This window comes from Curcuma longa, chromosome 3 (assembly GCF_044706935.1).
Source record: "Curcuma longa cultivar G26 ecotype Majalengka, Jawa Barat chromosome 3, ITB_CL_G26_1.1, whole genome shotgun sequence".
In the NCBI taxonomy this organism is placed as follows: domain Eukaryota; kingdom Viridiplantae; phylum Streptophyta; class Magnoliopsida; order Zingiberales; family Zingiberaceae; genus Curcuma; species Curcuma longa.
The window spans coordinates 17,579,846-17,651,934 of record NC_133863.1 but is presented as its reverse complement, the minus strand read 5'-3'; the positions used below and the strand labels follow the sequence as shown (position 1 = coordinate 17,651,934).

The 72,089-nt window shown below is 37.3% G+C and overlaps 2 protein-coding genes, 1 long non-coding RNA gene and 1 pseudogene across 3 annotated transcripts; 1 reads left to right on the top strand and 3 right to left on the bottom strand.

Annotated features, from left to right (window-relative positions):
- Nucleotides 1-3,234: 3,234 nt before the first annotated feature.
- On the bottom strand, nt 3,235-4,921 carry LOC141825127 (transcription factor bHLH30-like; annotated as a pseudogene).
- Nucleotides 4,922-32,006: 27,085 nt separating this feature from the next.
- LOC141822650 (uncharacterized) lies at nt 32,007-34,864 on the bottom strand. Its single transcript, XR_012601343.1, has 6 exons — nt 34,390-34,864; nt 33,978-34,040; nt 33,763-33,866; nt 33,218-33,274; nt 32,289-32,843; nt 32,007-32,197 (listed from the first exon to the last, which is right to left on the bottom strand). It is a non-coding gene; the product is annotated as an uncharacterized LOC141822650 (long non-coding RNA).
- A 9,333-nt stretch (nt 34,865-44,197) lies between these two features.
- LOC141825346 (uncharacterized) lies at nt 44,198-47,145 on the bottom strand. Its single transcript, XM_074712731.1, has 2 exons — nt 46,166-47,145; nt 44,198-44,453 (listed from the first exon to the last, which is right to left on the bottom strand). The coding sequence occupies exons 1-2, from the start codon at nt 46,924-46,926 to the stop codon at nt 44,438-44,440; spliced, it is 777 nt and encodes a 258-aa protein (XP_074568832.1). The 5' UTR covers nt 46,927-47,145; the 3' UTR covers nt 44,198-44,437.
- Nucleotides 47,146-60,831: 13,686 nt separating this feature from the next.
- LOC141825686 (uncharacterized) lies at nt 60,832-69,789 on the top strand. Its single transcript, XM_074713073.1, has 3 exons — nt 60,832-63,005; nt 63,091-63,282; nt 69,104-69,789. Exons 1-3 carry the CDS (start codon nt 60,832-60,834, stop codon nt 69,645-69,647), a joined length of 2,910 nt encoding a protein of 969 aa, XP_074569174.1. The 3' UTR covers nt 69,648-69,789.
- Nucleotides 69,790-72,089: the final 2,300 nt, after the last annotated feature.

Genomic DNA, 72,089 nt, shown 5'->3' with positions numbered 1-72,089 from the left:
AAATGCTCCGACCATACCTACAAAAAGAGAAGAAGTTAGTTTAGTGTTTATTAGGTACGGACCAAGGTCAGAGGAAGAAAGGAAGAAAATACCTTTAGTATTGAATGGTTGAGTCGGTGGCTGAGCTCCAGCGTGTCCACACCCCTAAAGGCATTCGAGCCTCTTATCACCCTAATGCGGGCCATCATATTGCGCTTTTCCTCCCCAACAGTCTCGGTGTTGGTGCTCGGACCCAACTCCGCAGGGGAACTGGTTGTGCTCGATCTCAAGGAGCTAGCTGGCTGGGGTTTAAAAGGCTGGTTGGCACGGTCCGAGCCTGTGGGTTCACTAACAGGCCCAGGATCGGGGATGTCGACCCTCGGGCTCTCTACTAGAACTTCGATTGGGGTGTCAGTCGGAGGTGCGACTTTCACTCGACTACCTTGCTCTGAGGCCTCAGTGGTCGATTTGTTGGGTGTTGGGGTAGACGTCATCCTCGCCTTCTTCTTTGTTTTCTCCTCTTGGACCGTGGAGGGAGGTCGGCTACCCTTCTTCAGTCTTGAAGGTGGGGGCCTCATTGGTGCCTCTTTAGTCCCTGACACCTGAGTAGGAGCTGCCTCAGATGTTTCTTCCCTTGCACTGGGTCCCTTCGCGGGAGTCGGGTCAGGGACCGTCAGTGATGCCTCACCCTGATTCTCAACCTTTATTGGAAGCTCCTCGGAGGCTATTAGTGTCACTAGCGCCTTGAAGGCTACTTTGTCCCATTTGAGGTACTTGTTAACTGAGACGTTCATCTGGATATCTTCTGCACGAGAAAACCAAGTTTATTTAGTCACCACAGAAGTAAGTTAAAAATACATACTTACCGAGTGGCTGAGGTAGGTCAGCATCAATTTGACTCAGACGCCCTAGGTAAAGAAGCTCCTCTTCACCCACGAGCTTGTTGACACCAAAGTGGATCCCCTTTAGCAGTTTGGCCATATCCAAATCCGCTAACTCTTTTCAATGGGCCCCTAGAGGAGGAGGACTCGGCAAGTTGGGCTGCCATTCAATTGGGAAATCTAAGAGAGTTGGGGACCTAATGAAGAAAAACTTGGACTTTCACCTTTTGTGCAAGGTCAGATATTTGTTCAGGAAGTTATAGCCCTGCCTTGTGGTGAAATAGAACACATCCTATTCCATCTTCTTTGAGTAGAAGAAGTAATAGAAGAGGACGGGGCAAAGGGGGGTTTGGTAGGTCTGGAATATGAAAGTAAGTGGATAGGTTTTGAAAGAACTTGGGGATGGGAAAGCGGAGGTCGCTGACTAGCTGACCGTAGAAGAAAGTGACAAAGCCGAGAGGTGGGGTGTTGGGTCATTGGTCGAGGCATGGTATCATAATCCTATAGTTCCCTGGCACTTTGTATAGATTCCTAAGCTCCTCCCTTGTCACACGGGAGGTCGTGGATTGGAGGGGCGTGTACCAGGGGATTGGAGATCCTACTGGGTCCATATCTAAGGGCTCTAACACTAAAGATAGGAAATAAAGGAAAGTAGAAGAACTTACGGGTTAAGGACGATCGGGGGGGGCAAGATCAGTGGAGGGCTCGCTGAAGAAAGGAAGAGGATGTAAGGAAGTAAGAAGAAGAAGAGGCAAACTGGAATGGAAGCAATGAAGGCGTCGCACCTTTGCTCCCTCTGCCCTAATATACATGTCGGGGCACTCGCTCGAACCGTTCGATCTGCCGGTGGAAAAAGGCAAGACGTGATGTGAGCCTTCTGATCTGGCTCGCCGTCCCATCAAATTTTGGTAATGCTGGCGATTCAGTTGTTGCATCGGACACCTCACCCTCATTAAGGTGACTTGTAAATGACATGTGCCTCGAAAATGACACGTGCCTCAGAAACAACGAGCACAGGTAAGGCGTGCGTGTGGGTAAGACACACAACTCATCACTCGAGGACGCATGCGATTGGATTTGACCTCCTATACAGAATTAGTTCACCGACTCATTGTATAACTTTCTCGACTCATGCTTGACTCGAGCTAATACTGAAGAACTGGTCTAGTCAGTTTGGCTAGCACCTCCTTCGACTAGACCCGTGGGGGAGACTTATGTTATGGGTTGATATGCTTTGGTCAAGAAAGTCAAGGCTTGACCCAAGTGGAGGCAACACGTCGGATGCCATGTTCCGTACCCGCCGAGCTCCTTGCCCTAGCTCTGTGTCCAAGGTCCCTGTCCTAGCTTGGTGTCCAAGCTCCGACTCGGTGCCCGACCAACTATGTGGCTGACTCGGTGCCTGACCGACTATGTGGCTGACTCGGTGCCCGATCGAATCCATGACCTACTCGGTGCCCAACTAACTCTGCTCCCGATTGAATTCGTGATCTCCCAGACAGAGGTCAACTCCTCGGTTAGCTCACCCAGTCTGCATTCTCGCCCAAGTAATCGTATTCCATTATTATTACTTCCTTTGCTCTCTCACTCATATTGCTGGATCGCCCCTTGAGGGATACGTGTGATGGTGAAGTACTCAATGATAGATTATCTACCCCATTAATACGACATGACCTTTTACCGTACTAAGCATGGGTGATGGGACCCTCAACTACCACGATGATAGGATATTTTTCTTACCGCTGATGTCATGTTCCCCTTACGGCCGATGTGCCATCTCCATATAATGACTCCACTTCTTGCGGGCACAGGTACATGCTGAGACAACAAACATTCTCCATTTTTCTGCCTTTCTTCTTCTCCTTCTTTATCTTTGATCGACGGACTGACTTGGGCGCGGAGTAGCTGAGTCATAGCACCCCTGACCTCCATTCTAATCCCTCTTTTTCTTTGAAGCTCTACAGGAATACTATTTTCTTCGCCAAGTCATGGGATTCGTACCGCTCCATCAACGCAGAAGTCAAGTGTTCAGTGACTCATCTGGAGATGATTTTAAACATGACCAAACTAAGCTTGGCTATGTTCAACCTTGCTTATTTACTTATCGAGTGTGTTCAATATTGTTTATTAAAAATTTTATCAAACTCGAACAGAACTCAAACTTTTATTAAGCTCTACTAATAATATTGTTGTTATTATAAATTAGGTTAAACTTTTATTTAATATACGAGACTTATATTATTTTCTCATTTTTAGCACATTATGAATACTTTAAAATTACTATATTTTTTATGTATTTAAATAAAAATATAAAAATAAATTTAGCCTCCATTTGCCTTAAGATCTAAAGTTCCCACATAAGTTTCCATTACTTCCCTTCTTTCTCTTCCACAGTGCTTAGGTCATTGCCAAGGTGTTCTTACTCTTGTTTTATGAAAGTGCAACATCCATACAACATTTGCAATCATATGATGTTCATGATATACATTCGAAACCAGCAAACAAGCATGGCCACAACAGACAACAGGCCAAAACTTTATTTCAACAAGCACATTCAAAGAAGATCCAGCCATCCAAAGCAGCATATGGACAAAAACCTGCTGCAGCCATGGCGGTCGAAATGCACCAAGGCTTCCTAACAAGCATTCTAAAGTGCAATCCTTGTAGTAATGTAAAAGAAAAACAACAAAGGGAGAGATCATAAGCTTTTCGATACGAAAGCTACAAGGAGGAACGAGGACGTACTCAGAATGGTGAGATTCTGCGTCTCTTGTTAGAAAACGAGGCCCTCGGCAGAAGGTCTACTTGTGAGTTCACTTTATCGAGTATGGACTTGAGGGCCTGGTGGACAGAGGCCACAAAAAGATGCCTGTCAACGGTGCCAGAGTTCCCTTCAGCTGCCATCACGAGAACATTCTTTACACGGCCATTTAGGGTTGAGATCTCGGCGCTGATAGTTTTCAGATGGAGACCTTGGAGCGCTTGCTTAAGGTCGACGAGGGTCTCCGGTCGGTCCTCGCAACAGAGAGACGCCTTGACTGTGACAATGCCAGTGCAGCTGGTTGCACTTCCTTCGACTTCGACTCTCACTTCGTCGGCGTCGGAAGGGATGGTGTTGCCTCTGCTGCTTTCTGCTGCAGTTTTCCTTCAGTTTCTTTACATGGTTGATCACCGCTGCAAGCAAGGCAGCTTTGTCCAACTGCAACGAATAAATATTTATTTGATGTAAGGGATTGGCAAAAAGTCAACTGTCGGCACCAATTTTTGGAAAAAAAAATAATATCTAAAAGTAATCAGGATTTGGTCCAATAGAGGAAGAGCGAGCAGGAACCTTGTCGGCGCCGGGGACCATGCGCCGGAGAACGGCGAGGTGGCTGTTTATCCTCTCCCTCCGTCGCCGCTCGGCCTCGCTGTGATTCTTCATAGCCATCGCCGTTTTGGGGTCGGGAACCCTTACGTCAGCATCCTTGTGTCCGGGCAGCCGCGAAGGCGCCCTGGAGAGATCGCTTCCTTCTCCGGCCAACACGATGGAAGAAGACGGCGGCAAATCCGGCCCAAACCCGAATCCCAGGTCATTAGGAAACCCCCTAATGAACCCCAAATCCCCAAGAGGAACAGAACTCATCAGCCGTGTATAGCAACAGAGTCAGAGTTCAAAGGCAAGACTTGAAGAACAGGACGAATTGAAGAAGAACAAGAAGAAGAAGAAGAAGAAGAAGGGAAAAAAAAGCCCGGGGAGAAGTCAACGAAAGGTCCAAACTTTGTGGTCCGGGCAAATCAGGTACCGGGAGGACGGTTTGGAGGATAGGACCAGAAGGGGAGCTTCACCCGATGCAGCTTTCTTACTTGGTGTTCTTCGCTGGATCCATGCGTCGTCGCTCTTCTTCTAATAATCCAATCGATTGCTTCCATCACGAGAAACAAAAACGCGAGGGCGTCGGAGGCAGGAACTAGTGGGAGGAGGGTTTCATCTTCGATCTTTTGCTGAACTCTATCATTTCTCAATTCTCACGCCGGTTTGCACCCAGAAAGAAGCGAAGAAGAAGAAGAAGAAGGAGAGGAAGAAGAAGGGACTTTTCGTGGTGCACAGACCAAGATGCAAGTGGAGATTTATATATCACTAGTAGTAATAAAATTAATGCATGTGGGGAGTGACACTGGACAATTTTGCTTTCGCAAGTCGGGTAAATTATTTAAAAATACTGCAAAAATAATGATTTTTACCCATAAAAAAAAGGCATTCAAGTTTAGATTAAACAAAGAAAAGAAAATTACAATTATACGACGTTGGATAAAATAGTAATTATTTTAAACACAAAAAATTAAAAGAGAATTATAGAGAAATAAATACCAAAAATTGGAAAGAATAAAGAGAAAGCCACAACAACACCGTTTCTAGAATTTTTGTCAAAATTTTTTTATTCAATCATCCAAAATAGTCGAACATGGCTAAACATGCATATAAAAATAGAATATAAACAAAATCCTAATTTAAAAAAAAATCAAAAATATCTAAAAATATTAAAAATAAAAAATTACTATAAATAGTAAAAAATAAATTCAGAGTCGTGGACGAAGCACTAAACGATGTCAGATGGATCCAAAATGGGTTTGTATGAATTTTATCAAGTATCGAATAAAGATCTCTGAAAGAGCGAGCTTCGATTAGCAATCAATCATGTTTCATTCTGATATTAAAATTTAATTCCTCATGCGTCATTTCTGCATCATCATTTTACATGGGGACTAGTATTGTCATCTTCATTTTGGATCCATCCTGAGCCTATATCGGTTAGAGTGTCATTTAGTTATTTAAGAAGTGTGTAGAATTTTTTAAGAAAGAGACGATTTAGATTCGGGTGGTTAGCCACCCGATTAACGGCGTGAGAGTACTCAAACGCGAGGTGCTTGGGCGACAATTGAAGGGTTTGGGTTGCTAGATGCTCAATCCAACCCCCTTGAGCTTCGTGGCCTTATGCTTACCTACGTGTCTAGAGGTACTATTCCTGAGTATCATGAATCCCCCTAAGTCGGATTAAGGAACAAAATCAAATGAAATCCAACTCAAGGAGTTTTGAATGTTGTCTTGTGTGTGGGACTCGAGATGCTTGAGCTTGTTGGATCATGTATGATGCTAGAGTGATGAATAGTGCGAATCACTTATTGATGTGTGAATCAGTAAGTGCACATTAGTCATCAAGTAATAAAATTATCCTCTTCTGGGATCGTATTGTTGAGTACCAGTCTATGGTATAAAGTAGACTATCGAGATGAATTGAAATCGAGGGAATCTGTTACAGAAGGAAATCAAACTAAGAAAAAGAATTGAATGAAAGTGATGGGGAAAATCAAATCTAAAGACTATTTTAGAGTTTCGATTTCATCATGATGATTGTTGATAAATTGATTGTGACTCTCTCTTTTACCTTAATGCAAATTATACTTGAAAGGGTTCATCCTAAGGTTATTGATGTGTCTATGGGAAGAAGAAAAGAAAAAAAAATCACTGATGTATCTATCTTGAAGCAACTCTTATATTAAATAGGACAAATCCTTTACGTTCTATGACATATCATGTAAGCTTCGAGAGAGTTCAACTACTTTCACAGAGGAACTCTTAAGTCAATTTTATAGGTCAAAGATAAGGGTTTACTATTAGGTTTATCCCCTATTCTCTATGGATACAATGTATGTTTATATGCAATAATTATAAGGTAGTACCCATCTCTCGGTCTATCCAGAGAAGCTAATCGCTAACCTTAAATCAATCAACATAAGTGAATAAATAAGTACACTAGAATTAATCAAGAATCAAACATATCATAAATAAAAAGAGAAATCATATTAATTAACCGTTAAACATATCGTTGGTCTACTTCCTAATCCTTGGATAAAGAAAACTACTCCATAATGTAAGAAGTACTGACAATTAACATCGTAGCTCCTCCTAAGTATTCAATGCGACCTCCTCATTGATCCCCTATCATTGGATCGGGAGATCCCCTTGATCCTTTCGATCACTCGATTTTGGTGATCACTCGATCATCTAAACTGCCACCCTTTACTTCTATTTATAGTTTTAGAACTTTGACATAGTTTCCTAAAAAGTAAGGGAATACATAATTTTCTAAAAAATCAGAATAGCTAACATAATCAACAAAATTTTCCTAAAAGAAACGAGGACTTCACCACATGCGCCATGGTCTTATCAAGAGACACGATCAAACCATGTGGCTTATTGAAAGATCGAACATGATCGTGTCATAAGACACAATCACACCATGTTTGATGCTAGATTCTCCTCATCAAGGGCACAACATGGAACACGGCCGTGTCAGGTGACACGACCATCCCGTGTTTGATGTTGGGCATCTAGTGTGTTGCTTCAATGCTCATTTGGCCTCTTGGATGATCCATGGCCATGCAATGTAGCACAAGTTGATCGTGGATCATGCAACAAAGTGAGATCCTTTGGCTTTTTATCTCCAATTTGTTCTCCAAAGCCAAAATCTCCATCTCTTGTTAATAAAAAGCAAAAATTATAATATTTGGACTAAAAAGATGAAAAAAATGTAAAAATTAGGAATTCATGCAAGATATGCTTGTGAAATGTAATAAATGTATGATAAATAAGACCAAAAAAATATGTATGATTCATACACATCAAATATCCCCAGACTTAAATCTTTGCTTGCTCTTAAGCAAAACTTGTAGTTACAACTAATGTGTTTGAATGAAACATCATCATCCCTAGCAAATTCATTTAATCCTATCTAGTAGTTTATTAATGAGCAAAGATATGCAAATCATTTCACTATGGCCTAACATGAAAGTTTTTTTTGCGTTGTGCAATGTGACTTGACTCTAAAGCATCAGTTACCAATCATTTTAGTGTGTCGCTTCGATGCTCATTTTGCCTCCTGGATTATCCATGGTCATGGAATGTAGCACGGTTGACTGTAGATCATGCAGCAAAGTGAGCTCCTCTGTCTTTTCATCTCCAATTTGTGCTCCAAAACCAAAATCTCTACCTCCTTTCAATAAAAAGCACAATCACGGTCATCTGGACTTAGTCAAAGCCTTCCTTTCTTCAAGATACTGATAAGAGCCACCCAATTCCAATGGAAGGAACATTGTTAGAAGGCCTTCCGAGAGCTGAAGGATTACTTGACTAAGCTACCAATAGATTACTTGACCAAGCTACCAATTCTAACTAAGCCTTGTCTAGGTGAGAAGCTGTGGGTGTATTTGACTATGTCTGAAATAGACGTGAATGTCATGCTAGTTCGATAAGAAAATAGAGAGCAATGCCCCATGTAAAGGGCTCGAGTTTCGTTATACTAGTCTCAAAAAACTAATAATAAGATTGACTCTAACAGCTTAGTAGTTACATTGTTATTTATTATCACACTCGATTGTTGTACTCACTGATACATCACTTAGTCATATTCTCACATATCTGGAGGCTATAGGAAGACTCATTTTTGTAATTGAACTTCGTGAGTATGACATAGAGTACCAACCTTGTCCTTCTATCAAAGCACAAGTCTTGGTAGATTTCTTAGTAGAGATAGTGCGGGTGGAAGAGTATGAGCCCTAGATGACCTATGCGGATGGCTCTTCCAACAGTGAAGGTAGTGGAATAGTCATGATTTCTCCACAAGGAGAAGAAATTAAATTAGTCGTACAACTCTACTTCCAGACATTGAACAATGAAGCAGAATATGAAGCCTTACTAACAGGACTTTGAGCTACTCAGGATGTAGGGGTCATACGGGTACACATACACATGGACTCTCTATTGGTTGTCCAACAAGTAATGGGTGATTTCGAGATCAAGGATGAGAAATGTTGAAGATATTGTGAAGCAATTGAGCGAGGCAAGGAGTATTTTATAGAAGTATTGCTGAAATAAGTGTCTAGAGAGGAGAATCGACAAGCCGACGAGTTGGCTTGGCTAGCCAGGTCATTAGGAGAATGGATTTCTTGGGATGTGGTATCTCCATTGGAGTTGGTGCCAAAACTAGCAATACGTCTAAAACCTAAAATACTCGATTAGAGAAAAGAGTTCATATTTCCTAGAGGGAACGCTTCCCAACAATCCCGTGCAATCAAGGTAGCTCCGACATAGATCTACTTTAAAGGATCATTTAGAGCACTAGAGGGGGTGCATAGCGGCTTCATTTTTTCACTTATTTTTGAAAATTAGTTTTAAAACCTTTGAGTACGCAGTGAAAAATAAGAAATCAAAACACAAGGTAACGACATCATTTATTTTACTTAATTCACAGCCTCTGACTACTACATCCAAGGTCTGCAATCCTTGACTATTTCCGATGGACAATCCACTAAAAGACTCTTTCTCACAACGAGAAAGAGTCTCATCTTTTACAAGAAAAGAAATGGTAACATGTTTATCATTCCTAGAAAATGAAGCACAAAAAGATGAAATAAATTTTGCTACTTGTTACTGACTATAAAGGAGAAGTTGACCGTGATGTCGATAGCATCTTGGTGTTGCAACAACATTTCAAGAGCATAGAGCTTTTGAACAGTGGTTGTAGAATTATTGTAATTGTTGTTTTGAAGGCTTTATTCGCAGCTGCTTTTATTGAGCAATCTGAGCACTTGGATCCCCCTTTCTGGGTGCCCCCGCGTGGACTATTCGATCACCTATAATCGTTGACTTAGCATCTCTGGGTGCCTAGATCCCTTCTCGGTGCTTGGAATGTTGATGTGGCAATTGTCGGATCAGCCTTGACTCTACTACGTCTTATCCTTCTCTAGATGCCTAGATCCCTTCCAAACGCTTAGAAGCTGAGGTGTCCCGGTCAATCGGGACTTGCCACCTCATCCACCTCGCTGGCCCGAAGAAGTGATATCCGACGTCCGGATCTGATAGGGGCGCTTGGACTATCCCAGTGCCTGGATCCAATAGGGGTGCTCAAAATCTGAATTTTCTCTAACCTTATTTTTTGCATCAAAGAGTTAGCACAATACAAATACACTACAGAAAATTAAGTTTAGATAGTTTTAACAACTGTCTGGTCTTGACTTTGATTTCCAATGAAATCCTAGATTAGATCGACGCCTACTATTCCCTTTCAAGGGAATGTGTCCTCATCTACTCTTTTTAGGAGAGTTACCTTTTGCCAAACATCTGATCCTCCAGACTATGTTTGAACTTTTAGCTCAGCATCCGATCCTCTGACCCTTAAGACTTCCTTTCGATGTCCCATCCTCATTGACCCATCAATTTGCTAGACGTTCGATCTACTGACCCACCTAGACTTCTCACCTAGTGTCCTTGATCTACCAAGACTTCTTGCCCAACCCCACTGACTAGGACTTTTTGCCTAGCCTCCAACTAGGATTTGCTTTGTTTAGCCTCCAATTAGGACTTTTCTGTATTACCTGCACACTTATATTAGCTCATTAGTTCACAACACACTCTTAACTTGAACTCTTTGCCATGATCAAAATACAGGTTCAATTATCTGGTGCTCTTTACATCAATAATCTCTCCCTTTTTAATTATGACAACCTAGTTCAAAGTTAAGTATCAAATTACTAAAAAAATTATTTCTAAAATATTTTAAAAAATACTCCCCCTTAATTTAGTCTTTTCCCCTAAAATTAAAGTGAGTCTTTAAAAATTACATAACTTTTCTCTCCCCTTGAATTTGATGTGGTTCTTTTACTTTTAAGTTTTGAAAACAAAAAAAAACTTAGTTTAAAAAAATTTAGTTTTGTACTTTGAAAAATAACTAATTAGATAAGTGGTAGTTAAAAAATATTTTACTTTAAAAACACTTTATGAAAAATATTTAAAAAATCCACTTATCCTTAACTTTGAAGTTACTCTCGCCCGTTGACATAATCAAAAATAAATTTAATAGAGGTTTTGAAAGTGTTAGGGAGAAAAAATGTTTTAAGGTTTTAAAGACAATTAAAAATGTTTGTGTGAAGGTTTAGAGAAGAAAATTTTATGATGCACTTGCAATAATGATTATGTAAACAATAACACTATAATGAATTATTTTTGACAATAAAGCAATTTATAAAGCCTAAAGTCCAAACATGATGACTAAGTTTATAAAATATATGAAAATAAAATATCTATGAAATTATCCTTATCAACATATCTAACTTGTGTTACTAGCTGACTATCCGAAGATAGTAATTTTTATTAAGTTAGTCAGGTTAAGTCTAGATTTTCCACTAGTTAATTACTATGAAGGAATACTTAACTTGATCTATATGTATTTATATTTTTAGCCTAGATTTATGGTGATGCACTGACATAAGCATTTGAAATCCATGCTTGACCCTAAGCATTTCACACAATTCTAGATGACTAAGTACATAAGCAAGTTAATCTTAAGATGCTTCTGAGATGTTGATGCCTGATTATCGGTTCATACTTTCTATTGGAGGGCCTATATCAAGTCCAGATTTCACTTAATTTTTGAAAATTCTAAGTTGTTACTAAGAGTTTTTAAAAAATAGGTTTTGAAAAATTAGTTGGAAAATATAAGTTTTGAAAACTTGATTTGAAAAAATATAAGTTTTAAACAAATAAATTGTTAATAAACATAAGCTTTTAAAAATGATTTCTGGTTCAAAAGGACTATTTTTTTTATACTAATTCTAGTCTACTTACTTTTTTTATTTGGTTAAGCCCAGAGGGTTCAATTAAGTTTGGTTAAGTTGTTCAATTTGGATGAATTTAATTAAGTTTGGTTTAGGATTTTCATGAATGTTTATTTTGGGTGAGTTTGTTAATTGAAATAGAGTTAAATTAATTTAGATTTATTAAAGTTTAGTTTAATTGAATTTTAAATTTAGTTAGAATAGATTAATTAAATTTATTAAGGTAAATTAATTTATTTTGAGGTTGATTGATTATCTTGAATTAATTGAATTACTTATATGAATTTTTATAGGGTTGAGTTTAGGTAATTGTGTCCTAAATCTATCTCACACATTTCTAGATTATCAATCACTTAATCCTATATATATGGGATGTGAGATGATTATTCAATTTTATTCTTAAGTATTTTAATTTGTAAGACTTGATTGACCTTGAGTTAGATTCAAGTTTAATCGTTGATTAATTAAGTATACATTTCAGGTTTTAGCTTCCAGCTCGTGGCGAGACAGAAGCCTTCTTGGATATCGGAGCAACAACCACTTTCTAAGACAGAGCTAATTCATAAAATTATATACTTAGTTAATCTTATGAAAAACTTTGATCTAACTAATCTAGGATTTAGCAAGCTAGCTTCAGTTAGTTTCACTTAGCTAAGCAGACTAAGTGGAATACTTGTTACCCCACTTGATTACCAAAATCAAGTTTTCCTAACGTATTATCATGTAACCCCACCTTGGTACTAGGTTAGGCAAGTGTCAATCAAGCCTTTGTCCTTATTTAGCCTAGGTTCAGTCTAAGTTCAAAAAATAAAAAATAAAAAATAAAAATATATAACATTCAGTTTATCTAACTAGCTAGGATGATTTTTGTATTAGCTCTCCCTGGATCATGACCCTTATAAGATCTAGTCAGATAGTGAATCTGATCCTTGGGGACCCAATGTTAGTTCAGTCTGACTTAATTACTCTTAATACTCCAAAGTCGTATGATTGATTTTTTTTAATTTTTAGTCGCTTGGATTTAACAGAGACTCTCTTGCGGTTGAATATTCAAAGATCACACACGACTCTAACCATGCATTCACTTTGGTAACATCCCCGTTGGGAACATCCCCACTTTGATTACACATAACTCTAATCATGCACTCACTTTGGGAACATCCCCATTAGAAACATCCTTACTCTTGTTACACAGGATTTCAACCATGCACTCACTTTAGGGACATCCTCACTTTGATTACACAAGTCTCTAATCATGCACTCACTTTGGGAACATCCCCACTCTGATTATATAGGACTTCAACCGTGCACTCACTTTGGGAACATCCTTGCTCGACTCATCTACTTAACTCCATGGCATCTTTGGTCAGGAAATTTTCTCAACCCCTTTTACTCTAGTTAGTTCCATACTTTTTTAATCAAACATCATTTGATTTCCCGCTAGCGGAGACTCCCTTATTGACCTAATTATCTTCGACCTCAACCTCTTACAATTCTTGACAGCCACATCCACCATACTCTCCTATCCAGAACCATCCCTAGATAGATGGTTAAAATCGAGTGTAACACCTAGCCAATAGACCAACCAAACTAGAGGTATGGCTTCACCGTTGTCCCCTCTAGCACTTGACCTCTCTCCACTCGGCTAGCCAACTCTTGGCTCTCCACTCGTGAGGCGGACTATGTGGTTTGTACAGTAGTTTGCGTGGTTAGCATATCAGGCCACAAGGATATTCCCTCCCGTCGACTATATAAGGCCCGACAAAGTAGGTCAATTGTATGATTTTTTATCTCATGCAGAGGCCACTCTTCTCTCTCTACGTGGTTTGCTCTTTCTCATGCCACCCGTTAGCCTCTTTCTTGAGCTCAGTGTTAATTGGACCGTCAGAGCTTCACGTTGGCCACGCCAGCTCCCGCCGACACGTGTTGACTCATAGGACATTAAGGTTTGATCGGTCGGATGATGATCATGGCCACGACTCTGAGAATAAAGGGAAGAAGAGGAGCTCGAGCATGAGGAGGAGGACATCATCAATTATAAAGTTTACCTTTTATAAGTCTATTTCTAAGTGATGATAGTGATGTGGTCCTGCAGTATGGATGCCTATTAGAGGAGCGTGTTTGTGGAAACTAGCCAATAAATAAATAAATAAAAATTATTTTAACTCTTTTAAAATATATGGACTTCTCAATTTTATACCAAATAAATAAATAAAAATTATTTTAACTCTTGTAAAATATATCTTTTCTTGTCATCGGAATGCATAGGCATTAGCATCAATATTAATAACAACAACAATCCGTTGACCTTTGGAAATGAATAAAAAAGTCAATGCTAAAATTATATCTGTATGAGTTGACTCAAGGATAATATTTAATATTATATCCAAAATCCATTTTATTTTCACATATTCCAGCAATATAATTATACATTAATTGAAAGCCTGGTTCAGCTGCGTGTAGATAAGGTGGAGCTTACATTATTTAAATAACCTCAAAAGACTAGATCCGATAGTAGATGGATCAATTAATTTAAGAGTTGTTGCCATGTTGTTTTAGAATGACTAATTTAATATTAAACTTTGGTCGATCATGACTCGTTATGATGAAGCAATGAATCTAATTGACAAACATGGATGACAACGATATTAAATATTGAAAATTTAAACGGATAAACAACTCTTGCTCGAGAAGTCCATATGCATCCGTCATCCCAAGTGTCCGATCAGTTCAAGTATTCAACCAACTAGTTTGATTGATTCGACCTAATATACCTACCTAATTACAAGGAAATAAAAATGTGCCAAAAAAGACTTTCATTGTAGACATGACACAATAAAACATATATTATTTTCACTCATATTTTGGATGAAATTTAGATCTACAATGCAATAGTAATAGAAGGATAATTCTATATATTCCTTCTCTAATTTGGATTTGGATTTAGATGCGTTGCTAAGGCACATTCTGGTTGGCTATCCATAAGTCATGCTTAGGCCCCTATGACAAGGGAGACATATCCACTATTTTAGTGGTCCTCAAGCACCTTGTCTTATTTCAAAAAAAGGTAGATCCGCTACCTCAACGATCCCTCTAAAATCGGTTCTACAGATATGAAAGGAGGTTCATGCAGATACCTTATCTTATTTCAAACTTTGACATATCATCCTCCTATAAAAATGGAGAACATAAAAAAATATATATAAATAAATAAGGACCAAATAATAAATGGCTTGAGATTCAACAATCTAAGTATAAATTTGATTTATTATAGTAGCAAGCACTAGTAAATAAGTGGAGGAAAACTTATTAAATATATGGCTTGATAATTTCAAACCTATTCTTTTTAACACTCAGTAAAAGTATCTATTGTTTCCAACATTCACTATAAGAAAAACATCAATTTGTGATTCAATTAATGACTGAAATAAAATTTAATCATTAGATAAAAATTGATAAAAAATTTTAATCATAAATTAATGACGGAAAAAGTTATTCAGTCGATAATATTTTTTCTTTTTAAATTATTTTTATAATTAGTAATTGATTTTTAAAATCGATTCTATTTTATGACTGATAATTGTTAGGTCGATAAAATAATGACTGATTAGTAATTTTGATCTTTATTTTTTTATATTTACTTTTCACTGTGTTTTGCTATGGCAGTCAACTGTAAATCTCGACCCCTTCCTCCTGCAGTAACTACCTGACCCCTTCGGTGACATCCTCAAGCGCATGAGATATCGACATGGTTGTTGACCTTAGCCACACCAGGCGAGCCGACCATGGCTGCAAGAGGTGCCCATTAGTCAGTGCATCATGCAGGTGGTTGTGCCAGCATAAGGAGGCCTCCCCTTATTGCACCGCACAAGGCGGTCGTGGGCTCAAGAGGTAGCCAACCTTGGTCGCATTGCACGGGTGATCGTGCATGTGTGAGGTAGGCGACCTTGGCCTCTTAGCGCTAGGTCATGCTTGTGTGAGGTGGTTGATCTTGGTAATCTTGCCTACGTGTGGTGGCAACCTTGGCCGTTTTGTCCAGGTAATCGTGCCACGTTCACCACTGGCACGACCCTTATATGCGGGGTGCAAATTAGATAGAAAAAGTACTAGTGGTGGATGCTAATTTCTTGGATCCTTCCTAATGAGTTGGAGTAGTAGGAAGCAACCATGTATTGCTTTGTCTACTACCGAGGCGGAGTATGTGGCTTTGGGAGGTTGTGTAGCTCAACTACTATGGATGATGCACACCCTAAAGAACTATGAGCATCATTATTCCAAGGCCCAGGTATTATGTGATAATATGAGTACCATCAATTTGATCAAAAATTGGGTACATCATTCTAGGACAAAACACATTGAAGTAAAACACCATTTCATTAGAGATCATGTGACAAGAGGCAACATTGAGCTAAATTATATTGAATCAAAGTCAAATCTTGTTGACATCTTTACCAAACCTCTACCCGAAGCAGAATTCACCACCATTAGGAAAGGACTTGGTATGTGCTTTGTAGAATTATGAACTTAGTCTTGCATGATCTCATAGCAAGAAGTCACTTAAGTACATCTCACAAGACCTTAGAGAGGCTTGCTTATGAATTTCTTTATTTGAATATTATGTGAGATGCTAGGTGATACTCATATTTTACTTATGCTTATAACATCTTGATGATGTATGAAAAGTATCAATATAACTATCATAGACTAACTATGGGGAAAGTAAATTTTCAATTCATGAATATTTTACCCATTGATCATAGTTGGACATTTTGAATGTTTTGAAAATATTTCTTTGGTGTACTCACAGTGATATATACTTACAACATCAAAGGTTTCAAAACATGACTTAATATTGATACATAAGTGCAAGTTTGTGCCAAACTTTTGAGTTTTGGTCAAACTTATGAAATACTTTGACTCCTTATAAAATTTTATTTTTCCTTGATAAAGAATGTTGAAACAAACTTGCTTGCAAAATTTCATCATTTTTTAAATTTTATGGAATTAATAGGATATTTCTGAAGTTCGTCCAGAATGCTGAATTGAGCTGATACTTGGCACCAGTCGACTATCACCGATCGACTCTCGCTCGATTCCCACATGATCAATCTTTCTATGATATTTTTCTACATGGGACAGTCGCTAGTGTAGTCGACTGGGACCCTCCCAGTCGATTGGTAGGCGGCTTTCATATATATACCGATCGCGCGTGGGTCGACTGGTAACCCTAGGGTTTCTACTGTCCTTGTCGCCCTCTTCTCTTGTCGAGCTCTCCGACCACCCCTAGTGTTTGTGAGCCCTAATCCTTGCTTTCTTACCTCCTTCTCCACTTTCTCTTTCCAAGGCTAGGGTTAGAGAGTGTTCTTTGGGCTAGTTTCATCTCCTTCTTCTTCTCAACACCCATGGAGCGTAGGTAACAACCTCACGCTCAGATTCTTTCATTTTCTTTCATTATCTTGCGATTATGTAGCTAAATTTGTCTTTTTTACATGTTTTTTTATTTTTGCATCACATTGTTCATGCATTTGTGTCATTGCATTTAGAGTTAGGCAAAAACATGTTGCTCATCGTTGGCATGGGGAGGGCCCTTCCTGTCAGTCCTCTCCTCCTCCTCGTCCTGATATGAGAGTGCCGTGATTTTGTTCTGCTGCTACGCAATATCGATTTGAGACTACCGAGTTCTATTTCATGGACTGTCGGTATATCAATCGTGCATATTTTCAAGACAAGACTCCACACTTCATTGACATTATCATGCATTATCAGTTAGAGTCCTTAGTTAGTTGCACGCATTCGGTCAACTCTAAGTTGTGTAAAGAGGTTTATATTAACCTCCATCCCATCGGTGGGGATGAGAGGCATTTTGAGTCTATCGTAGGGGGAGTCAATGTTGAGTTCAACCATGAGGTTTTTCGGTCATTTCTACGGTGTCGGGTTTCGGAGAACCTGTTCACTTGCTTTCCTCGTGTTGTTGAACCCATAACGAGTTCATTTTCTCATATTTCTATTGATCATATCCATCGTCATTATTTTGGCATTCCTAGACCTCCACTTCGCAACCTATTTGAGGCCACTCAGATGTCTGCTGTCCATTACATCTGGTATAGGATTGTCCTTGACTGTATCCTTCCGATCGTCACCAGAGGGCGGTCTGTGATAAGACTTCTACATCTCATTATGATGTATGCCCTAAAGCAACGTCTAGACATTGATGTTGTTCTTCATATATTTTCATCCATTGTGCATTTCTCGGGTCCAGCCCAAGGCAAGTTCTACATGTCATTTGGTCACATTCTCACATCCTTCTTTGCATCTAGATGAGTCGATGCCTCTAGAGGTCCCATGCGTACTCTCTCTAAGGACTATGATCAGCTTGGCCCACATCATCTGAAATTGGCCAAGATTGTGTGTCATGAGGGTGTCATGGTATGGACATGTGATGTTGCATGCGTCGCCACTTCTGTTGCTGTTGCTGCTCCTGCATCTGATGCACCCCCTGTCAGTGCCATGGACGAGAGGATCACCCATCTCGAGGGGATGGTACACCAGGGGTTTCAGGATTTTGGTCAGCAGCTGCAAGGATATTACCATGAGGTTCAGGCCTATCACCAAGAGGTTCAGGCTTACCACCTAGATGTCCAGGGTTATCATCAGGAGGTCCAGGGCCTTCGTCAAGATTGGGCGGTAGCTGACCAGTGGCAACAGCAGATGTATGATATGTTACGGAGCTTACACCTATCGTACCAGGCTCCTCCTCCTCCCCCTCCTATCGATGACGAGTAGTCACTATGTTTGAGTTAGGATGATGTCGAGATTGTATTTTGACTTGATATGCTATGTATCTTGAACATCGTAGCAGTATCTGTGATGGTTATGTTTAATGAAATATGATCCATTTTTATCTACTGATGTTACTTTGTGTATGTCATGCCATTTTTCTTTTACCCTTTCTCTCTTGATATGTGTTTATATGTTGTATCCATGTTTGTGTTCAACAAAGGAAGGGTATGGATCTAAGGGAAGTTCCTTTCATTTAACAAACCATTTTTAAACATACTTCAATCATCATGACTCCAGATTTGCCTTTCAAACATACTTCACGATCCTATAAGAAAGCCTTAGTGATGTCTACCTGTTGACGGCTTTGTCCATTGAGTGTGTTGATACAAAGTTCTTGTGCCATTAAGAGTTTCAAGGTTTTTCAAACTTTGTATCAAGTTCTTGTTTTTATGGGCCAAAATTTTTTGATATATTTTTTCCTCATTGTACCTAGTGTATGTAATGTTTGTATGAAGTTTTCTAATTTTTTTCGTACGTAGAATTATTTATGCTTTTTCTAAGCTCGGTTCAGAAAACTTTATATTTCAGAGAACAGTTGACTGGGCTTGATCTCAATCAATTGATCAGTCGACTGAGTCAGATTCAGTTGACTAGTAAGTCTGATAAGACTGAAACTCTATAGTTTCGGCCATATCTTGGCAATTTACGTATCCTATGACTTACTACTCCTTGAAAATACTTTGGAGAGCATTTTTCAATTATAATGGTCTATGGGATTAATCAAGCATGTATTTTGAGCTTTACAAAGGCATTGTTGGTACATGATATAAAGGGAGTAGGACTTTAGGGGGAGTGTGTCCCTCAAAGGACAACTTTCTTATTACCTATTCCAAGGGGATGAGGTTTTTTGCATGGATATTTATCCTGGTTCGTGTTCATTTCTGCCTCCTGTATGGGGATGTTGCCTTTTTGGTGTGTGTCAAAAAAGGGGGAGAAATGGATTTGGTTTAAGTTAGAACCTACATGTCTTATGTTTCTATTATCCATGCTTATACTCTTATGCTTCATGATTCATGATTATCCTTTTTGCTGAAATTATATCTTATCATGTTAAAGACCTAACTTAAACAAGTTTTTGCCAAACATCAAAAAGGAGAGATTGTTGGTGCAATCTTGCCCCAAATATCATTTGATTTTAATGTTTGGTTAAATGAGTTTAAATTAGGCAATATTGGTGATCTAACATGTGTGAATTGAGTAAACAGGAAAGTCCAAGTTTGAAGTCTTGGCAAATGGTAAAGTCCCGGAGATGCGACCTCTTGGCAAATGGTGAAGTCCCAGAGGTGCGGCCTCTTGACAAAAGGAAGACTTAGCATGACGAAGCTGATGGAAACATCTCAAGCAAGTGCAAGGATGAAGAACCGTGAGCTAGAAAGCATCCAAAAAGGGCATGAGGCTTGTGGAAGATGTTTGAAGGCGTGAGTCTAGACTAAGGGATGAAGAAGGAAACTGAAAGGTGAGTTTCAACTTCATCAGTCGACTGTGATGGTATCAGTCGACTGGTGTCCTGATCCAAAACACACAGAAAGATTAGTCGAGTGAAAAGCAGAGACCAGTCAACTGATCAGTCAATTGATCAGTCGACTGGGTAAGTCCCAATCGTCTGATATTTGAACGTTGGGGCTGACAGCTGGAGAAATAATGCAAATCTACAGTAGCCGTTAGAGCCCACCAGTCGACTAGTCTTGAGATAGTCGATTGGTATCGTGAAAATATAAAAAGACAGATTCAAGATTGAAGACACAAGTGTTTTCACTTTTCATCTTTGCAAGATCTTCAAGCTCTGTCAATCTCTCAAATTCTTCCTCCAAACTTCTCTATACATCTATAAGAGGAAGAGATCAAATGTTAAGGTTTCTCCACCTTCAAAGTTAGTTTGAGAAGGAGAAAGTTCATAGTGAAAAGTTCTGGTGTATGTGTGGATCTTTGGATTAGTCACCTCGAGGAGGTGAATACCAAGTAAATCAAAGGGTTAGCATTGCTTGTATTGTTTTGATCTTAATTATTATTTTTGTCTTGTGCTTCCGCTAACAATATTGTAGGCAAGATCAAAAGTAACTATTCACCCCCTCTAGCAAACACAATGGTCCTAACAGAATTTACACTACATGTTTTTCTAGACAGTGGAGCCACTAATTCTACAATAGATGAGCCAACCATCCGATCAATCTTGCCTTCAACCTTGATTAAAACTACAACACAACCTTTAATTAGTACACAATTTGACGGTCAAAGAATTTCCTATTCCCAGTTTGTGATCAACACCCATTTAAGATTTTATACAAATTGTGACAGCTATAGTTCTCCCTTAGCACTACCTAAATTATGGGTCTTTGAATCATCCAAACATACATCTCATTTTAGGACTTAATTTTCTTGTGGCCTCTGATAGGGTCTTACTCCTTACTAAGGACTATGCTCTCTTTTTCTCTTCCCCTGTTATTGCTCCCATTGTCTCTGACTACACCTCGCGTGTTCGAAAGCGTGGTGATGTCCCCTCTTTTTCGGTTGTTCCCCTTGATCTTGATCTTGACCCAGAATGTTCCTGTCTGATTAAAGGAGCTTGCTCACAACCTTATCCTTCGGGAAACTAGAATTACTTGGCTGTACAAGCCCAAGCTCAGAACAAACCAATCCTTATACCACCTTCTCTAAGGAGAACTTCAAGGAACATGGTTTAGATTTAAAGGAAGACATACCTACAGCTTTTATTAGTCCCGCATATTTATTACAATTACTCACAGCACAGTCAAACATAGATAATTTTATTTTTAGATTGGAAAAGTTAGAAATAATAGGAGAAAATCCTATTAAATACTGGGACAGAGATAAGGTATATTGTAAACTGAATATTATCAATCCAGATCTAACTATTAAGGCACAAGATTTAACATATACAAATTGGGAAACAGAAGAATATACTATGCATATTAAACAATTCTTAACCTTAAAAGTCATACAAAGATCTACATCTAGGCATAAAAGTCCAGCTTTCATCATAAATAAAGGAGCTGAACAAAAGAGAGGACAATCGAGAATGGTCTTTAATTACAAACGATTAAATGAAAATTGCTTTAATTACAAACGATTAAATGACAATTTCCATGAAGACGGATACAAGATTCCTAATAAAGATCAACTACTAAATAAAATACAATACTCCAAATGGTACTCTAAATTTGACATGAAGTCAAACTTTTGGCAAGTAAAAATACATCCTAATTCAATAGAATGAACTGCCTTCTCATGTTTTGAAGGACATTTTGAATGGTTAGTTATGTCGTTTGGTTTGAAAATAGCCCTACAAGTGTTTCAACACAAAATAGATGATATCTTTAGAGATGTAACCTCCTTTACATGTGTTTATATTGATGACATTCTAGTATTTTCAAAAACAAAAGAGGAACATTTTGCACATCTACATATGGTGTTTAACTTGTTTGAAAAACATGGACTTATAGTATCTAAAAAGAAAATGAAATTGGCTAATCAACATATAGAATTTCTAGGAGCCGAAATAGGTCAGGGAACTATAGCCTCACAACCACATGTCACAACAAAAATATTAGTTTCCCTAATAATTTAGAAGAGACAAAACTATTAAGATCCCTTTTTAGGATTACTTAATTATGTCAGACCCTATTTAAAAGACAAAGGAAAAATTAGTGACCCTTTATATAATAAAACTTTAACCACAGGACAAAAATATTTTAACGAACAAGACATCAACCTAGTGCAACAGATCAAAACAATGGTAAGATAGATACCAACATTGACTCTACTCCTGGATACAGATTATTTAGTAATAGAAACAGATGGAAGTGAACTAGGATGGGAAGGTATCCTACTAAAGAAAAAAATAAAGTATAACCCAAAAACAATCGAAGTTATATGTTGGTATACTTCTGGATAATACAAAGAAAAAATACATTTAACCTCCTTAGACTATGAAATCTTAGCTGTTATTTATTGTCTAGATGCTTTCAGACTTTTCATTTGTAATAAATCAGAAATAATAGTAAGAACATACTGTGAAGCCATTGTAAAATACAGCCGACAAACAAAAGGACTGAGAAAAGGCTTTAGTACTAAATGATGGATAAAATTTTCAAATGTAATTATTAACAGAGGATTAACAATTCAATGGGAACACATCAAGGGAAGTAATAATTCCTTAGCTGATACATTATCTCGACTCTTTCACTAATCTATTTTTCTTGCAGATGGATAGACAAAGAAAAGTCAGATCTTTTGCCATGCCTGACATGAGGTTTGGCTATCAAGCATTACAACAATTCCATAGGTATGAAGAACAGTTTCATTTTGACACCAGAGATAAATTTGATACACAATAGTTATGTTTTATAGACAACATATGGAACATTCCCAGCACTCCTGGAAGTGCAGGTTACAAAATTGCTATTATCAATGCGTCAACATTACTTCTTACAAAAAATAGAACAAAAGAAGTTTACATGTTATGCAGTCTTTACTGGCCCTCATGCTAGGATTTATCAAACCTGAGCTGAGGTTGCCACGGCAATACATAACTTAGAAAATCCTTTATATAAAGGATATTTTACAATTGAAGATGTCCTTATTGCAGTCAGAGCTACTGCTGACTTAACTTCTTTATCAATACATCCCTAAAGACATCAGGATCTTCTTCAGGTCCTACACAAACCAAAACAAAAATATATTCCCAAGCAGTAAGTGCTACAGAGCAACAGTTATTATTACAAGACAAAAAGCCAATGACAGTTTGGAATAAGCCTGGCAAATATACAGCATTAGTAGAACTACAACAGAGCAAGGTTCCTCCTAAAAAAGAAGAAACAATAATGACACTAGAAAATCTACGGCTACAACAAATAATGTTTGACAATTTCCATGGGCTCCCGATTGATATACATACATACATTAATGACAAAGTAAAAGATATGACGTACCAACAGTTTGTTGAACTATGTGAATTGTTAGAACTTATCCAAACTGAGCCATGTAGTAGAACTAGTATTTTTGTAACATAGGAAGCAGAATTCAGTTTTAAACTCAAATGCCAAAAGTGTTGGATCTCTTGGACACCGGCTAGAGAGGGGGGGTGTGAATAGCCGTCCACACTTTTCGCTTTTCTTCCTTCGTCTTCGTTTAACGCAGCGGAAATAATAACTTGATCAGAGGAAGACGAAGATCAGCACACTTGACACAAGTATTTACGAGGTTCGGAGATGATGCTCCTACTCCTCGGCGTGTCCGTAAGGTGGACGATCCCTCGATCTTTCGGCAGATCAGACCCCGATAAATATCGGCTATAATCTTCTCCTTCTCGGTGGAGGAACCTCTCCACAGATTGTCTCAAATGATACAAAGATAAGCTCAAGACAAGGAGAATACAATGAATCAAAGATCGGACAACAGAGACAACAAGAACCGCTTGCTGCTCAGCCTGTTCCTCCAAACACAGGACGTTGCTCTAGACAGAGCCAACAAGAACAGCTAGCAGCACAAGCCTGTTCCTCCAAACACAGGACGTTGCTCTTGTTTCCTCTTCTTTGATTCACGATCAGGCTCTCGTAAGATTGGCAATGGCGCTTCTGAGCTCTCAAGGATGATCAACAGTAAAGTCGTGAGTCTCTCTCCTCAGCGCTGCTTCTCGCTTCTCTTATAGCCTCTGCTTGGTTCTTGTGCCCAACGGATCCCTGCACTGTTCTGACACCAGCTGCCGTCCGTTGTCACAGAACTCTCCCTGCAGAAGAGACAGCTCAAAAGCCCGCCTTGGAACTCTCACCATCCATTTGAATTTCCCTCCATAACCTGTCCTGTATATCTGCACACTCAAAAGCAGCATTAAAAACATTCCAGCACAAGGACATAGTATAAGGATGGATAAAACATTAAAGTCCAGGTCACGAGCAAAGCTACCAAAGCTTTCTCGGACCAAACAGGAGACCGGGCCACCAAGGCCCTCCTCCTGGAATCAAGAGACCGAGCCACCAAGGCCCTCCTCTTGAGGAATCAGGAGACCGAGCCACCAAGGCCCTCCTCCTGAGATCGAGCTACCAAAGCTCACGGTCCCGAGCCGAGCTACCAAAGCTCTCCCGGACCATCCGGCCATTCGCACCAAGCTCCCGGCCACTCAGGTTCTGAGCCACCAAGGCTCCCTGAAATCGAGCTACCAAAGCTCACGGTCCCGAGCCGAGCTACCAAAGCTCTCCCGGACCATCCGGCCATTCGCACCAAGCTCCCGGCCACTCAGGTTCTGAGCCACCAAGGCTCCCTGAAATCGAGCTACCAAAGCTCACGGTCCCGAGCCGAGCTACCAAAGCTCTCCCGGACCATCCCGGCCATTCGCACCAAGCTCCCGGCCACTCAGGTTCTGAGCCACCAAGGCTCCCTGAAGATCGAGCTACCAAAGCTCACGGTCTCGAGCCGAGCTACCAAAGCTCTCCCGGACCTGTCCCGGCCATTCAGCACCAAGCTCCCGGCCAATCCGGTCCTGAGCCACCAAGGCTCCTCCTGGACCATCTCGGAGACAAGCTACAAAAGCTTCCTCCATTCGCCCACGAACACCAAGCTCTCGGCTCCTGAGTCACCAAGACTCCTCCTGGACCAATCCGGAGACGAGCTACCAAAGCTCTCTCCATTCGCCCACGAGCACCAAGCTCTCGGCTATCACAGTCCTCGAGCCACCAAGGCTTCTTATCTCTCGGCCAAGGGCAATACCTTCCCGGCTTCACCTCTCCCGATCAGATAATCACTTTCCCGGGCAAGATCTTACATCTCCCGGGCAAGATCTCACTTCTCCGGTTAAGACACTCCTCCGGACAGAAGTCAGGCTATCCAAGCATTCTCCCGGACAAACTTCTCTCGGCTTTGTTTCTCCCGGCTTTACTTTCTCCCGGCCAAACGTCTCTCGACGAAGTTAATCTCCTTGCCGGGCAAGATCTTACTTCTCCCGGGCAAAAACTTATTTCTCCCGGTCAAGTTCCCGGGCAATACGAACTCGCTTGTTGAACTTCCGACCAAGAAACTCTTCGACCAGCTGGTCGATCATTACTGATCGACCATTCTCGATCGGACAAGCTTTGGTCGACCAGCTGGTCGACTTCTCTGGTCGACCAGCTTCGATCAGGCCTTCACCTTCTCTAGATCGACCAGCCGGTCGAAGACATATTTTCCCGACCAGTGGTCGATCAGGCCAACTGATCGACCACATGGTCGATCAAGCAGCCTGGTCGACCAACGCTGGACCTGGTCGACCATGTGGTCGATCAAAGCAGCTGGTCGACCACTGGTCGATCCAGAGCAAGCTGGTCGACCACTGATCGACCAAGGCCAAGGTCGACCAGCTGGTCGACCAAGTTGGTCGACCACATGGTCGACCAAGTGGTCGATCAATGATTACCACTAAAGATTGTCTGCATGCCTTACGTGCATGCAACGTATGGGAATCAGAGCTCATGCAGCAATTTCATGAATATTTAATGAGATTAATGCATGCATTGCTTTTTCTTTACATGCATAACTTTGTTAACATGACCTTAATATCCTTTTTCTTTTAATTATTTCTTATAATGAATTATTAATCAATTCAAACATGCATGCATTAATTAATATCAAACATGCATTGATTATCATTAATCATTTATTAATCAAGGGTTTATTCTATTCCGGGTAAACTTTGACTCTAGCCCAACTTGACTCGCCTAACCCAACTAGTCCGGGTAAACTTAAATCTTTTGTATTTAATCCGACTTTACTTGTCAAACAACAAAACAGACTCAAGTCTGACCAGACTCAAGTCTGACCGGGTCAGACTGCATCAACAATCTCCCCCTTTTTGTTGTTTGACAACCCGATTTAAGTTTAGCCGGGTAGGTCTCTTTTCTAAACTTAACTATCTCTCCCCCTTTGTCAAACATCAAAAAGAGTTTGTGGGGATCAGAATTTGGATTATAAAAATACTCCCCCTTTTTATCTTAATAATAGAGGATGAGTAAAAGAATCGGAAGTAACAATACTCCCCCTTAATTCATGATCATTCTCTTATCCCCTTAAAGATTCACATTTTAGCCCGGGTAGAATGTTTAACCAAATCTCCCCCTCTCCCCCTTAAAGATTCAAGTTTAGCCCGGGTAGAATATTTTAAACAACTCTCCCCCTTATCTAAAACTTAAACACCTCTCCCCCTTAAATATGCAAGTTTTGCCCGGGTAGAGTGTTTTCTAAACTTAACCAACTAAACTTAGCCAACTCTCCCCCTTAGTCGGACTCAATCTCTCTCCCTTGATTGCTCCCCTTAGATCTCTCCCTCAAGATTCCCGGGTCAGATAAGAGTTATCAGATGGCACAATAGGTCATATGGTATCTAGGTGCCATGTCTGAGTTACTATAGGCTACCATCACCAAGTAAGTCGGGAAAGAGTTGCCGAGAGAAGAAACAGCTCGGCTGATTGGAGAGTGATGGCTGTGTGACTCGGCTGAGGAAGATTTCTTGTCAACATCAAGCAAGCCGAGATAAAAGATGAATAGGCCGAGACAGAATATAGGTCGGCTGAGGGAAAATACTGACTCGGTTCTTAATATGCAATTGTTTTCCCGGGTCATTTTCTTGGGAAATATACACTCAACCATCTATGTTGATGTGTGCTCCCCCTAGATCTCTCCCCTAAGATTCCCGGGTCAGACAGATCGTATTAATGGTCGGCTGAAAGGTTTGGCTGGGAGGAGTGTGAAGAATTCAACCATACTCCCCCTTAAGTTGAGGTTCCCTCCCGGTTAACTCTCCCACATAAATGTTTGATTCCCTATATCTATTTCTCCCCCTAATTAAGATCAGAATGTGGGTCAAGAAGTTGGTGTTGGATGACGACAGAAAACTCCTTATCCGACTGATTGATTTTGTTATCAGAATAGGTCAAATGATATACAGATCAAGTCGGGTAAGAATTACAAATGGCACGACAGGTCAATATGGTTTCTAGGTGCCATTGAAGTAAGCCGAGAAGGAGAAGGAGTTGCCGAGAAGAAAAACAACTCGGCTGAGAAAAGGAATTACTCGGCTGTAGTAAGGGGTTGGCTGAGCCGAAAGATATGTCGGTAGAAAGGTGGCTCAGGGTTTTTTTAGAAGATGAGTCGGTGATAGATCACCAACCATACTTGTAGACTAAACCCCGTTATGAAAATCCTTAATGATCAGGGAAATATTTTCTATGATCTTATTTAATACTCATTCCCGATCATATACTCGGAGCATCCACTTTCAACCATTCAAGTTGATGGGAGCTCCCCCTTGGCCGATGCCGACTAGACACGGAAGATAGATGCCTTAGGCACCCACACTTTGGGTCCTACTGCATCAACAATGTATGACTTCGGCACCCATGCCTTAGTCATGCCCTTTCTAACTATCCGAGTCTTAGCAGTATGTGATTTATCACTAGTCCGTGCTAATAGGGATTGAAAACTAGCTCCCTTGAGTTGAGATTGATATCCCAACCCAGCCTTGTTGTATACTCCCCTTTGGGAGTTCAGGATCATGTCCAAGGTCTTGGAGCTTGTTGAAAATTTCTCAAGCAACTGCTTGAGATCTCCTACTTGGTTCTTTAATGATTCATTTTCATTTTCAAGAACCTCTAATCGAGGGTTATCAGTCTCATTCATCCTAACAGATCTTAAATTTTCTACTTCATGCTTCAAAGATTTAACATTATTTTTTGACTTTTTAAGCATGGTAGAAAGATATGAAATTGCTTTATAACATTTCTGTAATTTAACTAATGTTACCTCTTCATCATCCGAAGATGATGAAGTCGAGCTTGATTCCTCGCTGGAGCTCTCGGAGTCTGAATGTACTTGCGCCACGTAAGCGAAGTCGTGTGTGCTTTCCTCCGATGAGCTTGATGAGGACTCATCCCTTGCAGCTTTCAGTGCCCTCTTCTTCTTCTTCTTCTCCTTCCTCTTCCTTCCTCCTTTGCTCCTTTCACCTGCACACAGAGCTATACCTTTCTCTTTTTGCTTTTTATTAGCAAGCTCGTGCAGTTCCATTTCACAGAAAAATTCATCTAATTTAACTGTAGATAAATCCTTGGAAACCTTATACGCATCCACCATGGATGACCATAAGGCGTTCCTCGGAAAAGATTTAAGCGCATACCTGACGAGATCACGGTTTTCGATGTGCTCATCAACGGAGTGGAGGCCGTTGATGATTTCTTTGAATCTTCCGTGAAGCTCGCTCACAGTCTCCCTTCCTTCATCGTGAGATTCTGCAGCTGGTTCAGGAACAAGTCCCTCTTTGCTACACGAGAGTCCCGGTTACCCTCGTGCAGCTCGATCAGCTTGTCCCACAGATCCTTCGCGCTTGTGAATGGACCAACCTTGGTGAGTTGGTCTCTGTTAAGTCCGCACTGAAGGGTGACCACTGCTTTTGCATCAGCTTGACTCTTTCGTATTTGTTCTGCTGTCCACCTCGAAGAGTCAAGCTCCTTGCCTTCTTTATCCTTCGGAGGAGTGAATCCCTCCTTTACTGAAAACCACATGGAGATGTCGGTCTTCAAATAATACTCCATGCGGCTTCTCCAATACTGAAAATCTGATCCGTCAAAGAACGGGGGTCTGGTGGTGCTGAATCCCTCCTTCATAGCCATTTGATGTTGCTCGTTGGATGTTAATCCGGATGACAGAGCAGCCTTGCTCTGATACCACTTGTTGGATCTCTTGGACACCGGCTAGAGAGGGGGGGTGTGAATAGCCGTCCACACTTTTCGCTTTTCTTCCTTCGTCTTCGTTTAACGCAGCGGAAATAATAACTTGATCAGAGGAAGACGAAGATCAGCACACTTGACACAAGTATTTACGAGGTTCGGAGATGATGCTCCTACTCCTCGGCGTGTCCGTAAGGTGGACGATCCCTCGATCTTTCGGCAGATCAGACCCCGATAAATATCGGCTATAATCTTCTCCTTCTCGGTGGAGGAACCTCTCCACAGATTGTCTCAAATGATACAAAGATAAGCTCAAGACAAGGAGAATACAATGAATCAAAGACCGGACAACAGAGACAACAAGAACCGCTTGCTGCTCAGCCTGTTCCTCCAAACACAGGACGTTGCTCTAGACAGAGCCAACAAGAACAGCTAGCAGCACAAGCCTGTTCCTCCAAACACAGGACGTTGCTCTTGTTTCCTCTTCTTCGATTCACGATCAGGCTCTCGTAAGATTGGCAATGGCGCTTCTGAGCTCTCAAGGATGATCAACAGTAAAGGCGTGAGTCCTTTTCCCTCAGCGCTGCTTCTCGCTTCTCTTATAGCCTCTGCTTGGTTCTTGTGCCCAACGGATCCCTGCACTGTTCTGACACCAGCTGCCGTCCGTTGTCACAGAACTCTCCCTGCAGAAGAGACAGCTCAAAAGCCCGCCTTGGAACTCTCACCATCCATTTGAATTTCCCTCCATAACCTGTCCTGTATATCTGCACACTCAAAAGCAGCATTAAAAACATTCCAGCACAAGGACATAGTATAAGGATGGATAAAACATTAAAGTCCAGGTCACGAGCAAAGCTACCAAAGCTTTCTCGGACCAAACAGGAGACCGGGCCACCAAGGCCCTCCTCCTGGAATCAAGAGACCGAGCCACCAAGGCCCTCCTCTTGAGGAATCAGGAGACCGAGCCACCAAGGCCCTCCTCCTGAGATCGAGCTACCAAAGCTCACGGTCCCGAGCCGAGCTACCAAAGCTCTCCCGGACCATCCGGCCATTCGCACCAAGCTCCCGGCCACTCAGGTTCTGAGCCACCAAGGCTCCCTGAAGATCGAGCTACCAAAGCTCACGGTCCCGAGCCGAGCTACCAAAGCTCTCCCGGACCATCCGGCCATTCGCACCAAGCTCCCGGCCACTCAGGTTCTGAGCCACCAAGGCTCCCTGAAATCGAGCTACCAAAGCTCACGGTCCCGAGCCGAGCTACCAAAGCTCTCCCGGACCATCCGGCCATTCGCACCAAGCTCCCGGCCACTAAGGCTCCCTGAAGATCGAGCTACAATCCGGTCCTGAGCCACCAAGGCTCCTCGGACCTGTCTCGGCCATAGCACTAAGCTCCCGGCCAATCCGACCTGAGCCACCAAGGCTCCTCCTGGACCATCTCGGAGACAAGCTACAAAAGCTTCCTCCATTCTCACCCGAGCACCAAGCTCCACGGTCCTGAGTCACCAAGACTCCTCCTGGACCACTCCGGAGACGAGCTACCAAAGCTCTCTCCAAGGTAAGCTTCTCCCGGCTTCTCCCCCGAGCCACCAAGGCTTCTCCTGGCCAAGGGCAATACCTTCTCCCGGCTTCACCTCTCCTGATCAGACCCAATCACTTCGTCCAGGCTAACATTAGTGTTCTCCCGGCCAGGACTTCTCAAGCCTATACTTATCCGGTCAGATAATCACTTTCCTCCGGCAAGATCTTAGCATCTCTCGGGCACGATCTCACTTCAGCACTCTCCTCTCAGAAGTCAGGCTATTGTCATTCTCCCGGACAAACTTCTCTCGGCTTTACTTCTCGGCCAAACGTCTCTCGACGAAGTTAATCTCCTTGCCGGGCAAGATCTTACTTCTCCCGTGCAAAAACTTATTTCTCCGGTCAAGTTCCCGGGCAATATGATAGTTTATGCCGTTAGTGGTATGTAGGTTGTTGTAGAATTCAGCGAGACGATCAACATTGATCGTCCACTCACAATACACAACAGATGATAGCTGATAATGTTCTATAAGCTGATAAATAGAAAAGCAATGATCATGGATAAATTGGCTATCTACTGCCCGTGGAGGAATCAACTGAAAGGTGGATCTAGCAAATTGATCTTGGAGGGCAACGTTAGGAAACCTAGCGTCAGTAGGAGGCTGAGGTCTAGATGATGGTCGGGTAGGAGGTGGTGGAGACTGTGAGGAGCCCTCACCAGAGGGATTTCCTTTGGACTTCTTCCTATGGTGGTAACAAAACAGAGACATAGGCAGGTCAAACCAACAAACACAAACCAACCAAAAACCCAACATACGGGTAGGGATACAGGGCCAAGGAGCACAACCAACACAATGTAAACAAGACATAACCATAGCATGATTAGCATAATCAATCAATCTATGAGATCAAAAAGCACTACAAGAAAATTGCCATATACCCACGGTAAAAAATCATAGGTAAAAACATGAAAACCGTGGGTATAGACCTCAAAAACCTATACCCACGGACGTCTATGGCCGTCGTATTTAATATGCCTTTACTTACGGTTTTTTTACCGTGGGTATAACTTATAGTGACGGTATCCATTACCGTCACAAAATGCCATGAATTATACCTACGATTTTGTTATCGTGGGTGTAACATATAGTGACGGTATCCATTACCGTCAGAAAATGCCTCGAATTATACCTACAGATTTTTCATTCCGTCACTATAGGTTTTAGTGACAGAACTAAAAATCGTCACAAATAATGACTAGATAATTACCCATAGCCTTTTTTCCGTGGGTATAGCATATAGCCACATGATATTTTTTCTGTGGGTATAGATTATAACCACCAATTTTATTATAAAAAATTAAAATTTAAAATTCAATTTATATATTTAAATTTATATAAGAATAACAATCACTTTAAAAAAGACTCCAATTATATTAAAAATAAATCATATCCTAAAGTTACAAGTATCAATATTACAAACGAAATCATGAAAATCTAAAAAAAGTACATAACATGTTATGCCCCAAGTACATATATATGGTGCATACAAAATACAATGCCAAAATATGATAGACATAAATCACCAACAATCAACAAAATGAGCACCTTCACTTCTAGTTATCACCTGTAAATTAAATTATAATGAAGCATTAATATAAGTGAATGTATTTAACAAAATTAACTTTAATCTTAATGAAAATAATCAAATTAAATACCTACTATCTTCATAATCTTCATGAACTTTGAGATCCTGAATTGTTTTGATCATTTGGCTTACTTGAAGCATCAGGAACCTATAAAAAAGTATGCAAATTTTGAACAAAGATAACAATATAAGGAATTCGTCATAATTAGTGCTAAAACTAATTAAACTAATAGCCAAAACTAATACAGTGTTATTTAGACAAGTTAATTTTATATTGCATGTAGAACAAGTTTTTCAAACAAAATATAAAAGAAATTTATCTGATGTTAGCATACCTGTTTAGCTGCAAGTTGTAGGATGTTTAGTCTTTCAAAAAATAAAATCAAAATATTATATAATCAACCATAATCTATGATGTAGAATGAAAAAGTTGATAGGTTGATAGAATGGAGAACTTGCAAGCTGCAACCACAATAAACATACATGTTGTATAGTCACTTGATTTCTTATATAGAAAAAGGAAACTATAATTATAAGGGAAGATGGTGAGAATACTCTTAAGTTAAATCAAGAATGTACCTTGATTTAAGAATGTACCCTCCTCAGCAACAAGCCGTAGTGGACCCTAACCAAACAAAATAGTTGTCAATAATAGGAGCAAAATAACATTATCCAAAAACCATATTCTCAAGATTAAGTATGGATTCCAAGACATAACAGTTAATACAAACTATCTTGCCTTTACAATCTCAAATTCATTCATACTATAGCTACTCATTGACAACATGCTATTTCAGGTTAAGCTCCAAGTTTAAACCAATCATGATTGCAAGGAAGCCTTAATTACAACAAAAGCCAATCATGTAAGTAAACATCTACGATCCTTCAAAGTTAACATGCCTATGTTCTACGATTGAGCAGTTTGCATATATATGGAACTCCGGCACTGTCAAACTTGATCTGATGCGATAGAAGCATGAAAGGGAAAGATTTACTAACCAGTGAGCGTGCTTTCACTTGAAGCATACAAGTTTCCTTCCTGCTAAAACGTTCCTGCTGTGGCAATAGTAAGTTTATTTTTCAATGCAAAGGCATAAATGAAGATGATAACTTATGACAAAAATATGAATCCGCATAATCCTTGCAGAACCATAGAACCACATGATGTGTGCCAAGTGAATTTAAACTTGCTGCGTGACAAAAAGATTGATTTCTTTCCTAACCAACTTGAGCTTTTGGAATAAGTGTTAATCGATCAACCTTAGTAAGGTATCATACAACTTTGTTTCAAAGCAAGAGGTATTGGGTTCAAGTTTTGCTTGTGAGATGATGAATTTCATATGTCGGATTTGAATCAGTCAAAATGAAACATACCCAGCCACAGTGAAGGGGGATTGTTAATTATATAAATATAAAGATTGATCTCTTTGTTAACCACTTGAGCTTTTATAAATGATTAATCAATCAAATATAACAAAACTAAACTTATTACTTATGCAAATACATGTTAAACTGGCATGTTTGATTGAAAGGAAAATGCTTACATTAGTAAACACTTATGCCGTGGTTTTTTCTTCTTTTTGTCTTTCTTTCTGGAGGGAGGTTGAATAACTACTTTGATGGCAGCATCAAAAACTGTCTTGACATTCTGCACAAAGGGGGGGAAAAAGTTAAGGTCATAATGATTGTGAAAATAAACTAAGAACAAGAATGAAAAATCTATAAATCAGAAACTGAAGAAAAGGTGAAGATCAGAAACCGAATGTATTCTTCTGTTCTTTTGGTTGGATCGCTCATCCAATCTCTAGAATCCATCGAAGTGCTACAAGATAAATGTGAATTAGTCTTAATAATATATCCTTTTACACCAATTAATCTTACTAATTTTGTTAAATCAAGCTAAACCCAACAATGATCATGAAGCTCAGACAACACCTCAAATTAAACAACAAATGAATCCAGATCCTAGTAAACATAAATATTCTAATTTCTAAACCTACTATACATACAGATCAATAAGAAATAGCTATATATTAACAAAATTACTCTAACTCATACAGATCAATAAGAAATAGCTACAATCATGCATTACCAGTTTAAAGAATTTCAGATACGTCCACAATACCAGACACTTGAAAAGAACAAAATAGTTTAGTAATTTTTGAACAAACCAGAGAGCAGCGGCGAAAGCGAAGGACAGCGGCGAAAGCGGAGGGCAGAGGCGCGAACGGCAGTAGTGAAAGCGAAGGGCAGCGGCACGAACGGCAGTAGTGAAAGCGCAGGGCAGCGGCGCGAACGGCAGTGGCGAAAGCGAAGGGCAGCGGCGTGAACAACAGTGGCGAAAGCGAAGGGCAGCGTCGTGGAGAGCGGCGAACACCGAACGGGAGTGGAGAGCGGCAGGCGAACACCGAACGGGAGTGGAGAGCGGTGAACGGCGAATGAGGGTTTAGAGAATCGGGTGAATAGGCGAAGAGGAGCGGTAGCGGCGAACACCGAAGGTAGTGGAGAGCGGCGAACGGCGAATGATGGTTTTCGGGTTAGAGAATAGCGAAGAGGAGCGGTAGCGGCGAACACCGAAGGGAGTGGAGAGCGGCGAACGGCGAATGAGGGTTTAGAATCGGGTTAGAGAATAGCGAAGAGGAGCGGTAGCGGCGAAGAGGAGCGGTAGAATAGGGTTTAGATTAAGGAAATAGGGTATAAAGAAAATAAGATTTATCATTATAAATAATTTTATATAATATTTTAATTAAAAATATAATCTTTTTTAATAGATATCGTTAAATATTATTTATAATGATATTTTAAATTATATATCATTAAAAAAATATCATTTTCTAATAGTGATAGTAATAATTAAAATAAATTGATAAAATAGAGTCAAAGATATAAAAGGGATAACTTAGCAAAAAAATTACACGCTAATGGAAGGGGAGACGGCAAAGTGAGATCGGATGTGTTTTAAAGCTTTTTCTGAGAAGTCGAACTTCAACGGACCATAATTTTTGACTCGGGAATCAGAATGAGACGAAATCGGATGCGTTTCGAAGCTCTTTCAGAGACCTTTATTTGGTACATGGTATAACCCGTACTGGCCCACTTTTAGACCCATCCGACATCATTTAGTACTCCGTCCGCACCTCCAAAGTTAGTTTTTACTATTTATAGTAATTTTCTATTTTTTTTATTTTTTTGATTTTTTTGACTTTGTCAAATTAGGGTTTTAGTTTATGGCCTATTTATAGTGACAATAAATGGCACTTAATATTTTATTTAAAAATTTAAATATACCAATAATTAAAATAGGTTGCACTTAATATTTTTATATTATGATTTGATTTTTTATTAATACAATTTATCATCATAAATAATTTAATATGCTACTTTAATATTTAAAATAATTTATTTTGATAAATATTATTAAAAATTATTTATAATAACAATGAAACTTATAGCGACAGTAAATTATAAGTATAGGTATATACTACTTATACCCATAGTAAAAAAAATTTATAGTGACAGTAAAATATAAGTGTAGGTATAAATATCCAATAGCCACAGTATTGAAATCTATCCCTATAACTTATAGTGACAGTGTCATATATCCGTGGCTATATGTTACCTTTACCTACAGTTTATATATACGTAGCTAAAACTTATAGTGACAGTAAAATATAAGTGTAGGTATAGATATCCAATAGCCACAGTCTCTATAACCTATAGTGACGGTGACATATATCTGTGGCTATATGTTATCTTTACCTACAGTTTATATAAGCATAGCTAAAACTTATAGTGACAGTAAAATATAAGTGTAGGTATAGATATCCAATAGCCACGGTATTAATATCTGTCCCTATAACTTATAGTGACGGTGTCATATATCTGTGGCTATATGTTATCTTTACCTACAGTTTGTATATGCGTAGCTAAAGTTTACCGTGGGTATATGGCAATTTTCTTGTAGTTTGGGACGAATTTTTTTTCAAAATTCGTCCTAGATTTCGTCGCAGATGGGTTATTTTTTTGTAGTGGTTAGACTTATAGGGTAAGACTTAGAAAAGCTTAGTAGATCAGACAGACTACAGTTAAAGCTTAGGTTGTTTGCTTGTTTATTATATGCAAGTCTTGCAAGAACCTAGAGCTGAAAACAAAACTAAGGAAGTAGACAGAAGCAAACAGACGCACACAAATTAAGCCTGGAGGGAACCAAAGTCGACTTGGGGTGAATTGAGTCGAACCGACTTTGGACACTCGGATCTAGTTCCAAGCACCCGGACAATCCAGGTGTCCAAATTTAGTTCCAAGCGCCCAAACCAGGATAAATCTCGACGAAGATAAAGACCAGAGGTTGTAGATCAGATTAGATCGAGCCAAGGCACTTGGAAAGGGATCCGGGCACCCAAAAGGATCTTTATAAGGAACATCGAGTAGCACTTTCAGGATAACGACTTCTACATCATTACTCCTCCCAGTGCTTGAAAAGAAAGCAACAAGATGCTGCTCGTGCTACTGGGAAAGTTTTAATAAGGGTGTGTTATGCTCAGAACTTTCGGATCAGCTCACAAGAGTTTGTTTGTGTTAACTTACAAGTTGTTTGTACTTCATCTTATATCCTTGTTCTTGTATTGAACTGTAAAATGGATTTCTCTGTCTCTGAAAAAGTTTAAGGAGAGCACTATTAGGCAGACCTCTCGTACATAGGGCTTAGAGTACCAATCCTAGAAAGTTGGGAAACAAGTAAATCACGTGTGTCCTTTGTTCTTTCTATTTTATATTCTATTGCCATTAACGCTCTTGATAGAAAGAAAGAATGAACAAAATCGAAAAACATGATTGAGATTCACCCCCCTCCCCTCTCTTGCACACAATGGTCCTACATAAGTGACTAAGATTAACTAAGTAGTTTTGATGTGTTATGACAAAAGGTTTGATTACATGAATATTTTACTAATCAAGTTTATTAACTGTGGGATAGGTGATAAGTTATTGCAAATGTAGTGGATGAATGAAGTCCAAGTAAACCAAAGTTGATCATATTATTTGTAATCAGAGAAGTGCAATAGGTGTTAGCAGAGGAAAAGTTCGAGTAGATCAAGAGTGACTAGATACTTAATGGATGGAGAAGCCTAAATAAGTCAAAAATGATCAAATTCTTAACAATCAGAAGTCTCAATAGGGCAAGAATGACCAAATACCAACAAATGAGGAAGATCTAAAGTAAAGTGTAGGACCGATGGGCGTGCTAGAGGGGGGATGAACAATGCTCGTCGTTCGTTCTTTCTTACTAATAGAGACTAGCAGCGGAATTAGATAAAGCGACAGGGACATGCGAATTGTACTTGATTCTTAACTCCTAGGGTTAGTACGTTCAAGGTCTATGCATGGGAAGATGTCTATCCACTAATAGTCTCCTTTTTAGAACTTTTTCAGAGACGGAGAAACCTGTCTTATAGTCCAATAATACTTATAATGAAATACAAAATGTAAGACTAAAAAAAAAAAACCAAACAATTGTGTAGAGGCCGATCCGGAAGTCTTGAGGGTAACACACCCTTCTTGGAGCTTCCTTGATCACACGAGCTTAGCTCCATTTGCATTCAACAGCACTGTAAGATGAAGAGTATGGAGAATTATGATTGTGCTAGTGCTCCACATTGAGGCTCCTTATATAGACGCTTCCGGCGCCTGGATTCTTATCCTAGCATCCGGACTGATCATATCCTGATTCGGTTTTGTCAATCTATCGGGGTCGATTCTTTCTTATCTAAGTGCTTGGATCATCCAAGGGTGTCTGGATTGTCCAAACGCTTAGAGTAACATCTGGACGCTCAGATCCATTCAACTCGGATTTGGCCCGAGTTGACACTGGACTTAGTTCGACTGCTTCGGTTTGCTCCTCTTATATGCTTCTTCAGTCTTGCTTTCAGCTTTTGGTTCCTATAAGATTAACATGCAAATAAATAAATAATCTAAGTCTATCTGTAGTCCGTCTGACCTACTAGGTTTATCTAAGTCTTACCCTGTAGGTCTAACCTACTAGATTTACCCATACCTAACTTCCAGTTAGGACTAGTCACTTCCATAGGTAGACTTTCCACCTTCTAAACATCCGGTCACCCTTGACCTATTTGAACTTTTCTTTGTTTAACCTCTAATTAGAACTAATCACTTCCATAGGTAGACTTCTCATCAACCAAACATCCGGTCACCCTTAACCTGCTTGGATTTTTCCTTACCTAACCTCCAATTATGACTTCTTGCCCAACTTCACTCATCAGGACTTCTCCTAGCCTTCAACTAGGACTTCTTCTGTCTAGCCTTCAACTAGGACTTTTTCTGCCTAGCCTCCAACTAGGACTTTCCTTTCCCAGTCAACTTGATTAGGACTTTCTTGTCTGGTCCAACTAACTAGGGTTTCTCACTAGTCTTCTGGTCAAACTGACCTAACTAGACTTCACTCACATCCAAACATCAAGTTCTGTTTGGATTAATCCTTGATCAAATTGACCAGACCTAGGTACATTGTCAAACATCAAAACTTTATAGACAGACTAGTGCTCCTTGCATCAATATAAAATTCTTAGCAGACGAAAATTTTTTGAAGATAGACTAGTAAACAAGCTAAACAGAGCCCAATTTTATACTGTTCAAGCTTATTTGATAAGGTACTCAAACTAAGCAAAGTCAAGTCTAAAATGAATCATATCATTGAAATTAGTTTGTTTGTTTTTATGACCTTAAGCTTTATTGAAACTTGACTTAAGCTTGGTTTATTTAATTATTATCAAACTCTCAATTTGATCTTGTTTGATTATTTGAAACTTGTATATTTTTATGCTTTAATTGGTTAGTGAGTTTTATATTACAAGTTTGTTTATTCATTTTGAGAACTTCTTTGTCTATTTATAAGTTTAATAAGAACTTTATTGATAGACATAGCTCATAAACTTTGTGTTGGGTTGCAAGGGTGCAAACATAGTCCCACATCTAAAACACATGGGAAAGATCATGGGTTTAAAAGGATGGAAAGTATCTCCATTGGAATGAGGCCTTTTGGGGAAAGCCCAAGAGCAAAGCCATGAGGGCTTAGGCCCAAAGTCGGACAATATCATGCCATTGTGGAGATACAGACATCCTTTAGACCCTACAATTGGTATCAGAGCGAGGCCGCTCTTCACCGGACTAACCGCCGGATGAGCCATGATCCAGATCTAACCATGTGGGGACCCTCGGGAAAAAAAGGAAGTAGGGGAGGCTCGGACCATGAGGGACATGGCAGCCGGATCATGAGGACATGGCAGCCGGACCATGAGAAATGGTAGGGGAGCTTCCAAGTGGTCCTTTGTTTGAGGGGGGGATTGTTGGGTTGCAAGGGTGCAAACATAGTCCCACATCTAAAACACATGGGAAAGATCATGAGTTTAAAAGGATGAAAAGTATCTCCATTGGAATAAGACCTTTTGGGAAGAGCCCAAGAGCAAAGTCATGAGGGCTTAGGCCCAAAGTGGACAATATCATGCCATTGTGGAGATACAGACATCCTTTAGACCCTACACTTTGTTCATGGACATTGTTAGAAAATTATTCATGAATAATTCACTTAATAAGATGAACACATATGTATTCAAGCTTGTTCATTTAATTTAATAAGTTGTTCAAACTTATTCATTTAATTGATGTATATATTGAATGAATGTAAACAAACTCTTATTAAGCTAAACATTAAACTTACTCATGAGCATTTGGTTCATTTGTATCCCTATTTAAAGGTGAGACTTCTGGTAGACAAAGAAATCCTAGAGGTTAAACTTCTAGTAGATGAAGAATTCCCAAAGGTGAGACTCTTTGAAGATGAGGAAGACATGGAGTTGAGGCCTTTTGGGTAGGTAAACTCTTAGTGAGTTATCAAAGTCTATGTGTGACTTGTATTTTAGGTTTCAAGTAAACTTTAACTAAGGCATGGACTCAATCAAGAAATGAGTGTTTGTGAGTTAGAGTTGATGACCCAATTGATTAAGGGTAAAGATTAGTTGATTGATTAAGGGTAGCGTTGCATGCAAAGCAAATAGTGTAGACCTTACCTTTCAATATCAAGGGTGTGGTTCCCTTGGGTTCTCTTGTTGGATTGTGTTAGTGTGGTAGTAGAGGGGGTGGTGAATATCATTTCCTCCGATGTTAGTGTTCTATAAGAAAAAATGCAGTGAAAATAACAAGGAAACAACATATAAAGCATACTAGAATACACAGGTAGTTTAATGTAGTTCAATGGCTCGTAGACTTCTAGTCCATGACTTATGATCTGCTAGGTGGATTACTCTCGAGAAGCTCTATCTTTTCTCCTTCTCAATAGCACCAAAGGTAGAAAAATCTCTTAAAATTTAACAAATGTGATTTATAATATAGAGACAAAGAAGGTTTCCAATAGAGCTCAAAAGAATGATAGAGTGAGCATTGTTTGCATTTGATGTATTTTATAGCCACTCGAACTCCTTTTATAACCTTCTCCTCAAATCCTACCATTTTGTTGATGTTATAACCATCAATTGAGTGTTTTCAACCATTGATCCATAATATTTAATCTAAATCCTAACATTGAGCCTTCTATCTTTGATGAGTTTGAATTGATCATTGTAGCATCAGTCGATTAAATCTACCATTAACAAATTGATCAATATTGAGTCGATTATTTTAGTCAACTAGAAAACCCTCTATTTGTAGCCAAATGAACCTCAATTGATTGGGTCAGTCGACTAGCAAGCCTTCTATTCGCTTGCTAAATAGTCTTAATCATTAGTCAACTGCTCCACTCCATAATACCTCAAGAAAAATAACTTATGGTATTTCACCACTAGTCAAGTCTTCAATTACTAGTCTAGTCAAATTATAAATTCCAAACATAGGGTATTCAATGTTTTAGCAAGTAGTCAACTAATCCACAATCATTAGTCTATTGGTCAAGCCATAAATTCAGTAAACTTGGGGTATGATTTTCTCATCCAATAGTCGATTGGGTCTCATACACCAATTGATTGGCTCCCCTAACTTTCACCACATCTAAAGTCAAGTCTGTTGATGCAATTAACCCTAAGTCATGGTTGAATATCAACTGGTCAAGGTTGACCATGGTCTAAGATTTTAATGTTTGAGCAATATGTTAAGTGGTTGTAGATGTAGTGTTGAAGTCCTAGAGATACTTGGTTGATAGGAAGTCCTGACAACTAAGATTAGGCACGTGTAAGGAAGTCTAAGTAGGTCAAAGATGACTAGATACTTGATAAGTATGGAAGTCTTAGAAGAATGAACTCTAGATAAACATAAAGGTTTTAGAGGAGTGAACTTTAGGTAAGTGTGGAAGTTTTAAACGAGTGAACTCTAAGTAGGTGTGGAAGTCTTAGAGGAGTCAACGTTGGGCAGGTGGAAATCTTGATAGTGAGGTTGGACAAGTGAAAATCCTAGTAGTGAGGTTGGGTCATAAGAAATCCTAGTAGTGAGGTTGGATAAGTTGAAATCCTCATGATGAGGCTAGGCAATAGGTAAAGTTCTAGAGACGAGGAGTCTCTTGGCATGAGAAATCCTAGTAATTTGAGACACTTTGCAATGGTAAATTTTTGACTGATAAAGGTTAATATGTGGCTGAATTGGTTGAATGATATGTTTGAAAAATATATGTGTTTGACTGATAAGTTATCTAGATTAGTTAGTAAAATGCAAGACTCTTAACTTGGTGATTTCAAATTTGAATCTTCAAGTGTGAAAATTATATATATATATATATATATATATATATTTATATATAAAAACTTAGAGTTCTAGTTGACTAAGATAGTTATTCGACTAAAAGTGATATTATAGTCTACTAAAGACTTAGTCAACAGAAGATTCAATCTAAAATTTTATCTTGTCTTGTCAATTAAAGTGATGAGTGAAAGTCAATCAATGGAAGAACAAGTCCAAATCAGACGTAGTGATCTATGTGGCTAATTCTAGTCAACTAAGGCAATTATTCGACTAAAAAAGTACATATAGTTAACTAGGCCAAGTAGAAAGCTTATATGAGATGATATCATGGAGATTTTACCACCAATGCTTGTATTAATTTTAGGAACAATGTTGTTGCATTCCATGACCTATTTAAGAGGGATAAGAAGTAAACAAGTTCATTTTAATTTCTAATTTACAATTTTTAATTCATATTTTTATATTATTTTGCATGTATTTTTTATTTTTCTTTCTTGTATTTGTTATATAAATATAGAATTGTAAAAAGTTTCTCTACTTTTGTCCAAAAAGGAGAAAAGAAAATGGTGTTATTAGGGTTGACCCAGTAAAAGGTCATAGGTCATAGAGTAGGAATTGGAGATTCTGACACACATAAAATATGTGATAATTTTGTTGTCTCTATTTTTTTTTACTATTTTTTATATTCTACTTGCAAACTAACAAAGTGTAGAGACAAACAATCTAATGAATATCAAAATTGAGACATGCCTACTCACCCCTTCTAGTCGCACTATACGATTCTATAATTGGTATCAAAGAAGGTGATTGTGAAGAGGCTTAACTGCCCTTTCAAGCATAGCACTAGAGGGAGAAGAAAGGAGAATCCACCAGAGCTGATGGAGTTCAGAGACAGATTCATCTACGACACTCAATTCCCATCACAATTCGAATTGGGTCACTTCAAAAATTGAAAAAAGAAAATGAAGATCTTTCTCCAAATAGACTTGGAAAATTGGTTAGCATTGATGGAGGCATCTGATGCTCCAAAAGATGAACATGGGGGACTTCAAGCACACAAAAAGGTAATAAGAATCTTAGCTAATATTTTACCAAAAAATATTTTATGTCAAGTAGGTGAGTACAAGGAAACCCATGAACTATGGACAAACTTGATCGAACTCTACAAAATTCCTTCACCAACATAGAAGAAAGATCCCAAGGAGAAGTGCCCATTGATTCAAGAGAAGGAGAATTCGGTGTTGGTGTAATCAACCTCTGGTCTCAAGCTGATTCATATTGAGTTTCGATGTTTGAGCAATCTAGTAGTTGGTTGAGTGATAGTCAAGTATGTCAAAATTAATCGGATACTTAATGATGGGGAAGTTCAATTGGGAATTGGCAAGAGGAAAGTCCAAGTGAGTTATGGTTAATCGGACACTTAGTAGTCGAGTCGCAACAGGGAGTTGACATGAGATGAAAAGTCCAAGTGAGTCATGATTGATCGGACACTTGGCATGTGAAGAAAAGTCCAAGTGAATCATGGAAGATTGAACACTTAACATGAAAAGTGAAGCCCAAATGAGTCATAAAGGATCGAATATTTGATATGAGAAGCGAAGTTTAAATGGATTATGAAGAACCGACCACTTGGGAATAAGAGAAGTCCTAACAAGTCATGGTTGATCAAATGTTAGGTATGATATGAAAAGTCCAAATAGATTAAGGAAGATCAGATGTTTGGCAATGACAACGTCCCGACATATCAAAGTTGACTGGATGTTGGGTAATGCAAAGCCTCGATAAGTCAAGGTTGGTCGAATGTTGAACAAAAAAAGTTCTGATAGGTTGAAATTAATCGAATACTAGACAAAAACTATAGTTCAAATCTCAAATAGGATGAATATTCTAGATGTCAACTTCTGAGTGTGCATAAGTTATATTCTAGATTTACTTGGTAGGCTAACTAAGAAAAAGACCATCTTATCTTGGATTAGTTGAGCAAAGCCCAAACACCTAAATTGCAAAAAAAGAGTGAAAAATTATTTCCATCTAAAGAAATGATGAGGACAAAAAATTTATAGCTTTTCCCTAAAAAATAACACAAGACAATAATCCTATTTTGTTTTCCTTGTGGGAGCAGTTCTTTCTTCCCCGCATGCTTTCACATGAGAATGAACCTTTTTATTTATGCTTTTTCTCCTTGTAGATGCAAAAGCTCGGCTTGGAAAACTAAAAGCCAAAAGTTTCACTAACCACAAATTCAATGAATCTAATACGAGTATCAATGTATTTTACATGTAGAAAAAAGATCATTTGTATAAATACAAGCTCTTCGGAAAATAAATTGAGGCGAGATCACTGTGACTTTAAGAACTTGAAGCTGAACTCGGCTCAGCAGTCCTCTGCCAGTGCTTATAAATGGAAGAAAAAAAAACAGGAGTCTGCTATACAGCAACAGCAAAGCAATCCGTCTGCTTCAAACTTTAAGGTATGAATCTTTCAGTGCAGATTAATCCTGAAATTGTGGAACACAAAGAAGAATAGTAAATCTTTCCACAATATGAAGTATGATTGGTAGTAGACCATTGATTATGTGAGTCTAGAATCATTCTTTTCAACGAAGAATTACAGTTAATAGTGTATAAAATGTTATGTTGCCATTAAGAAGTTGCTGTCAACAAATTGCATGTTGAAAATTTTGGCTCAAGCTTTCTTGTGCTACCTGAACTAGAGTTAATCATGAGCACATTCTAGATTATTTGATTTATTAAGAATATTTTTGAAGAATGTACCTGCCTCCTTGAAAAAAAAAAGATGTATCATTTTTTTATCAAAAGAAATGTACATGCCTTTCTAGCTAACAAAAGAAAAGAACAGACTACACGTATGTGGCTAAACCAAAGCTACTCATGTAACTTCTCGCATTTCTCATATCTACTATAGCAGACAGATTATATATTTCAATCCAACTAATAGAAGATCTTTTTTTTAATCAAGGCAGCATGTCAATTATAGAGACACAATTCTGTTTATTCTTGGCACAATAAAAAGGAATAGATATAAAATTCCAAGAAGAATGTAGCTCTTAGTTGAAATAAACTTATTTCAAGGATAGCTAAAATGTAAGGAATGAAGATTCAAGAAACAAGAAGCCCCAGGGCTCAAAAACATATTGATCACACCATCTCATCCATGCTTATGTACAAAGTTGCCTCCCAATTGAAGAGAAAATTCACTAGTCAGAGAAAAACTTACACTTCATAATCAGATTAGGCGACTATTTCGGAGCAGATAAATTTGACAGATTAAATGTATGATATCAGTATCATATTCAAGATATACTAGCTCGTTAGATTTGAAGACCAAAAAATGGACCTAAGCAAGGTTTTGTAGTATCTCAAGTCAGCATGAAAAAGAATTCAGAAAGGAACAATATCAACCGGTGTTGAAACTAACCGCTAACTTGGTATGACTGATAATTTAATAGAAAATCTGCCTTGATGTTTATTATGCTAATTGCAATAAGACATGTCTACACTCCACACACCTAACAGATAAAAGGTAGAGCTGGAATTGCTAAGAACCATAGACAAGATAAGAATTATCACTGATTTCACTACAAGTCTCACAAACAATTCCATTACAACAGCATGATCAAACAATTACATTCATACTAGGAATTCAAAGGCAGATTCAGCTTAGGTCTATATCACACGGGTAGATAGATTCAAAACCAAACCTGACCAAACAGATATAATTTTTTCTACAAGTATGCGCAATAGCCTTAGGCTAGAAAATATTTTGTATGCACACAAGTTTCTATCATCTTAGAAACATAATACGTCCTATCTTCAAACTCAAATTTATGATGTTGTCGGTTCCATGTGCAATGTTCTCAGCCTCAATTTCTCATGCTATGAACAAATTCTCATTTAAACAAAAACTATAATTCACTTTCTTTGAATATCATGCAATTTGCTGCAAACAGAATCACACAAGCTCTAACGGTGACCAGGTAGATATGCTCTAAGCTTGACATGTCAATCATTAGGACTGGTTAAAGCCAACTCAATGCAAGAAAAGAAACTGGAATTTGATACTAGCTCAACATTGTAGCAAGATGTTTGGAAAGCTCAACATTAAAGAGAAGGGATCATGAATTTAGTGCAAACAATGGCGAATAGTAAGAAGAAGGAATAGTAATTTGAAAAAGGTTACAGAGCATACCATCTGAACAAGGAGAAGCGGCAAAGGGGGAGCACCGCACCGTTCAAGCCTTGCTTTAAGCTCACCGGTCCGCACCCCACCCGGATCGGCACCTTCCCGGTGCGAATACCGCCCACCTTGAGCCCCATCCTCGTCCTCAGACTCACCCCGAGCCTCACCTCCTTGCTTTTGTACCCCTCTCTGATCCTTCCCCCGGCAACCTCGTCCACCGCCACAGCCTTGGCCGCCGCCTCGAAGCGCGCCACCGTCCGATTCCTCCTCCCCTGCTCGAACCCCGCAACCGCTGCCACCCCGACGTCGACGTCCCCGTCTTCGTCCGCCACCGTCACCCGCGCCTCCCCGTCGCAGTACTCGATCACAATCTTCCGATTAGGGTTCACGAAGAGGATCCCCACGGTGGTGGCCGCGTCCAGGAAGGTCCCGTCGGACTGGTCGGCGACTCGGAGGCGAGTGGCGTTGAGCGATTGGAGGCGGAAGGAGGGAAGCCGCGGCTGGAACCAGAGATAGGCGAGCCCGGCGGCGACCGCGACGAGCGCGGCCGCGAGGAGGGCCGCCAAAGAGACCCAGCAACAAAGGCGGCAGCAGCAGGAGCGCCGCGAGCGGTGACGGCGAGGCAGCGGCTTCCCAGGCTGGCGGAAAGACGGGGGCAGCGGCCGCCGCCGGGGAGGCGGCTTCGGAGCGGCCGATGGTGGCGCCGTCGGGTCGCGGTAGCCGGGCGGCCTCTGCAGCTCCGGCTTCAAGGTAGGCTTCGATTCCGCCATGAAATCAACCCTATCAACTTAACAATTACCAATATTTCTTCAACCAGTGAGCTTCATGCTCGTAATAAGAGAGGAGAAGAGACAATTTCCGAGAATACAACTCGACGACGGCGAATAAACTCGTCGGAAAAGGGACGGTGTCGGCGGCGGTGACCAGGCAAGCGGAAGAAGGAAGAAGAATGGTGGCGGTGGATGGAGGAGGAGGAGGAGGAGGAGAGCGAGGCGTCGTGCAGCGTAGCCCTGCGATAGGTAGTGACGTGGCGAGAGGTGATAGGGTAGGCTTGGGTCAGTTATCGTGTCCTTGTAGTAGTTAGTTAGTAATTAGCAACTTAATCTCCGCGGTCGGGCGTTGCGATGGTAAAGTAATGTGGTGTCGGCTGGATTTAATTGGATGGTTAGTACAATGATTAGCGTTAAACGAGATAAAATGATGAATGAAATAATTAATTAGATTGAATAATACTTGTTTAGTAAGAATAAAATAATTTGTATAAGATAGAGGGAAGATTGTAATCGTTGGGTGGAGATTAGATCGATATATCGACAATAATTTAGGGTGTCTTGTTGGTATGAGCTGGATCTGATTTTCAGTTGAATTATAAATTTGGACCAATGATTATAGCGATTGGTATGGACCGAGCTTAAATAGTTGAGAGCCTAATTTACCCCAAACGCAAACCACCAATGGTCATGCCAACAATGTATATATGTATGTGGCTGAGTTGGTTAGCACGAGATAAATTTGCTGAAGTGGATAAGGATCGAATGCAATGTCCTCTTCTGTAATGGTCAAACTGTAGCTTCTTGATTTATCTCTTCATAAATGGTCGTGGGGTCTGTTGGTGCCCCGATTTTAATGTTTAACCAAGTTAGTTAGGTCCTGTTGTTGTTTTGATATCTCTGCTAAGTGTGTAGAAACATAGGAATGGATGAAGTCGAGCGTAATACGTAGCGGACGAGAAGGATTACGCGGGGAAGTGAGCCGACGGATTCAGTATGCGGGTGCGGAAGAGCAAAGAGTACGGACGTGTGCGACGTCCGAGGGACGAGAAGCCGGGAAGAAGTACGCTCGAGGGACGAAAGGTCGGAGTTGGGTTCGGGTGAGTCTAACTCCGATTGGTCAGAAATCACCCAAACATCATTCTATAAAAGTCAACCTTGTTAACTTTGATCAAGTCAAAGGTTGACACTTGACTTTGAAGACCAAACAAAGTCCTTGAGAAGCTATGAAGATAAAAAGAAAAGGAAAACTTTATCTCTTCAAGCTTAAAGGATTGCTTCGAGACAAAGACAATTAAAGGATAAGGTTAGCCGAAGGTTTAATCAAAGAAGATAAAAGTTTTTGAACTGACCAAAGGTTTAATCAAAGAAGATAAAACTCAACCTTATTAATCGATAAATATTTATTTTTCATCAAAGATAATTTTATCTTTGATCAATGGTTGAGATTTAAGTTTATCTCTTATCAACAATCAAGATCTTATCTACGGATCAATGGCTAGGATAAAATCCCATCTACGACCAACGGTCAAGATCAACTGTCTAAGGCTATAAATAGGCTTAGAAGTTTAGAGTTAGAAATTGAATTTGCTTGTAAACTCTCTCTAAGTCTATGTACTTTAACTTGTAAAGACTTCTTCGCCTAAAGGAGCTTCTTAGTTAAACTTCAATTGTCTTAGAAGCAACTATCCAGTTGTAACCAAGTTTAAAAAAGACAAGTGCCTATTCTTTATTTCTTAATCTGTCTATTCACCCCCCCCCCCCTTCTAGCCGGTCCACCTTAATCCTACAAGGTTGACTGTGTGGGCGGCTGGAGTGATGGATTCCACCTTTTTTTGCTGAAGTATGTATGTAGCTTATTTTTCAGCAAAAAGTAGAATTCATCATCCAGCGATTCCACATGGTCGACACCACTATACGGGGAAAGCATTGTCTCGATTTCGTCGAGATTCAACCCTTGTCTACTTCAATAAATCTGTCTTGTAGTAACCAACTCAACCATACCTCGGAGACATGTATGTAGCTCATGTATCTTCACAAATATGATATAATGGTAAAATAAATCTAGATATAGAGGAATATTTTAGAAGTCGACTTCAATTTACTGGATAGACAAGTAAAAGGAAATTTGTTTACATTCAAAATTAGTAGGATGAAATGTGTACCCCTTAATTATTAAACTAATAATAATACTAATAATAATAATAATAATAATAATATAGTAGAGCGGATCAAACAAGTATACTATCCTCACTCAGAAGGAAATTATCAATTCTCATCTAGAGAAAGGAAAATTACAAATTACGTTAGCTCAGTACATGAAGAATATATGAGATCTTAATTCTTTTTTATAGTTGGAGGATACGATCTATTTTTTATAAAATACTTGAAATTTTTTTATTTTTATTATTTTCAAAATTTAAATTTGGATTTTAAAATTTAAAATCTTGTTTTCTTTATTTTTAAAATCTAAATTTTGATTTTTTAAATTCTTAAAATTTAAAATTTAATTTTTAAAAATTGATTTCTGATTTTTTTTCTTCAAATTTTAGGTTTAGAAAACTTCTTTTTTGTATTTTAAAATTTTAAAAATTATTTTTATAATTTTGAAAACTATTTTTTTATTTTGAAAATTCTTAAAATCTTTGATTAAATTTGAATGGTTCAAATGATGATTATCTTGATTAATTAAATTCATATTAATTAGTTTATCTTTTAGATTAATTTTTTAATGAATCAGATCAAGATTTTGATTGTTTCGACCAAGATACAGACTAAATGGATCATCACTTTGATTGATCCAATCAAGATTTTGATTCATATGATCAAAGTCTTGATTAAATTGATTATTTTTAATTAAATTCAAATTAATTGTATTTTGATTAATTAAATTATTTTTATTAAGTACATTTGAATTAATGAATTGTTCAAATTAATTGAATTATAATTAGCATGCATATCACTTTTTTATCATGATTTGAACTAGAAGAATCTAAAGCATGTAAATTTACACGACTCTGCACTTAAAATAAATTATATATTATTTTAAATTAACTTTAAAATTATTATTTTTTATCTCCTACTTGACCCTTGACAACTCAGACTCGAGTTCGACTTGATCTTCTAGTTTTGATGGATTCCTGTGAAGCTTGATCAACTAGATCCATAGATCATAAGCATTTTCACACTTACCTACTCAGCACAAAATCTCATTAGGTAAATTATTTCATAAAAATTTAATTACGTGTACATCCTTTGATCTTTGGGAAGAAGGTTTCTTCAATGTCGGCTAATTGTCATAATTGCATATTAGGATGAGATTTTTTATTGCCAACCTCCACATCTCGAAGTTCTCCATCTCGTATAGTGGTGGTTCGTTGATGCATCGGCCAAACTTTTCTTTGTATTCCATCTTATCTGTTCTTTTACACAAACAAAAAGAAAAAGATGATAAAAGAATAAAAACCTTTTAAAAAATACCTCTAGCTTACTCTTCAGGCGGTTAGACTAGTGAAGTGTCTTCTTCTCTGATATCAATTTGTAGGATCTTATTTGTTGCTAGAGCAGGGGTGAATAGCACTATCACTTTTTCTTCATCTTACTATCAAAGTTATTAGTAGCGCAACCGAAATAATACAAAATAAAACAAGATAAGAAAAACAACAATATTTAAAGTGGTTTGGCAACCCTCGATGTCCATTCTCCACCTATGTTTCAAATGTGAGCACTATTGATTTTCTCCCTTCCAGACACTTTTTGGAGATGGAGAAACTTCCTAGAAGTTTGGTAAGAACAAGCACAAATATAAAATAATTAATTAAAAGCACATAAAAAATGAAAACAAACTCGTTGTAAAGTGACTGGAAACTCTGAGTATCGCAACACTTCTCTTAGCGTTTGTCAGATCACATGAGCATAGTTTGGAGTACTTTTTGAGTATTAGAATGAAGATGGATGCTTACAAGAGATGCTAGAAGATGATGCCTCGATTCCTCTTTTATAGAACTCGATCGACACTCTTCCGGTTAATTAGACCTCCGCTGACTCGACTGCATCTCGATCCACTTTGAGTGAACATCCTTCGGTCGGTTGAAATTCAATCAAAACTTATCCGAAGACCGACTCATGCAAACCCGATCACGTCGACTTTCGGTTGATCAGACCATTTTGGTCGATCAAACTTTTTGATCAACCAGACCATGGTTCAGGTCGCTTGGACCAGTTCCCAACTGGTCCAGCTGATCCTCCCAGCCTTCATCTACTTGATGCTTCCTGTATGGTAAGACACGCAAGCAACATGCAAAACAACAAGCAAAACCTAATACTTGATCTACTAAACCTACTAAGTCTCGTTTGACGAGTGTTTAACTCTCAGTTAATCCACCGAGACTTTATCATCAAGTATTCAACTCCCAACTGACTCTCTTGGACTTTACTACCAAGTGTTCAACTACCAACTAAACCTCTTGGACTTAACCTAGTTCTAAACTAGGTCTTCCCCTACCTAGCCCTGCTAGAACTTTCACTGTTTAATTTTCAACTAAAACTTCACTGCTTAGGGTTCATTCCCCTAGGGGTTTTCCCTTACCTGAAGTTCACTCCTCCAAGACTTCTCGCTAATTGAGATTCACTCCCTTAAGATTTTCCCATTGCTTGGAATTTACTCATCCAAGATTTTTCACCACCTAAGGTTCACTCATTTAGGATTTTTCCTTTTCTTGGAGTTCACTTCTCCATGATTTTTCACCACTTAACGTTCACTTTCTTAGAATTTTCCACCAACTGTCAATCTGGTCCTACTTGGACTTCTCACTCACTTCTAAGCTTCAAGTCAACCTTGACTTGCTTAATCATTTAGGATTTTTCTTTTTTTTGGAGTTCACTTCTCTATGATTTTTCATTGCTTAAGGTTCACTTCCTTAGAATTTTCCACCAACTGTCAATCTGGTCCTACTTGGACTTCTCATTCACTTCTAAGTTTCAAGTCAACTTTGACTTGCTTAGACTCGGCACTCAATTTGATCAATTATGATCACATTATTTAGTCACCCTTGACCAAATTCCCTTAAACAAGATGACACATCTTTGCACAAAAAGATGATATGCTTGATTCTTGATTTAGTTTTAACATTCTTAACATGTTGATGTATTAGCGTGCATTAGCATATTAGAGAAAAAGGGATGGACCAAGGGGTAAACTCTAATCTCGGATGTATAAATTGAACTTGAGGATTTATTTACGAAAGTAGTTTTGATTCTCTCGAGGGTAATATTGGTTGTCACATAGCGTAAAAGATCTATCCCGATGTGACTACCATGAGAATAGAGGTCATGTTAGAGTAGATACATCAATATTATCTGAGAGGAAGCATCGATTACCTTAGGATAGATCATCTTCAAACATAATCTAATATTAAGGTAAGAAAGAGAATCACAACTAAATTGTTAATGGCTATCATGGTGAAATTGAAATCCTTGGATTGTCTCAAGAACTGATTTTCTCATTTCTCATCGCTTTCTATAAGTTCACTTAGTTTTGCTTAGTTCCTTTTCATAGCTATTCACTTGTTTCAACTTTATCTTGATAGCCTATTTTGCATGTAAATTAGTAGTTAATACACAGTCCTAAAGGACGATAAATTTACTACTTGACGACGATCATGCACTTGTAGTTTGCACCCATCACTTGCTCGCGCTGTTCGACTAAACCCCATCAATCGATTGCTACACTTCAGCGGGAGTTACTATTCATGGGCACAGAACGATTCTGACTCGCTCGCGTGGTTCAATTGAACCCCATCAATCGATTGCTACCCTTCAACAATCAACTGCTATGCACGATTTTATAACCCATGCCCTAGCAATCATTTCTTTAAACCCAACTCCTCGGCTAATTCACCCCACATATCACCCATTCTTCTACTATGTCCTCTCCCGCCAACTCTTCATCCGATAAGCCCTAGATTCTTTCCCATTAGCTTCTACGATTGAGTCTTCATGTCCTTGACGGCCAGTTGTGTCTCCAGCTGGCTCTCGACCCCTCTTCATGCACACACCCAGAGCTAGGGGTTCGGACGTCGATTCTTCTCAGGCGATCCTTGATTAGTTAGTCTATTCTACACGTTTGACTTGCTTCTTGTGCATCATGGCACCAAAGTAAACCCTAAACCCAATCTATGTTTGTCTCTATTACTTCTGATTTCCATTCACTAATCGGTTGCATTGTTGGTTTGCATTCATGCATCATTTTGTCATTCTCATTGTTGCATTGTTGATGCATTCCATTCATGACATGATTAGGCAAAAAACGTAAGCAAGTTGCGTCCGATGAAGGCTTGTCTGGACATCAACCAACGATCGATCCTCGTTTTCCTAATGCAACCCATCAAAGATCATTTCAAAACCATAAATTCCAACTTGTTCTAGCATGGTTGCTGGATGAAAATTTCTTCCATGATTACTGATCCAATGTGATCCAAGTAATCTAGCATTATAAGTTAGAATCTATAGTATCTTATAAGCATGATATAAATATAGACTTAGTCATCGAATTTTACGATAATTTACAATCCTTCGGTGATGACCTTCTATATCGGACCCCCCCCCCCCCCCCCCCCCCCCCCCCCTCTAGCTCTCCCAAGTCCTAATAGATGTGAGCCCTTTCCGTTGAAAATTTGCATGAAGTAGGTTGTCAATGCGTGGTGGATGTGGAGAGAAGAGTTATAGCAATTCAAGCCGGAGGGAGAAGGGTATGTTAGTAGTGAGAAGCAAAAAATAACAGGGAAGGTGATGGGGAGATGTTGAACACCGAAATATGAATTGGCTCTGATACCAATTAATGTAGCACAATAGAGCGAATAAGGATACAATCCTCATCTAGAGGAAAGTTATTAAAGGTAATTACAAATTATATTAACTCAAAACGTGAAAAATACATAAGATCATAATCCTTTTATATAGTTTAAGGACACTACCTATTCTATATAACATAACAAAAAAAATCTTAATTTTTCTGATAAAAATCTAACTGATTTTTTTTTAAAAAAAAACTAAATAACTTTTTTTTAAAAATCAACTAATTATAAAAATTAATAATTAAAATAATTTTTAATAAATTAAATTCTTGGCTGCTCAAATATATAATGTAGCTCAACTATTTGTATTACCTGATGTGAAGTGATGAGTAAATATTCATATTATATATATAATTATATAATGTATATACGTTGAAAAGACATACATGAAAAAAAAAGAGATAAAAAATTATCCTTCTATCTTTTCATCTCAATTTATTTACTGTTGCTGTTTCTTGTTGTTTTATAACACATTATTTGTATAATACTCCAACCAACAGAGGATGGAATCTGTTAATTAGGCAAGATTCAAGTTGAAATATTATTGTGTCTAAGTTTTTTTTTTATAATTGAGGTGTCCTATTTCGTCCAATTAATTTTGAAGATAGATGATCTTCTCTTCTAGTTTACCTATTAAATATATAATCTAAAACGCAACTTATGTATGCTCAAAGCACAACTTGTGTCTAGATTTTTTTATTGGACTTGAGAGGCAGTGCACTCAAATTCTCGACTGATTAAGTGGTTGTTGCTGATATGTGACCTTATCCTTATGGTTATTGGGTCATGAGTAGGAGTTATGCAAAAGTTAGTGAATTAGTTTGAACATGATGGAGGTATGACCCAGGTTTATGATTTCTTTAAAACATCCTAGTCTTAAGAAGCCCTAGGTGAGGACAGTGTAGAAGCTTTATATATATTCAACCTAGTTATGCTATCACGCTCTAGATGCTGGCACAGAGGCGAGTTCCAACTAGAGACAGATAAGACTATTTGAAGGATCGATGTTGTGCTTTTTGTTGGTGGGGGCTAGAGATGCCGGAGCACTTATTTTTTGGGTGCTCTCCTATAGAGGTCATATGGCGGAGGATCAAAGAATGATTACATATGGGGCATGAGATATCTACCTTCAGGCAGTTGCTATGAGTCTTCGGGCGTTTCTTCAGAGGAGGTCGTCTCTTGACTAAAGCCAGATATCTTGCGATGTCGGCTTTGAATTACTTTGTATGGAGAGTTAGGAACAACTATTTCTTTGATGAGGGGTAGTTGGACAATGAGAGGATTTATAGAAATGTACAAATTCAAATTTATCGATTATTGGGAGTATTTTCTAATAACTCCCCACCTATGACGAATTAACTTCATCATGATCGATTCCAAGCCCGGATAAAGGAGGGTTACGTTAGGTTGCTAGCCAACATTAAACTAAGGCAAATGTTCAATAAATGGATTTATTAAACTATTGTGCTAATGTTATATTGTTTCTTAAAAGGAACGCGTTGCATGATCCGACTATAACATCTTGGCAAAGACTGCTACATCTCCAGAATTCGAGTGTAATGATAAATATGCAAGAGTTTGTGTTGCAGGATCTGACTGTAATATATCGGCAAGAACTAATACATCTCTATAAGAACTTAAATGTAGTGTTAAATAGGCAATAGTTCTCATACCATAGGTTGCATTGGATAAGAACAAATATTATAGAAAAATTAATAGTCTAAGATTTGGAACATGTAACATAAGGACCCTCACTGGTAAAACAATAGAGGTAATAGATACGATGATTAGAAGAAGAGTTAGTATTTTGTATGTATAAGAGACAAAATGGGTAGGCAAGAAGGCAAAGATGATAGAGAACTTGGGTTTTAACTTATGGTACACACGAAAGATTAAATAAGAAACAGAGTGGGTATTCTTGTAGATAGTTTGTTAAAAGATAAAGGTATAGGAGTAGTTAGAAAGGATGATAGAATTATAGCTCTCAAGATAATAGTAGAAAAAAATTGTGGATATAATTAACATATATGCACCTTAAATATAATTAGATGAAGATATCAAATTAAAGTTTTGGGATGACTTAGATGAAGTATTATAAAATATTCCATCAAATGAAATGATTTTAATAGGAGACGATCTAAATGGACATGTTAGAATGAAAAATGAGAGAGTGCATGGAGGTTATGAGTTTGGAACAAGAAATGAAGAAGGAAAAATAATATTGAATTTTGCGATAACATATGACCTTATACTATCTAATACGCTTTTTAAGAAAAGAGAATAACACTTGATCACGTTCAAAAGTGAGAATAATAAATTGCAAATTAACTTTGTTATGGTTAAAAAGAGAGATAGAAAGATTTGTAAAGATTATAAAATCATCCATGGAGAAAACTTAACTAATCAACATAGATTAGTAGCGTTGGGTATATTCCTCGGGCAAAGCATCAATAGAAGAAAAATATACACGACTTTTAAAATTGAGTGGTGGAAGTTAAAGGATGAGAAATAAAATATATTTAAGGAGAAGGTAGGAGTACAACTATTAGGTGAAATATACGATGACTTTAATACGTCATGGGATAAGATGATATCAAAGTTGAAAATAGTAGTCAAGAGTGTACTTGATGAGTCAAAGAGACATGCACCACCAAGTAAGAAATCTTGGTGGTGGAATGAGAAAGTACAGGAGAAAGTAAAAGAAAAATGAATAGCCTATAAGGAATTATATATTTGTAAGAACGAGAAAAACTTAAAATAAAACATAATAGCTAAGAAAAAGTCTAAAAAAGTAGCGAATGAAACTAAGAATGAAACTTTTGAATAGTTATATTGAAAATTAAATACAAAAGAAAGAGAAAGAGACATTTATACAATAGTTAAAGTGAAAAAGAGGAAGATAAAAGATCTCATCCAAATAAAGTGTTTTAAAGATAAATACAATAGGGTACTAGTAAATGATGGAGAAATAAAAGAGCGGTGGAAGAAGTATTTTCATCAACTTTTAATGAAGGTTTAAGTGACCAACTTAACTTATGTAATTTAAGTAGGTCAAATGAGTATAGAAATTTAAATTTTTATCATAGAATTTAAACTTCAGAAGTATAACACATTTTAAATACGATGCAAATAGAAAAGTTATTGGATCCGATGATATTCTGATAGAGGTATAGAAGTGCCTAGAGAAATAAAATATTAAATGACTTATACAATTATTTAACATGATATTGAAAATAAAAAAATATGATCAGTGGGGAGTAAGTACTCTAGTTCTCTTATGTAAAAATAAGAGAGACATACAAAATTATGCAAACTATAGGGGCATTCAATTAATGAGTCATACCATGAAACTTTATAAAAAAAAGTAATAAAAAAAATATTAAGGAAGGAGACCACAGTGATCGAAAATCAATTTAGGTTAATGTTTGGAAGGTCGACTATAGAAGTTATACATTTTTTCAAACAACTAATTAAAAAGTATCGAGAGCAAAAGTAAGATCTACACATGATATTCATTGACTTAGAAAAAGTTTATAATAGAGTCCCAAGAGAAATTATATGGAGAATTCTAGAAAAGAGATTTGTTAGTGTAGTATATATTAAACTAATTAAGGATATGTATAAGGATGTAACAACCAAAGTGAAGACTTCAAGCAGATTAACTAAAATTTCCAATAAAGATAGAGTTATATCAAGATCAGCTGGTGCATATTGTTTGCATATGATATTATTTTGGTAGATGAAACACGTGAAGGAGTAAATGCTAATTTAGAATATTGGCGGGAAATACTAGAAGTGCAAGATTTTAAGCGTATAGAATAAAAATAGAATATATAAAATTTAAGTTTAGCAATATTAGACGTAATGAGATAATTATCAAGATAATAGATGATAAGTTGTCTAGAACTAAGAGCTTTTAGTATTTAGGATCATTTTTGCAAGACGATGGAGAGATTGAGAAAGATGTATTACATAGAAATACGAGCAAGATGTTTGAAATAGAGGAGAGCATCAAATGTTTTATGTGATTATAAAGTACTTCTAAAACTTAAAGTGAAGTTCTAAAAAATAGCAATTATACCTGCTATGTTATATGACATTGAATGTTGGGCTATAACTCTAGCACATTAGCAGAAGATGAGAGTTATAGAGATGATGTTTAAAGTGGATGTGTGGGTGGATGTATGACAACACATGGATGAATAGAATCAGAAATGAGAGTATTAGAGATAAAATCAGAGTTTTATCTATTGAAAGAAAATTCCGAAAGACACGTTTAAGATAATACAAACATGTACTTAGATGACTAATAAATACTCCAATTAGACGATGTGAAATGATTATAAATACACACATCAAACAAGGAAGAAAAAGATAAAAAAAAGCTTGATTAGCAATAATAAAATAAAATAAAATAAAATTATTTAAGTGTAAATGATGATACAGTAGGTGATATGACCCATGACGTAAAAGGATCCATTTAACCAACCCCATCTAGTAGGAGAATATTTGATTGTTGTATTGAGAGTATTTTCTCGTCTAATATTATGTTAGACATGATATGTTATTGATTATCGGATATTATACTTTGGACTTATTTTGATATATATATATATATATATATATATATATATATATATATATATATATATATTACTTATAAAAAAAATAATCTTTAAGATATTTATTTTTAGTAGGATTCTAAATCTTTTTTAAATATTACTTATATGTTAAACATTTTAAAGCTTGATCTTGTGGACATTTTGAACGAGAACTATTAGTCATGGTACTTGATTATGCTAAAATTCATTTGTGTTTATGAAAAATCTTTAATTTCATTCTACCTACTGTTTAATTCCTTGAAGTGGATGTGACAATTTATAATAATATTGGATGAGGACGTGAACATGGTTGCAATTGTATGTGGTTGCGTTACTAAAAAAAAAAATTGATAAATCTCAGTTAGTCTACTATTTTTGGGGTGATCGATCCGGTCCCACGAAAATTTTCCACCGGCCACCAGGGTAAATTGGAAAGTACACACAGCGGTTAATCCAGACGACCAACATCCTTTGAATGTTGTTGGTTGCGTTACTAGATTTGCTATAAAGTGATTTTAACATGAAGTAAAATAATAATTAAATTAAATTAATAATTAGAAAATATGTGTTTTAGATATGGTATGAAAGGACATTATCGTGTACAAATACTTAAACAATAAAGCATCACCCAGATCAAACATTAAAATACATGACTTTATAAAATTAGTCATCATGTTATAGATTTATAGAATTAAATAAGAATTAAATTTGATGAATATAAAATATAATTTAATATTATTTGATTCAATTTATTAATTTAGAGGGAATAAAATATTATTAGTTTAACCTTCATTATATTATTCTTCATTCAATTTATTTTTAAAATAAATTAAATTAATAACATTAATATTAATAATATTAATGATGATAATAAATTAATAATATATAAAATAAATAAATAAAATTTATTTATACTTTTTTAAAATTTAAAATAAATTTATATATATTTTAATAAAATAATTTATTAAAATAATTATTTTAATAAAACAATTCATTAAATTAATAAATATAATTTGTTAATTTATTATTAAATTAATAAATATAATTAGTAATATATAAAATAAATAAATAAAATTTATTTATAATTTTTTAAAATTTAAAATAAATTTATTTATTTTAATAAAATAATTTATTAAATTAATAAATATAATTTATTAACTTATTATTAAATTAATAAATATAATAATCATAGAGAAAATTTTTATTAACTTTCAAAATTATAAAAAAATCTTAGACTGCCAAGGTAATTACATTATGAGTTTATAACCATATTTTATTGATGTGACGGTGATGCTGCATTACTTGGGAATCATTGATAACTTAAATCAAATAAGATTATCGTTGATAATGTTAAACAAATAATTAAAATTATCAACGATATATAACTCTAAATCAAACACACCTTAAATGTCAACAAGCAATCAACAATTTTAGAATAACATATATAGACGTTAGTATCATCACAATGTAGCTTAGCTTGCAATTTTTATTTCCTTTAGAAATTTATAATGTTGTAGCAGATTTACATATAAAAAATTAAAAATTTGAAGGTACTTCATGAATAAAAACAAATATTAAGTGGTATTTTTTTTTTCAACAAACAATCTTAATCTTTAAAAAATACAAATAAAGCTTCTTGTCACAATAAATTCCTGTCACAAATTTGTGACGGGAATCTGCACCGTTCGATTTTAAAGTTAAAATTAAATCCAGACCGTAGATTGAATGAGTGATTGTGATGGCTTGGATTTAATCTTCTATTTTAAAATCTAACGGTCTAGATTCCTGTCACAAATTTGTGACAGAAATTTGTTGTGACAAGAATCCCAACTGAAAAAATATAATCAAAACTTTCAGGTGTCTTTGTAACCTGAACTACTACTACTTCAATTTTCCACTGAAAATTTCAAATTAAGATTAAATATTCAATTAAAATTAAATTGAACTGAATCGAATTATCAAAATTGAATCAAATTAAATTTTTTAACTAACTAAATCAACTGAATTTTAAAATAAAAATCAAATAAATCAAATCGATAAAATATCGATTAATTTAATTTTCGATCAAATTAATTAAAATAATAATTTTTTAAATATTATTAAAAATTTATAATTAATTAAAAATTTATCAATTATTTAAAAATTTAAAATTTATTTATTTTTTTATTTTAATTAATTTGATTTATTTAATTTATAAAAAATTTTAAAATCCAAATTGAATCAATTAATTATTTTTTTAAAAAAATAATTAAAATATTAAAATAATCAAATTAAAATTTTAAATTCGATCTAATCTGTTTATGGATTTAACAGAATTTTTGACACCCCTATTTGAATAGGTATCGATTCGATCTTCAATTCCCGCGTGTTTGCCCTAGTAATAATTTCGTCCCCTTTTAGCTTTAGCTCCGCTGCTCACTCCGAACTGCCTCTCCTCTCCTCTCCTCGAAATGGATCTCGTAGATTTCTCTCAGATCCAACGCGTCGTCTTCCTCGTCGATCTCCATCCTCTGCTCGATCTGCAAGACCCGAATCCTTACATCGCCTCGATCGTCTCGGCAGCCCGACGAGTCATCTCCTTCGCCCCCGTCGCCGCCTCCCTCTTCGCCTACAAGCTCTTCTTCTCGTCCCTCTCCCCTCTCCTCTCCACCTCCAAAGTTCATCGCCTCCTCGGCAAGTCTCCCACCTTCCTCTGCTTCGACCGCCCTGTCCCGACACTCGATTCGCTTTCCCGAACCCTAGCTTCGCTTCGCTCGGCCTTCGATCCATCCGTTTCCGCGGGCCATGGCTCCTCCAAGGCGTCACTTCTTGCCGAATCTCTTCTCCAGCTCGAGCATGACTACGGCTGGGAATCCCGTCCGCAAGATCGTAAATGTGAGCATGAATCGCTCATTATCCGCTCGAACCTCGTCTTGTTGCTCTCTCCCTTCTCCCAAAATCTTGACTTTGGTCTAGAAGATGGCGATTTGGAGTCTGGGGAAGAGTGTTGTTCAGCAGTGTCTTCTGATGCATTACTGAGGCGATTTAACAAATGTTTTGCGTTAGTGAAGGAGCGTTTGGTCTCTCGTGACATCCATCTCTGCTGGGTCGATGTCAATTTGGACTATCATCGCGAGGAGGTCCTGGATTTGGGGGTTTTCGGTAGGGGAATGAGGGAGATGGGTTGGGGATTTTGTCCCACTGATGCAATTGTTTTAGGATCTGCTTTTGTTCCTTTCGGGCTAATATTCCCAAATTTGGGATGTTCAATGAACTTTGAAGTCGGTCATGGTGATTTGAGGAAGGGAAATTCAGACCTTGTTCTTGAGATTGTGGATGTAAAAGGAAAGCCTTTGAAGTGCAACACTTGTTCTCTTCAAGTAATTGATTTGGATATGATCACAGAAAGACCTGAGACTAGAATCTCTTTGAATAGTTTTAGCAGTGAGCCATCAACGATCTATGTTAAAGGAATTTGTAGCAGTGATATAAAGGGGACGATTGCTAATAATTCAAGCACTTTATATCTGCTCAGAGGAGTTTCAGGAGATTCAGGCAAAGCTTCTCAGGGTGACAAGCAAGATGAGTTTTTTGCAGATAAAGTATTGGAATTACTTTGCGGCGAAAGGGGTGTCTTTGTTGCAGGTAAGCCAATTTGGCAGATATTTCTCAATTTCCTCTACAGAAGAAACTATTGGGCTGTTGTGTCTGTTTCTGATAGTGAAGACCACTCCACTCAAGGTATATTAATGCCGTTTATGCCCAATCATGCTTTGCTTGCTATCAAGAAAAAGAATTTGTTGAACCCAGGCCAATTAATTGTGAAAAAGACTAAAAGAATAATTGAAATGAGTAAGAGTTTTACTCGAAAAAATGGAATGCTTAATGCTCCTGCATCTGCTGAGTCCAAGGAGGAATCTACAAGGAGAAGAAATAAGATGCCTCAAAATCAGATTCAAAATGTCACTCTGAGTTCCTTCCGCAAAATGGCATTTAGTAAAGCAACTGATTCTTTAGGGTTTGATCTGGAACAATTATATTTCAGTAGGAATAGTGGCAAATCAAAGAAGTTAAAGTTCTTGAAATGTTGGATGCGGCAGATTGTGAAGTCCAATTCAGATTGCCAATTTATGTGGGATGATCTGACTGAACATTTGGACACAAAAGAAGACTCACAAATAAGAACTGCAGTCTCAGACTCACAAATTAGAAATGCAGCCTCACATGATGAGCCGGAACCAGATGCCATACCTTCCTCCATGGATGATGCATATCCAAGTGGTTCAACAAATAATGATATTGCAATGCTTCAATACATGGAAGATACAGATGCTTTTCTAAGAGGCATTCCTCAGAAGATTCAGCAAGGCTTATGTGCACAGGATGCAGATTTAGGGATGCTAGCTGAGCGCATAGTTGATTTGTGCATTAGAGCCCTTGATATGCAATTGAATGAGAATACTAAGAATTTGGTCTCTGATGAAGCTGGTGATGCTTCTTATGGGAAGATTGCCAATGAACTTTCTCATCTTCTGTTAATGAAGCCAAAGGATTTAACCTTGAAGTATAAGATCACGAATTCTGCCAATAATGCATCACAAAATGCAGTGTCTGATCTGAACACCAGAGAGTATAAAATTCGAGAGTATCCTTCTTTATGTTCTTTATGTTGCTCTTTTTAGCTGCTAACTTTCATAGTCCAGACTAGTTTATTCCTTAATGGTAATCAGGCATGAGTTGCAGATCTTACTTAGAATGGAATTACTTTGTTCAAGTGTTGCACCAAACATCGAGGAGGATGCGAAGCAGAAGATGATCAAAGAAATATGCTCCCTTTTACAGTTTATTGACATCAATCTACAGGGGGAATCCTTTGGTTATCAGCACATTGTTGATTATGCAGAAAGAACTATCAAACAGAGGTATTTCTTTGGTACATCCAAAGTTAGTGCAAGTTTTTTACTTCGAAGTTTGGTGACTAAATGGCTTCTCATCTTTCCTGGAAATTATTTGTTATGCGTTCTTTTCCTTGGAAGTTAGAGTGACTAACTGCACAAAATTTGCTGTAGTATGTTTGGTTCATGGAACAAAGTTGATAATCCATATAATAATTATTGTTTGGAAATGGAATATAGTAGAATAGACAAGAAATGTTTATGTGCTAGTTTAGTTCGTAGAATCAAATAAGTGTTCTATTATAATTTCAATGTTTGGTTCACATGAATTGTGCAAGTAATGGACAAATAATCATCTCTATTCTTGAGCTAACATATCCCCATAACTTAAAAACTCATCTTGGAAGAGACCAATTCTAATATATCAAAATAATCATTTTTGGAAGGAATAACCATGCGTGATTAGGAAGGAATAATAGTTTTGTTAGAATTGATATTCTAAGTGCATTTTAAAACAAACACAGTAGTAACTATCACATCAGAATTCACTAGACATGGAATAGTTATGTGAACTAACCATGTTGTTAATGGATTCTCTGTTTATTTGAATAATTTAAAGTACATTAATGAAACGTGCAAGGCATTGAAATTTGTTATTTTAATAAAACATGAATTGGTTCCGATAGATAAACATGAACTATAAATGTTTTAATAAAACAAATTGTGTGCAAACACACCGCACAAAAGTATTCGATATAATACAATTAATTCAATAAATAAGTACCAAATATTAACATTTAAATATTCATTGAAAATCAACATATTTAATTTTACTAATGTGAATTTCACATTTATCTAAATGAAATATTTGATTGTCTTTGTGTTGAAATTACTTTAGATTTTAAGTTTATGAAAATTTGAAATATCACTTTCTCTCTAGAATAAATGTGATAACCTATTAAGTTGTTGATACAAGTGTTTGAAAGCTTAATTCTTGGCTTCACCTACTGCTTTCTTGGCTATTGCATATTTTTTAAAGTTTTCTTTGTTCTCATAAATGTGCAATAACTTACAGATTGTTTGTTTTTCATCACTTTCTCCTATACTTTCTCATACCACCATCAAAATTATTTGGTGGCGTCTTTCATCTTGACTCAGCGAGTACATTCTTGACCATTGTTTTCAATTTGATGTCATCTTATCCCATGCTGTATTCGAGTTGTTATGTATTTCTTCTATACTTTTGTTCGTCATCTCTCCTTAAAGATATGTTACTTCCTATCCCATGTTGTCGAAATATGACCTATAAGCAAATCAACAAACATAAAAGAAAGCTCAAATGTTCCTTTATACAAAAATAAATTCTCTGAATTCAAATTAGATTAATGTCCAATTTAGTTGCTAAGTCAATAACATAAGATCAATATCAAATTTTCTCACAATATAAAGAGACAGAGTGAGTGAGCATAGGGATCATTAAAGGAGTTTTTAGAGAAACATTCAAGGTGAATGTGAATAATCTCTAACATGCTTATGATGTGTGTCAACAATGTATTTTATAAATTCTATTTTTTGTGTGATTTTCCCCTTGACAGTGATGCAATGTGTGCTAATAATTTATTTTATTTGTTCTATTATTTTGTGGGGTTTTCCCCTTAACAATGACATGGTTTTCTTAAATACATAGTAAAATGCTCAACAAACTCAAAATAACACCTAATATCTACTTGTTGACACACTTTAGACATTTAAACAACTTCAAGGGAACATTTTCTTGTAGACCAGCATTCTTTTTAGTTAAATTTAGAAATAGGTAAGATAAAATCTGTTAATCCTTGGTTTGTACCACTACTCATTTAAGCAAGTTTCCTAGGCTAGATTGACATCCATAGTTTGATCATCAATTTGTTGATGAAATGTAAGCAAAAATATAAGTTGGTTTTCAAATAATTTATATGGGAATTTCTTAAAGTAGTTAATAAATAATATCCCTATTTGACAATATCAATGCTGGCAACCGATGTAACTTTAGAACTTCTTAAAGAACAACTTGGCTACTTGCAATGTTTCTTATTCCCATTTTAGAAAATCTATCCAATATAATTGCAGAACTTCTTAAAGATAATGCTATAGTTATTTTTCTTATTCTCATTTCAGAAAATCTATCTTCTACCACTAAAATAGTTTGAGGGAAGTTCTAAAATAAAATCCATACTAAGGTCTTCCAAGATTTGTCAGAGATGCATAATAGCGTGTAAAGATCTATGTTTTCCTTGGTGGACATATGTGACATTAAGACACGATTCCAATATAACACCTCGCCTTAAAGATGGCTAAAAGAATTTATCATAAGACCATATCTTTTCTCCATGTAATTCCCTAACTAGAGAGTACCTTTGTTTGGTGAATAGATAGCTATGTATCTGTGAATAAGTCATCGTCTTTAATTTTGAAGTTTGCATAATTTCAATGGTAGCTATGATGAATAGCTTACAAATTAACCGAAAGTTAGGACATGTAAGCAGTACTCATCTAATTAAGATCATATCTACCCTTTGTAGGGTGGTCACAACTTGACTCATGCATTGGTAGGTTTTGTCCTCTTTAGGTTACTGCAATACTAAAATGCACTCATGAAAAATTAAAATCCTCTAATGTATTTAACACAACTTTTTTGTGATTAGATAAAACTAAGTGCTTATGATTAGAGTGCTATAGGAATTTATGTGGCAACAAAGAGTACTTTCAGTGCCTTAAGGCTTGAATAATCACATAAGACACTTTATCATGAGTAGAGTAGCATTGTCGAGTCTCATTTATTTTTTTGCTAAAGAAAACAATCAAAGTATATTTTAGCTTAGAGTACCTCTTATCCTACTTTGGATGCATCAGTAGCTACCTTAATCATTCGGAAAGGTCTTTGAGGACAAGATTCTTAGTCATCTTTTCTCTTAATCTCTTAAAAGGCCGTAGAGACAAATTAAGTCCAATGGAACTTCTCTTTTTTATGAGAGCTAGATGTTGCGAAAGTTTCTAATAAGCAATTGTGAAAGGTCATAAATGTTAGGATCGGTGGCATGACTAGAACTGTGAATAGCTGAAAATCTAAAAATATAAAAATTGACTACTCTTGCAAAATAAGATTTAAATAAAGTTAGCACAAAATAAAATAATAACAATTCAAGCAAAATATTAAACATGGTTTAGACTCTTGTCCTCCATGATCTATTAACATGTTAAATAAGTCACTCCTCGAAATTCCACTAATCAATTCTCCATTATGAGGTGGAGAAATCTCTCACATAATATTTTTACAAAGATAAAAACAATTAAAACATGAAAGAAAATTGAAAGTAAAAGAAACCTTGTAAGAGCTTGAAGATAAAGATCTTAAGCTCTTGAAGTTTCAACTAGAAGACTTAGAGACTGAGAATTAGAAAAGAATGATTATTGGAGGTGTTGTAGTGTTATTTTCAATGTTCCCTTGGCTCCTTTATCTATATCCTTCAAACTGAGTTTGGATAAGCTTCACACAGTCGTTTTGTTAGAATTCAAGTAATTTAAATGAACTCCACTTGACTGGAACATTGACCGTGGAAGTATTGTCTACCAATGACTATTCTCTAATTGACTCAACTCTTGTCCAATTGATTCAAATCTATTGTAGTTAATTTAAACTCTTTCATCAACTAAACTTGCAAGCTTACATACCAATGAACAACATTTTCAGTCATCTCGAACATGATTTTCAGACTCATATCCAAGTCAATTGACTAAATCTCTTCTAGTCGACTCAATTGGTTGTGATGACAAACTTATCCATCTAATGAATACTTTTACAAGTTGACTCAAGAACTCTTTGGTCATCATAATTCAAACAGAGTGCAACCTATGGCCAACAATTGATTGCCTTGTTGACTCAAGTCACTTTAGTCAAATGAACTCGCTTTAAGTTGAATCAAGTCAAATAGAACCTTTTTCTTTATGAGCAAAACATTTATAGTCGACTACCTAGTTGACCTAACTGTCTAGTCAACTGAAACATGCCTTTAGTTGTCTGAATCTGCTTGAGGATATCAATTTTCGTTAACTACGACTTAGAACAACACCTGCTCCTTAGTCGAGTACAAGCCAAGGTAGACCTCTGCCTAAAAACAAACCCAATATTGTAGTTTCTCATAATCTCTCATGACTCATTATCTTCTCACCTAAAGGCCTCACTTTTGGGTCTTTATCCATTTGTCTAGAGGCAGAGATCTTTATCTTCTTGCCTAGAGGCCTCGCTTCTAGGTCTTCATCTGTCTCCCTAAAGGCCCATGTTTGGTCTTCATTTGCTTGCCTAGACGTCTTGCCTTTGGGTTTTCATCCATCAGCCTAGAGACTTGCTTTTGGGTCCTCATCCAATTGCTTAGAAGCCTTATTTCGGGTCTTCATTAAGACCTCTTTTATGTTGAGGCCTTTTTGTAGAATGAAAAAGGCCTTCTTTAAAGATGAGGTCTAATTTACTCAGTTTTGACCAACTAGTAATATATAACAAACTATTAAAAAATAAAAAATTCTGAAAAATTTTCCACTATATTATTCTCATTGAAAGGGCAATTCAAAAAACAGATAATGAAGAACCCCTATGCTTTGAAGCGTAAATCAAAATGGCGATGCCAATGGTGGTACAACTTTTTTTATTTATTGAAAGGGGCAATTCAAGGATAATGGTGATTATTAGTCATTTAACAGTTGAGATCTTCTTGGTGGAGGACAACTATGCAAATAAATGGATTGATTATTTTAAATCTATTAATAAAATAAATCAAATAATGGTCTAGTTTATATTTTATTCTACGCTTCCTATAGACATTTATTTTTCTAACACCTTCAGTCCATGTTGCACTGTCTTTGTAAAATAAACATTTATTTTCTTTTTCTAACTACCACCCATGCGTGATTATGGATAATACAGTTGCATGAATGATATTATGGGCATTGCTGTTGCAGTGAAAATGTTGCGCTATTGTTGTGTATTGGCATTAGTTAGATCAAGTTATTAGAAGTTAATTTTGTGTCTGTGAAGATGTTCTTTTACAATTAACAGACAGGGAAAGGAGACAAGTTTACAATCTCAAAAATAGTATTTGTGTTATTTCTTTCTGTTCTGTTCATCCCTGTTTATCTAGATTGTTGTTTCTCTTGTCTTTAACAAACCCATAACCTCCTCTACTCACGGAGGACCATGCCCAATAAAAAGCTTTGTATTTTCCTTAGGTTTTGGCTCATTTTAGTTTTGATATAGCTGTGTGTTGGTAATAAACATTACACAATAACTTGTAATATGAACATAAAATGTGAGCATAATCTGTTACGCAATAACCCATTAAATCAAGACCATTCCCTGAATTTGCATCTTAAGGGGTGAGCATAGTTTGATTTATCATTTTATTAAAGATTTTTCAAATCGAACTAAATCAATAAAGTTCACACCCATTTGAACTGCTGTGTGATTTGGCTTAAATAAAAATAAAAATAATTTATAATTTAATACCAAAAAACATTAAATATTAATTTCTATCACCTTCATGAGTATATTATTCTAATAAATTGCAACACCTTACTGTATTAGCAGTCATGAGTATCATCTTTGTACATTTTCTCAAGTTAATCTCAGTTGTTTATACTTCATTTGGAATCGTAATCTTTTGTTAAAACCTTTCAGTGTCTCTCCATGTTCCTATGCTTACATGATATGCTCATTGCAAGACTGATCATTCACTGCACTGTCAAGTAGGATACCATTTATTGATGTGTTTTACCTAAGAACATTGACTGAAACGGTTTCATTCACCAACTCATCCAGGTACTCCCATTGCTTAGGAGATATCATTTGCAAAATCTACAATCAAATGGAATTTAACTTGTTTGATGATGATGAAGTTGAAGCTTCTGACTCATTACCCAGCAGCAGCAACAATGAAGAGTTCAAGAGGCCGAAGGAGCATACAGTCGGAGTTACCGGCTTTGGAATGCAGCAAGAAGAAATGCAAAATAAGCACCAGCGAAGGCTAATAAAAGCACAAGAACTAAGAGATAGGGAAAGAAGGCTGTCATCTTTCACAAGCTTTATTCCAGACTTGAAGAAGGTTTGGGCACCTAAACGGCGCAGAGCTGAAAGGTTGATGCATGATTCGCTAACAAAGCTATCGAAAAGAAGGAGACGACGTGTTTCCACCAGTGACAGAGTTTGTGAGACTCCAATGACGGGACTGAAAAATCATTCACGAGTGCAAGCTGATAGTTCTAGCTGCCAAGTTAGCAATTCCAAACCATTCTCCAAGGCCTTGTTTCATCATGACGGTGAACCTGGTCCTGGTTCATCCCATAACAGCGACGCTGCTCTCTGACATTACTGTCACTGCCCTCTTTGACGGTGAATCTATTGTGAGTTTCTTAGATGTTTGTCGACCTTTTTGTTCTTTATAGGAGGAGTATAATTGTGACTCGAGGCGTGGGAGTTTGTATAAATTTCTTGTATAATCAGAAAAGAACTGGAACACTTTATCGACATGTAATAGTTATCATTGCTGAAGCCTCAATAATACAAATTTTCATGGATGGCATCTATTTTCCTCAGGCCTTCAAACTGTTGGGACTTCATCTTTATCAACTAGGTCTTTCACTTGCCAACATCTATGAAACTTATCTGTTGCACCTGTAATACTTATCAATCTTTATTGCACCTGCACATAACATACATATGAGATCGACAAACATCGTCTAGCTTAAACTTTGCTCAAACATCAAAATCATATGTGCATTGTATGCTTAGGGCATGATTGCACCAACAAAGACAAACATCTTTGGGCAAGAAGTGAAGGAAGGCCTAGAGGTGAAGAGTCATTGGGCAATATCATTGAGGATGATGTAGAGGTTGAAGACTTGGAAGTTGTGTGAGCTATGAGAGATTGTCTAAATATACTATGGGGCTTATGTTTTTGGGCAACCTTGTTAAGGAATGATGTGGGTAAACTAAGTACTACCTAGGAAAACCTTCAACTAAGGAACAATATATTTGGTGTTGTAGTGGATAGTCAAGATCAACCTTGAGTTTTTTTTAATGAAGGTGTAAGCCGAGTGAAGTTGGGATCTTCAAGTAGATTTAGTTAATTGGAGGTGAGCCTTAGTTTATTGAAAACTTTTTGTTCATAAAATAAAATTCTTTTGTTTGGGCTTCAATGGACTAGACTAGGTTCTAGTCATTTGGCACCCAATCAAGGTTTGTTCTAGTCAATTGAACTTTTGACCATTATTTGTAATGATTATTTGTGTCGGTCCAATCAACTAAATCATATTTTTAGTCGATTGGAGGCATTTAAAAAATTAATTGTTGGCTAGTTATTAACGCGGTTAGATCTGTTATGTTATATGACGTTGAATATTGAACTATGGCTCGAGCACATGAGTAGAAGATGAGTTGTAGAAATGAGAATGTTAAAGGTGGATGTGTGGATATACGAAGGATGGACAAAATAAGAAATAAGAGTATTAGAGAGAAAGTTGGAGTTGTATCTATTGAGGAAAAACTTTGAGAGATACGTTTAAGATGTTACAAACATATACTTAGACGACCAATAAATGCTCTAGTTAAGCGATGAGAAACAATGACAAATACACACATAAAACAAGGAAGAGGAAGATAAAAAAATGACTTAGTTAGCAATAATAAAATAAGATAAAATTTATTTAAGTATGATGATGATATAGTAGGGGATAGAGCCAATGACGTAGAAGGATCCATATAGCCGACCCCACCTAGTGGGATAAAGCTTGGTCGTCGTTGTTGTTGGCTAGTTATTGGCGATTGTTCTATATAAGTTTTAAGCACGATTTTTCTTGATGAGTGTGCACAAATTCTTTAGTATTTTTCCATCAACAAAATACTAAAGCAAAATAACATCCATTGTAGCAAAAGGTGGAATCCACTATTTTAGTAGCCTCACACGGTCGATCCCATGACTATCTATGAAGAGATAAATTGGGAAGCTATAGTTGGCCACTATAGAGAAAGGCATTTTTCTTGGCTTTGTCGAGATTTGACCCTTACCTATTGTAGCAATATCTACCTCGTGGTAGCCAACTCAATCTTGCCCCAGGAGTTGCAAAATAACATCCAATGACTTACGAAGTTTGCGCCTATGAGTTCTTAACATTTTTCTCTTTTTTCTTATTGTTATATATTTTGTATAAAGTACAAAGTTTCTCCACCTTTGGAAAAAAAATTGATAATAAATTTCATGAGTATTCACTTAATGAATCAGTAGACCGTAGAGTAGGAGCCAAACTCCTGCAACGTAAAATAGTTTTATTTGTTTGTTGTTTGTGTTATTTTATTCTATTTTTACTATATATAACTCTTGACATGAACAATTGAATCCACACACAAGTAGAACATGTACTTAACAAATTTTTATTTGTCCTTCCACTTCTAATAGAAAAAATTTTAACTACAAGTACAAGCCATTTCACCCATTTCCTCTAGCCTATTTTAATCTAATCATCCATTCATAGTGATCTTATCAATTTGTGTTCAAGAGTCAACTAGTCTTTTCCAATTGATCAGAGGCAAAATGGAAGGATTTTCTAAGCAAGAATTGTGCTACCGCATAGGATCATAAAGAATCAAACAATTCTAATCATAGGATCTTGTTATCGATGTATAAGAATTTATGAAAAACAGATGAAATAAATATAGAAGTTGTAAATCCTAACTTGAATCGAGATTTATCATCATCCCTTGATGTTTCAAAGCAACCTGAAACAAGTCAAGAAGTAGTGAAGCTTGATCT

Bases quoted from the DNA above. Each gene is read 5' to 3' on its own strand.
- LOC141825346 (XM_074712731.1), bottom strand. From the start codon at position 46,926: ATGGCGGAATCGAAGCCTACCTTGAAGCCGGAGCTGCAGAGGCCGCCC.
- LOC141825686 (XM_074713073.1), top strand. From the start codon at position 60,832: ATGGATCTCGTAGATTTCTCTCAGATCCAACGCGTCGTCTTCCTCGTC. The intron at 63,006-63,090 runs GTATCCTTCTTT...AATGGTAATCAG, and splicing joins AGAGAGTATAAAATTCGAGA to GCATGAGTTGCAGATCTTAC. The intron at 63,283-69,103 runs GTATTTCTTTGG...CAACTCATCCAG, and splicing joins GAAAGAACTATCAAACAGAG to GTACTCCCATTGCTTAGGAG.